Source organism: Vipera ursinii, assembly GCF_947247035.1.
Source record: "Vipera ursinii genome assembly, chromosome: 2".
Classification (NCBI taxonomy): domain Eukaryota; kingdom Metazoa; phylum Chordata; class Lepidosauria; order Squamata; family Viperidae; genus Vipera; species Vipera ursinii.
In genome coordinates this window covers 292622886-292693670 of record NC_139513.1, presented here as the reverse complement: position 1 = coordinate 292693670, position 70785 = coordinate 292622886, and the positions used below count along the sequence as shown (strand labels likewise).

General features: G+C 45.0%; 4 protein-coding genes across 6 annotated transcripts in view; 1 reads left to right on the top strand and 3 right to left on the bottom strand.

The window, feature by feature from the left end:
* KATNAL2 (katanin catalytic subunit A1 like 2) overlaps nt 1–7004 on the top strand; it is a 47446-nt gene extending 40442 nt beyond the window's left edge. The window contains exons 14-16 of the mRNA XM_083354854.1: nt 1580–1742; nt 2660–2762; nt 6508–7004. Of these exons, the coding sequence (XP_083210980.1) occupies nt 1580–1742; nt 2660–2762; nt 6508–6647 (406 nt within the window). The 3' untranslated portion in view covers nt 6648–7004. The remainder of the gene's footprint in view (nt 1–1579; nt 1743–2659; nt 2763–6507) is intronic.
* A 6128-nt stretch (nt 7005–13132) lies between these two features.
* HDHD2 (haloacid dehalogenase like hydrolase domain containing 2) lies at nt 13133–33880 on the bottom strand. Of its 3 annotated transcripts, none has more exons than XM_083354897.1 (8): nt 33719–33880; nt 29506–29607; nt 25324–25532; nt 20079–20163; nt 19490–19706; nt 18117–18180; nt 16412–16513; nt 13133–13730 (listed from the first exon to the last, which is right to left on the bottom strand). In XM_083354897.1, the coding sequence occupies exons 2-8, from the start codon at nt 29604–29606 to the stop codon at nt 13627–13629; spliced, it is 882 nt and encodes a 293-aa protein (XP_083211023.1). In that variant the 5' UTR covers nt 29607; nt 33719–33880; the 3' UTR covers nt 13133–13626. The 3 variants fall into 3 exon arrangements, with proteins under 3 accessions (XP_083211023.1, XP_083211024.1, XP_083211025.1); XM_083354898.1 differs by having other exon boundaries at nt 18117–18172; XM_083354899.1 differs by lacking the exon at nt 16412–16513.
* Nucleotides 33881–36832: 2952 nt separating this feature from the next.
* IER3IP1 (immediate early response 3 interacting protein 1) lies at nt 36833–43430 on the bottom strand. The gene is made up of 3 exons (XM_083354920.1): nt 43293–43430; nt 39424–39525; nt 36833–37076 (listed from the first exon to the last, which is right to left on the bottom strand). The coding sequence occupies exons 1-3, from the start codon at nt 43381–43383 to the stop codon at nt 37021–37023; spliced, it is 249 nt and encodes an 82-aa protein (XP_083211046.1). The 5' UTR covers nt 43384–43430; the 3' UTR covers nt 36833–37020.
* Nucleotides 43431–51735: 8305 nt separating this feature from the next.
* SKOR2 (SKI family transcriptional corepressor 2) overlaps nt 51736–70785 on the bottom strand; it is a gene marked incomplete at both ends in the record, with an annotated part of 38748 nt that continues 19698 nt past the window's right edge. Inside the window, 4 exons of the mRNA XM_083354833.1 lie at nt 51736–51798; nt 54589–54656; nt 59243–59341; nt 59778–59843. Coding sequence (XP_083210959.1) covers nt 51736–51798; nt 54589–54656; nt 59243–59341; nt 59778–59843 — 296 coding nt within the window. The remainder of the gene's footprint in view (nt 51799–54588; nt 54657–59242; nt 59342–59777; nt 59844–70785) is intronic.

Here is a 70785-nt window from a genome sequence, read left to right as displayed (position 1 = left end):
GCAATTAAAAAAAAAACCAAAAGTGTTTTTTGTACAAAAGTAACCAAGTAAAACGAAATCCTTGTTTTGGAGGATCATGGTGCAACACACTTTACATGCAGTGGGCTATATTATTCCTCAGATATGTGTGAATTGACAGAAATTGGTATTGGTTTCCCCCCCCCACATACACACACAGATCTGTGTGAATTGAGAGAAAATTGTATTGGTTCCCCACCCCACCCCACACACCCCCACACACAAAGATCTGTGTGAATTGAGAGAAATTTGTGTGATTGGTATAATGACTTTGTCTGCGGAAAATGAAGTTAAGCTGATTCTCGCGATGTCATTTGTGCGGCGGTAGAAATTGCTCCTTTGCTATCCAGTAGTCAGTCTTGAATAAATAATGTTTTCCTAGCCTCCTCCTTAATTCGCCCATTAAATCAAAGTTTTACGATCAGGTTAAGCCGGTGGATGGGCTGTGAATTGGAAGAGTGGACTTCTCTTGTTCCTCTTTTTGTGGGGTTAGAATAGAATAGAGCTGGAAGGGACCTTGGAGGTCTTCTAGTCCAGCCCCCCCACTTAAGCAGGAGAATCTACACAATTTCAGACAAGTGACTGTCCGGTCTCTTCTTAAAAATCCTCCAGTGATAGAGTGCCCAAGATTTCTGGTGGCAAGCTGTTCCACTGGTTAATTGTCCTCCCTGTTAGGAAGTTTCTCCTTAATTCCAGGTTGCTTCTCTCTTTGGTCAGTTTCCATCCATGGTTTCTCGTCCTGCCCTCTGGTGCTATAGATTAGAAAAAACGTTGGCCTCCTTCTTCGTGCTGGCAGCCTCTCACCATCTCCATTTAGCCTCTGGAGGGTGGCCATCACAGTGACCTGATGTGTAAAGATAATGGCCACTTTTACATGGCCCTCGAACGTACGAGAATTGAGCCCAACGTTTCTGTTGGTAAGTGAGACGTGCATTAAGTGACTTTGGCTCCACTTTATCACCTTTCCTTGCCACAGTGGTTAAGTTAATCACTGCAGTTGATCAGTTAGCAACTCAGTTGTTAAGTGGTACCGGACCGCGGCAGGCCAGCAACCGGTCCACACAAACAAGCAAAACCCCCATTTGTGGGATGCAGGCAGCAGACAAAACCACGCACACTCCGCTCTGCGGAAAAAAAAACACTTCTCTCCGCTGCTGAACCGGTCCCCGGTTCCCCAAAAGTTGGGGGCCTCTTTCCTAAGGAATCTTTTTACCACTTGTACTTACTCGCTAACGGAACAATGTCCAAGGATCTTGTTATGTATTAAGCTTTATTGCAACACCTAAAGCTGTGTATAAGAGTCACCACCAGGAGGCGTTGAACTGTAACTGTTTTGGCGGGAAGCATTTTGGCGGGAAACAGAGGTTCAAACCAATTGGTTGGTTGAGTACCTGGCCAGGTACTGGCCAGGTATATATAAGAGTGCAGGTAGCCCCTATTCCCCAGTACAGTCACTTCCACCTAATAAAGAGCTGTTATGTTGTACTCATCGTCTCGGCGTCCTTCCTGCTCTCCAGAACCCACTACACAACAGATCTGCTCTCCTTATTCCCTCTCCTAGGGAACTGGATTACGCCATGCTGCGCCGGCTGGAGAAGAGGATTCTAGTTGACCTCCCAAATCCAGAGGCGCGGCAAGCCATGATCCGGCATTGGCTTCCCCCGGTGAGCAACAGTGGAGGAGTGGAGCTGAGGACGGAGCTGGATTACAGATTGCTGAGTCAGGTGAGGAAGAAGCCCACCCAGGTTATCCAGGGTTCTTACGAATGACCTTGGTGGAGGAGTCAAGGAATCTACAGAGCAGTGTTTCTCAGCTTTGGCAAATTTAAGGGGTCTGGACTTCAACTCCCAGAATTCCTTAGCCAGCCAGGTTTAGCTGGCTGGAGAGTTCTGGGTGTTGAAGTTCCCATATCTTTCTCTGTAGCTCTATCTGTTTCTCTCTCATCTTCTCATCTTTCTCACCTTCTCATCTTTCTTATTATCTTCTCCCACTGGTATATTATGATTTATCACGATGCTTATATTTTATGATTTAGGATTCTCTCTTACGATTTAGGATTCTATGACATCATTTTGTGGTTTGTACGTATGTGGAGAGCTTATGTGTGTCCAGTCACACTTCGCCAATAAATAATTCTATTCTATTCTATTCTATTCTATTCTATTCTATTCTATTCTATTCTATTCTATTCTATTCTATTCTATTCTATTCTATTTCTATTTCTATTTCTATTTCTATTTCTATTCTATTCCATATTTTCTATTCTATTCTATTCCATTCCAGATTTTCTATTCCATTCCATTGCATTGCATTCCTGTCCATATTTTCTATTCTGTTCTATTCTATTCTATTCTATTCTATTCTATTCTATTCTATTCTATTCTATTCTATTCTATTCTATTCTATTCTATTCTATTCTATTCTATTCTATTCTATTCTATTCTATTCTATTCTATTCTATTCTATTCCATTCCATTCCATTCCATTCCACTCCACTCCATTCCATATATTCTATTCTGTCCACAAGTCATCAAAGGCCCAAGTCTGAAGACCCCTGATCTAAATCCTAGCTTGGCAACTACTGGCAATGGAAAACCTTTGCAGATGTAAGCACATCTTTCTGTGTCTCTTTGTGCCCTAGGAGATGGAAGGCTATTCGGGATCCGACGTTAAGCTGGTTTGCAAAGAGGCAGCCATGCGTCCTGTGAGAAAAATCTTCAGCGCTCTGGAAAGTCATCAGCCAGGTACCGCAAAAGCCCTCTTGAGCCTTTGAGCTGAACAGGTGCTCAATATGAAGCAAGCAGTGATGTCTGTTCTGTCCCAGCCTACAGGAGTCCTTGTTCTGCTCACAAGGAGAGACCCCTCTTCCAAGAAACAGGCAGGAACTGCAGGAAAAAACAAACAAACCCCTTTTATTATTCACAGACCTGAGTCCATGTCCAAGGCAAACAAACACAGTCCACAGAAACTCCATCCTCAACACGAACGGTTGCCCTCAGCAACCAGCACCTCCCACACCTTCCCTTTTATAATTCAGCCAAGGCGTGGCTTCCTAATGCCTTCTCCTCTGCCTTTGGAGCCACCCCATTGCGTTCCTCTGTCCTACTCGCTTCTCTTGCCGGTGCTTTCGTGCATCCTGGATATTTCCCAGCTGTTCTTCATCGCTGTCCAACTCGGACTCTCAGCACAGCTGTGTCTCAGCCTGAGCATTAGTAGAGGGGCCAGGCTCCTCGTCCAACTGTAAGTCTTGGAGCTCCTCAGAGCCTTCCTCTGACTCTGATGTTACTCCGAGCCCCTCCTCCTCCTCCTCTGATTCAACAGACTCATGTGCCGGATCCACGGGCTGGTGAGGAATCACAACAATATCCTAGCTCAGGGTTCTTCAAACTTGGCCACTTTAAGAGTTGTGGACTTCAACTCCCAGAATTCCACGTTGGAAGACCCCTGTCCTAGCTTGAGTTAGCTTAGCAAGAGTAACTGTTCAATGATAAATCTGTACCAGCAGGTGGCGGCATTTTGTTTATTTCCACTTAGGTTTACAGGTGAAACTCAAAAAATTAGAATATCATGCAAAAGTTCATTTGTTTCAGTAATGCAACTTAAAAGGGGAAACTAATATATGAGATAGACTCATTACATGCAAAGCAAGATAGTTCAAGCCGTGATTTGTCATAATTTGTCATAATTGTGAGGATTATGGCTTACAGCTCATGAAAACCCCAAATCCACAATCTCAGAAAATTAGATTATTACATGCAATCAATAAAACAAGGAGTGTACATAGAACAATAGCGGACCTCTGAAAAGTATAAGCATGCAGTACTTGGTTTGGGCCCCTTTTGCAGCAATTATTGCCTCAATGCGGCGTGGCATGGAAGCTATCAGCCTGTGGCACTGCTGAGGTGTTATGGAAGACCAGGATGCTTCAATAGCGGCCTTCAGCTCTTCTGCATTGTTCGGTCTCATGTCTCTCATCTTTCTCTTGGCAATGCCCCATAGATTCTCTATGGGGTTCAGGTCAGGCGAGTTTGCTGGCCAATCAAGCACAGTAATCCCATGGTCATTGAACCAGGTTTTGGTGCTTTTGGCAGTGTGGGCAGGTGCCAAGTCCTGCTGGAAAATGAAGTCAGCATCCCCATAAAGCTCATCTGTGGAAGGAAGCATGAAGTGCTCCAAAATCTCCTGGTAGACGGCTGCGTTGACCCTGGACTTAATGAAGCACAGTGGACCAACACCAGCAGATGTCATGGCTCCCCAAATCAACACAGACTGTGGAAACTTCACACTGGACTTCAAGCATCTTGCAGTGTGTGCCTCTCCATTCTTCCTCCAGACTCTGGGTCCTTGGTTTCCAAATGAGATGCAAAAGTTGCTCTCATCAGAAAAGAGGACTTTGGACCACTGAGCAACAGACCAGGTCTGTTTTTCTTTAGCCCAGGTAAGACGCTTCTGACGTTGTTTGTTGTTCAGGAGCAGCTTGACAAAAGGAATACGACATTTGAAGCCGATGTCCAGGATCCGTCTGTGTGTGGTGGCTCTTGATGTACTGACTCCAGCCTCAGTCCACTCCTTGTGAAAGTCCCCAACACTTTTGAATGGCCTTTTCCTGACATTCCTCTCCAGGCTGCGGTCATCCCTGCTACTTGTGCACCTTCTTCTTCCACACTTTTCCCTTCCACATAACTTTCTATTAATGTGCTTTGATACAGCACTTGGGGAACATCCAACGTCTTTTGCAATTACCTTTTGAGGCTTTCCCTCCTTATGAAGGGTGTCAGTGATGGTTTTCTGCACAACTGTCAGGTCAGCGGTCTTCCCCATGATTGTGATTCCTACTGAACCAGACTGAGAGACCATTTAAAGGCTCAGGAACCCTTTGCAGGTGTTACGGCTTAATTAACTGATTAGAGTGGGACACTTTGAGCCTAGAATATTGCACCTGTTCACAATATTCTAATTTTCTGAGATTGTGGATTTGGGGTTTTCATGAGCTGTAAGCCATAATCATCACAATTATGACAAATCACGGCTTGAAGTATCTTGCTTTGCATGTAATGAGTCTATCTCATCTATTAGTTTCCCCTTTTAAGTTGCATTACTGAAAAATAAATGAACTTTTGCACGATATTCTAATTTTCCGAGTTTCACCTGTATTTAGGATTTGGGAACTCGCTTCCCATTTAGTCACTGATACAAAACTAGCAGCCTTTCTTCGATTATGGAAACCTCGCCAGAAAGAACCTTTGCAAGTCTTCCACCCCAACCCTTAGTCGGGTATTCTGGCATGGTTGGGCTGCAGCTCCCTAATACTTGCAACGGGGAGCACAGATCAGAAGGCACAAGCTTGGGGAGTGAGATAGAAATAAAATGATGTCCACCCAGAGTGAGAATAAGCTACCATAACAGGGCAAAGTGAAGGAACCAGAACAAGGCTCAAGGTATGAAGGTGTCGTTCGGAGGCATCCCTTCTAGGACCTCATCAGTTTTGGGGTTATGTGCCATTCAATATAGTCTTCTTTTAATGAAGAGAAGGACGAGGGGGGACAGGATAGCAGCCTTCCAGTATCTCAGGGGCTGCCCCAAAGAAGAGGCAGTCAAGCTATTCTCCAAAGCGCCCGAAGGCAGGAGAAGCAGCAACGGATGGAAACTCATCAAGGAGAGAAGCAACCTGGAAATAAGGAGGAACTTTTCTGACAGTGAGGACAATTAACCAGTGGAACTACCTGCCTCCAGAAGCTGTGAATGCTCCAACACTGGAGGTTTTTAAGAAGAGACTGGAGAGCCATTGGTCTGAAATGGTACAGGGTAGTGATGGCGAACCTTTTAGAGACAGAGTCCAACTCAAAACGCTCTTATGTATCGTTGGGTGCTGGGTAGGCGTGGCCCATTGGGTGGGCGTAGCTGCGGTGGTAACGGCAGACCCGGTGGGACTAAAAAGTTCAATCAATCCCAACTTTGCGAGATCTTTCCCCCCCCCTCGAGAAGTTGAAATTGATTGATTGATTGATTGAACCTTTTTTTTAAAGCGAAAAGGTTTTATAAAACCCAGCCGAAGGTCTCGGACTGGGGCGACGGTGTGTGTGCCCACAGAGAGGGCTCTGCGTGCCACCTGTGGCACACGTACCATTCGTTCGCCACCACGAGCATAGGGTTTCCTGCCTGAGCAGGGGGTTGGACTAGATGACCTCCAAGGTTATTCTATTCTATTCTATTCTATTCTATTCTATTCTATTCTATTCTATTCTATTCTATTCTATTCTATTCTATTCTATTCTATTCTATTCTATTCTTCTATTCTATTCTTATTCTGTTCTATTCCATTCCATTCCATTCCATATTTTTTAATTCTATTTTGTTTTATTCCATTCCACTCCATTCCACATTTTCTATTCCATTCCATTCTTATTGAGATTTGAGTAGTTCCTTGACCACTGGTGGACCAACTTTGGAGGACATTTAAATTTCTAATTGGAGATCTTCTTTCCTCAGACAGTGGAAAGTTCCCGGTGATCCACTTGGACACAGTCACGACTGAAGACTTCCTGGACGTCATCTCTCACACCAAGCCCTCAGCCAGGAACTTAAGTCAAAGATACGTTGACTGGCAAAGAGAATTTGAGTCGGTGTGAAGCCGAGTTTAAGATCCGAAACAGTCATCCACGTTTCCAGCTTCTTCCCCGCCCCTCCCCCCCCCCGCCGCCCAAAAAATTTCTAAGAATTTATTTTTTTAACACGAGGAGAAAGAAAGTCGTCTCTTTCCAAGCTGGGTCCTGAGTTTTGACGATGGAGAAGAGGCTGCAAATTGCTCTTTGGAGAAGCCCGGTTATACCCTTTCAGCCGCTAGCCTTAAAATTCCTACACGGGATGGAAAACCACGTTGGCACTTTTGGAACACTTTTTAATTTTTATCAACGTTAAAAATGGCTGGCGGCTTTTCTTCTTGTGTGCCCCAGGAGCCCTCTGGCCTCTGTTCTGCTGACTTAATATTTGCTGCTCTTAATTTTCTTCCTTGCCGGGACAGGCGGTAGGAAGCGACCAAAGTGGGCCATTAAATGGGTCTCCCCAGGCATCCTTGTAGTGAGTTGATTTTGAGAAAGGCCAGCCTCCGCGAAGAATAAACCAATTTGGGAGTCTGGGAGACGTCTTTCAGAGGCTTCCTTACAAGGACCTTTCAGTCATCTGGGGACTGAAAAGAGACTTTTGAGATTTTTCGGCAAGACACATGGAAAACGTAGCAGGTTTCACGCAATACACCTGGTGAATCCCCAGATTCAGGGAAGGAAGCATATATCTTGTCCTACAATGTCTTCTACCCAGTGCTTTTTTTGTAAAAGAAAAAGGTGCCGGAACTCACACATGTCATACAACCCACCTTACCTACCCTACAAGCTTCCATCCAAAAAAGGTGCCGGAACTCCGTTCTGAGCATTCTATGAGAAAAAAAGCCCTGCTTCTACCCCTATTTCCTGCGTGCTTTTGGGAGGAACTACACTACATTACATACTAGGGACGCGGTGGCTCAGTGGTTAGGACGCTGAGCTTGTCGATCAGAAGATCGGCAGTTTGGCGGGTCGAATCCCGAGTGCCATGTAGCAGAGTGAGAGCCTGTTACTCGTCCCAGCTTCTGCCAACCTAGCAGTTCTAAAGCATGTAAAAATGCAAGTAGAAAAATAGGGACCACTCCGGTGGGAAGGGAACAGCGTTCCGTGTGCCTTTGGCGTCTAGTCATGCTGGCCACATGACCACGGAGACGTCCTCGGACAAGCGCTGGCTCTTCGGCTTTGAAACGGAGATGAGCACCGGCCCCTAGAGTCGGAAACGACTAGCATGCGTGTGCGGGGGAACCTTTACCTTTTACCTATGACAGGTAATATTTGACTTAACAACCATTCGTTTTGTGACGATTCAAAGCTGCAATGGCGCTGAGACATGCGACTTCACGACCGTTTTTCACACCAACGTTGCATAATCTTCCCCATGATCGCGCGATCAAAATTTCAGATGATGGGCAACTGAGTTCCTGTTTACGACAGTTGCAGCGTCCCCCGTGTGTGTGTCTGTGTGGGGAATGTTACACGATCCCCTTTTGCGACCTTCTGACAAATGAACTCCAAAGGGGAAGCCGGATTTGCACAACAAGTTGTGTCACTGAACGGCTGTGGCGAGAAAGGGGGTCAAATGGAGTGAATCTCACTCAAGAACGGTCCCGCTTAGGAACAGAAATATTGGGTCCTAAGTCAAGGGCTACCTGCACCAATGTCGTGAATCTGTGTCCATGGAAAAGGTGGGAGGCAATCCGCAGGCTGCCACCTTTCGGCAAGATACACAGCCGCAACTAACAACAGAATCAGATTGTCTTAATACAGGGGTCTTCAAACTTGGCCACTTTAAGACTTGCGGACCTCAGCTTCCAGAATTCCTCAGGGCTGGCTGAGAAATTCTAGGAGTTGAAATCCACAAATCTTAAAAGTGGCCAAGTTTGAAGGGCCCTGTATTAAGACTTCTTCAAGATACTTACAGGTTGTAAGATACTTCTTCAAGAGGTGCGTGAAGTGAAGCTTTCCTTCTCAAAAAGAAGGGGAAAAGTCATTGGTCTCCTAAAACTTTGCACTTCTGAGCCTCTTCTGGAGTTTTGAATCCAACCCCATGTGATCCTTTTTCTGGCCTGCACAGGAAGGCTTTATGACCACAGTCGACCCTAAAAATTATGCCTGCTAGGTGAGACATTCGTTAAGTGAGTTTTGCCCCATTTTACGATTTTTTTTCTTGCCACTGACGTCGTGAATCGCTGCAGTTGTTAAGTGAGGAACCTGGTGAATCCGGATTTCCCCCGCTGACTTTGCTTGACAGAAGGTCACAAAAAAGGGGGGATCACACGGTCCTGGGACACTACAACCCCGTCATAAATAAGAGCCGGTCGCCAAGCGTATGAATTTTGATCCCATGAGCGTGATGAACGCTGCAATAGTTGTGTGAAAAACGGTTGCATGTCACTTTTTTCAGTGGTGCTATAACTTTGAACAGTCATTAAATGAATTATTGTAAGTCGAGGACTAAGGGACGCGGTGGCTCAGTGGGTTAGGACGCTGAACTTGTCAATCAGAAGGTCGGCAGTTTGGCGGGTCAAATCCCGAGTGACGTGTAACAGAGTGAGCGCCTGTTACTCATCCCAGCTTCTGCCAACCTAGCAGTTCGAAAGCACGTAAAAATGCAAGTAGAAAAATAGGGACCACTCCGGTGGGAAGGTAACAGTGTTCCGTGCGCCTTTGGCGTCTAGTCAGGCTGGCCACATGACCACGGAGACGTCCTCGGACAAGTGCTGGCTCTTCGGCTTTGAAACGGAGATGAGCACCGGCCCCTAGAGTCCAAAACGACCAGCATGCATGTGCGGGGGAACCTTTTAAGTCGAGGACTACCTGTGTAGCCCAGTTTCCAAGGCCAAAGAGTAGTGTGCAGTGTGCACGTCCTTTTCCCTTCCCCCCCCACATTAAAAAGTTCTTCAGGTTATGCCCCAAACACCTGTCGACAGCCCCTTGAAGCAACTGGATTTTCCCAGGCCTTGTGCAATCCTGGGATAAAGAGAGAACATGTCACAGACAGGTGGTATGCAGGCGTGCTCAAGCCTGTGCCAAGGTCCATTTCTGAGACTGAATCCCAAGTGCCATACCATCTAATGCAGGGGTCCCCAACCCCCAGGTCTGTGGACCGGTGCCAGGCCGCGGCATGCCAGCAACCGGTCTGCACAAACAAGCAAAGCCCCATCCGTGGGACGTAGGTAGCACACAAAACCACATGGAAAAACCTCTCTCCGCGGAACCGGTTCCTGGTGCCCCAAAGGTTGGGGACCCTTGGTTTAGAGTCTCCTGCTTGAGCAGGGGGGTGGGCTAGAACAAGGGTCCCCAACCCCCAGTCTGTGGACTGGCACCGGTTCGCGGCATGCCACAAACTGGGCCGCACAAACAAGCAAAGCCCCATCCGCGGGATGCAGGCAGCACACAAAACCACGCACCCTCCGGTCCGTGGAAAAACCTCTTTCCACAGAACCGGTGGTCCCTGGTGCCCAAAAGGTTGGGGACCTCTGATCTAATGAATCTGCCTGAGCTTTGCAGCCTCTTAAACCGCTCAGATATCCCTATACGTGTCCCTTTGCCATTAGCATTTAGCACGACTGGTTAATTCGCTCACATTCTCTTGTTGAAGTGATGCTGCTTCTAGGCATTCTCTTATTCGTTGATTTAATTTAATTTCAGCTGGATGAGAGCTTCCTTATAAGGATAGAGTATCATACCCACGGTTAGTCGTGTTTCCCCAAAAATAAGACCAGGGGTGTGTGTATATATTTTGGGGGAATCTCTTACTTAAAGCACCTGGGCATGGCCTGCACATGGGCAGAGACGCAGAGCTTCGAAGCGGAGTGGCGATTGGGCCAACCTCAATGGGGGTGGACCAACTAAAGGTATGAGAGAGTTGGGGGTTGCACATACCCTTCCCGTGCCAGGCACTTCTTCCTCCAAGCATTTCTTTGCTAAGCTGCTTTTCAGCTCCGTCGTGTTTCTCTGCCACCGCGTGCGGGGAAACAAAAGAAGTTTGTGGGACTAAACAAAAAAAAGTTCAACTTCTCGTGGAAAAAAAAAAAAGATCTCCCAAAGTTGGAAAGTCTGATGGAACTTTTTTTTTTAGTCCGACAAACCTCTTTTGTTTTCCCGCATGCGGCGACGGAGAAATGCGGCAGAGAAACGCAACGGAGAAACGCGACGGAGAAACAAGGGCACCTGGGCGGTGGTTAGGCAAGCTCTCCAGCGGAGAAAGCCGATGGAGCTGTTTTCTTTTTGTCACTTCATGTCTGACGTGTGTTCCTAATCTAAGCTCACTTAACCGCAGTCCATAATGCTAAAATTTCTCCTATCCACTTTGAGAATGCTTATTAAGAAATCTGTTCTTTCAGTAAAACCAACATTATGATTGCAGTTTAATAGTTTTATACTCAGGAGGCCCAAAAAGCAATCGTAAAGGGCTTATATACCACGTTCAAATGGACAAGAAAAGCTATTTACTGTTGTTTTTTTTTATTGAAAAGTTTTATCATACATTTTATCTTTAACAAACCCCCCTACCCCTCCCCTATCCCTCCCTCCTTACCCCTCCCCCCTCCCCCCCCCCGACTTCCCAGAGCTAAGTACAAGGTATAAAAAACAAAAAAAAAGAATCATAAACAACCATATGCTAACAACCGTAAACTCTAAAATCTATCACTCTCTAGCTCATATAGGATAACTACAAACACTATTAATATAGAATATATAAAAATATACATAAAAAAAGGGAAAAAGAAAGGAAGACTTGTTCAAATGCTACATGAAACTTCTTAGTCCCGTTACTGTTGTTTTTATAAGATAAGACATTTTGGGGGGTGTTACTGCAGTAAATGCAGACTGGATGGGGCTCATTTTAGATTGCAATCTCGTATAAGAGCTGTATTAGCAAAAAAAACCTAAAAGCAAAAAATATACACCTCTGGTTTCCAAAATATGCCCCCTCCATGTTGAAAATGTGATAAGGGACGAATCCCTCCCCAGTGGAAATTAGCAACAGAAAATTAATAGGGATTGATCAAGTCTCTCTTTAGACATTCTTAGCCTACAAGCTAGTCAGAAACTACTCCTTTTACTAGGACTAGTTAAAACAGCTGCAGAATCCAAGCAGTCATTGACTTTTTTTACTTGCCGTCTCAAAAACAACCCTGGATCCATCCTTATTCAAGATTGGCAGAACATAAGCCAAGTATATGGTAATGGTAGCCCAGACTGGTTTGGAAGCATCCCGGCTTCAGACAGGAAGGCAGTGCAGAGTGGTGAGGACAGCAGAAAAGATCATTGGCAGTTCCCTCCCTCCCATCCAGGACATGGCACAGAAGTGCTGCTTGAGCTGGGTCCGTAAGATTATCTACACACCCTCTTCACGACTTGTTTTCCTTGTTCCCTTCTGGGGGGAGGGGGCTTCACGGTATCCGCAGCAGAACATCCAGATTCAGCCATAGTTTCATTCCATACAGCATTAACTTGTGAAGTCTCAAGCTTCCTCCTTCCGTTATATATTCAAGATGGACAGTATTTAATGTTTTGTTATGTATATGTAGGGGCGTGGGTCTAGACCACAGGTCTGCAACCCGCGGCTCCGGAGCCGCATGCGGCTCTTTCAGCCATCTCCTGCGGCTCCCAGTCTTCTGCCATGTGCAGTCCAAAAAAAAAAGTGGGACTAAAAAAGTTCAACCAATCAATTCAAATATGCAGGGTAGGTGCATATCTCGCCTTGGCTCCACTCTTCAGTCAAACCCTGTTCTGCACATGCACGCATGTACGCGCATGCGCACACATTTTTTGCGGCTCCCAGTTTTTCCTTTTGTGAGGGAACCGGTTCCGAATGGCTCTTTCACTGTTTCAGGTTGCTGACCCCTGGTCTAGACATATGTTGAATATAGCATGTTTTAAATGTGTGTTATGTACGTGTACACTTTTAAGAGCAAGCAACTAAATTTCATTTTTAACATGTGCCATTGTGCCCATGGTAAAAAAAAACCAAATAAAGGTTATCTAATCTAAATGAAGCATCCACTGATGCAGGTCATAATGGCTTCAATTGGGAAGGAAGGATTTAGGACAAACTTAAGGCATGGAAAAAAAGCTGTTGGGTGTCTTAGGGTTAGGTTACCGGAGAAGGCGTTTTCCTTGTTCCTCTGAAAACGTGGCAGGTTGCACACAGGTTGACCAGGAATTAAAAAGGCAAGAAATCCCAGGGGTGGGATTCAGCCGGTTTGCACCACTTCGGCAGAACCGGGAGCTAATTTTTTCTTCCCCAGGCCCAGAACGGACTTCCGGAAGTGGCATCCATGCAGAGAACCGGCTGTTCACCTATTTGAATCCCACCACTCCTTCCTTCCTTCCTTCTTTTCCCCTCCCATTTGTCTTCCTTCTTCCCCTTCCATCCACCTGTCTTCCTTCCTTCCTTCTTTCTTTTCCCCCTTCCTTCCTTCCTTCCTTCCTTCCTTCCTTCCTTCCTTCCTTCCTTCCTTCCTTCCATTCCTTCTTTTCTCCCTCCCTCCCTTCCTGTGGTGGGATTCAGCCGGTTTGCACCACTTCGGCAGAACCGGGAGCTAATTTTTTCTTGCCCAGGCCCAGAACGGACTTCCGGAAGCGGCATCCAAGCAGAGAACCTTGCTAGAAGGGCAAGGAGGAGGACGAGGAGGATTAATAGATTTATTTGCTACCCATCTCGCCGTTCAAGCCGACTCTGAGTAGCACATACAGGCGAGTCCCTTATTTCCTTCCTTACTCAACCTCACACATTCTCTCTCTGCCTTTGGGGACCAAGCAAGGCAGACGGGAACGTCGGGCACAGACTCCTGTTGCACAGCATCACTTTCCGGGCGTGAGAAGCAATGTTACAGAGAGAACATTCATTCCACCACAGTCCCCAAAGGGCAGACTCCTGCCAATAATAATAATAATAATTAAAATGCACCAAGCGAGTCAGAACGCCGTGCAAAGGACGCCGGGGGCCCATTCCGCTTTGTGGCCCTGGCAGGTGTCGTTCAAGTGTTGCAGTGCTTCTTCAGAGCAGATGCTGGAGGATGTGTTCCACGGCGTGGGGAAAACTCTCGCACGTTAAGTAGGGAGGAGGGTTGACTTTGCCTTCATCGGCATCTCGGTATTTCCCTGCAACGGCGACACCAAAAACAGAAATAAATGCTGCTTTCGACAATTAGGTCAGCAGTAGTATCCAGCTTGGCCAGAGATCAACGCTGGCACAGCAAATTTCCGACACCTCCTTTGTCGGCCTGCCCTTTCCCTGCGTCCTCATTGGTGCGTTCAGCTTTACTTTCAGTTTCAGTTTTGCTAAGGTAATCCAGAGCAGAGGTCTCCAACCTTTCTGTTTTGGCAGCCCAGAAAGGGAGGCAGGCAACGCGACATGCGGGCATGCAAATGGGCCGCACGCGTGCATATGAAAAAATGACACACACACACCCCACACACACGCACAACTGGGCTGCACGCGAGTGCAAGCGCACACAGCCACACTTGAGCGCATGCACACATGAAAATGGGGCTGCACAGGCGTGCTGCAAATGGGGTGGTGCTAGCACCGGTGAGACGCTATGGGGCGGCGCTAGTGCCAGTAGGAAGCTTGGAGGCGGGGCAGCACTAGCGTCAGTGGGATGCTCTGGGGCAGGGTAGCACTAGCAACGGCGGGATGCTCAGGCCAGTGCTAGCACCGGTGGGACGCTCTGAGGCAGGGTGGCGCTAGCGCTGTTGGGATGGTCAGGGTGGAGCGGCGCTAGTGCCAGCAAGATGCTTGGGGCAGTGCTAGCACAAGTGTGTGGGTTGAGTGCATGCATGTGTGGACGTGCACTGGTCATGCGGCCAGGTGGCCAAGGACCGGTAGTGGACTGCGGCCCACAGGTTGGGGACCCCTGATCAATGGAAGGTTCTAGCAACTGGCCAAAGGACCGAGATCCCATCCTGTTAAACCGCAGATGAAGTGCATTCTCGTCACTTTTCTGTGATCTAATAATTTCTCTGGCAGTCAGCTTTCTGGAGGAGACGAATCTTTGCAAAAATCGAATCGGGAAAATCATAATGTGAAGGAACGTAGAGCAGAAAACAATGAGCACAACTATGTTGATCAGTGTTTTTCAACCACACCAACTTTAAGATAAGTGTCAGAAACCCCTCCAATCTTTCTTTTCGGGCTCTGTCATTCTAATGGAAGGGGTGAGGGGGGCCTTGTGGATGTATTTCCTCTACTTTTGCTCTTTCTCAAGTTTGATGTGTATCTCTTTGGGTGTGAAAAGGGGGAAGGAATGTGCCAGGGGCCATCGGCCTTATCTCTAGACCGTTGTGAGATCTGGTGAAGGGCCTGGGAACTGTCCCTTATCAGCTCCAGTTCCCGTAACAACTTCACCCCTGTGGACTGGGTGGGAGTGAACTGGACAGTTTGGCTCTGTGGTGAGTTTTTGTGAATGAAAGTTTTCATGTAGCAATTGGTATGGGAAGACTTTGGATCTTGCGTTGCTCTCCTGCTATCACTAACTCTCAACAAAAGCTCCTGTTTGAAACGATGCCTGTTTCAAGAGTTCTGCTTTCTTGGGAGGAGGAGTTGAGGCAGGACCTTACAACAAGTGGACTTCAACTCCCAGAATTCCCCAGCCAGCCTACTGGCTGGGGAATTCTGGGAGTTGAAGTCCACTCACCTTAAAATTGACGAGGTTGAGGAACACTGAGCGGGATGCAACCGCAGTTCAGCTATTTGAGTAGCCGTGAGAGAACCTCCTTGTTCTAACTGGAGACCCAGGTTGAGGTGGGAGAAACCTGCAGAAGAAGTTAACCCAGGAGAGGACAGCAGCAAGGTTTTAAAGCTAGGATGTCTCCTCTACAAGTGTGTATAAGCAATGACAGCTGGACGGTACCCGTGTTTCCCCGAAAGTAAGACCCGGTCTTATATTATTTTTGCCTCCAAAAGAGCCATTAGGTCTTACTTTCGGGCGGTGTCTTATATTTTCCGTGACACCTGCCTCGCCTCGCAGTGGCGGCACCAACAGCCTCTATCCAGGAGGAGTCCGCATGGCTGCTGGCCCACTTCTGCCATGGCTGCTCATGGCAGGAGGCCACGTGGCACATCGTGCCACTGCTGCCACAATGAGGTGAGGGGGTGGAGCTGTCACAGCACAAGCCACAGGAGAGTTGGTGGGGGAGAAGGAAGCAGCGGGCAGGTGATCTGTGGGGTGAAGCATGAAGAAAGCCCCTCCAGTGGCGCACGGTGGCAGCGGGGCCTTTTGCCGTCACTCCCCCCGGCTCCAAAACGGCGGAGGGGGAGCAGGCCTGCCTTTCCCATCCTCCATACAGTAGCATGGCAGTCCGGCTCAGGAGGGGAGTGAAAGGGAGCAAGGAATGGCCTGGCTGGGGGAGGGGCCTGAAGGAGGCAGGTGTTGTGATTCCATGCCAGCCAGTGGCCTCGGCAGTTGAGTCCAGGGACTCAGAGGAGGAGGAGGAGGAGTGGCCTGGAGAGCCACTCTGATGAGCTCCAGGACTTACAATCTGTTGAAGAGCCTGGCCCCTCCACTCATGCTCAGGCTGAGACCCAGATGTGCTGGGAAGCTGAGTAAGACTCTGAGGACTCACAGCTGGAAGGCATCATACATGCTTGCAAACGCCGACAGGCAACAAGAGTAGGACAGAGGGAGGCAATGGGGCAGGTCCAAGGGTGGAGGAGAAGGCATTGAGAAGCCATGCCTTGGGGGCTGCATAATAAAAAGGGAAGGTGTGGGCGGTGCTGGTTGCTGAAGGCAACCATTTGCGAAGGACTCAAGTTTCATGGCATCATGTTCTGTTTGCCTTGCCTGTGAACAATTCTCCGTTTGCATCGTGTTCGGTTTGCCTTTGGACAATTCTCCGTTTGCATCCTGTTTTCTTTGCCTTTGCTTTTGGGACATTTTGCAGGTCTGTCAATAATAATAAAAGGGGTTTGTTTTTCCTGCATTACCAGCCTACTTGTTAAAAGAGGGGTTGGTCCTTGTGAGTTAACAAGGACTCACAGAGGCTGGGACAGAACAGCAGGTTCAGGGCGCATGGGGCAGCTCCACATCCTCCCCCACCCGCCTTGCCTCATTGTGGGGGCAGCGGCACGATGATTGCCGTGCCGCCTCCTGCCCCATTGCGGCAACCGGGTGGGATGGAGTGGACAGGGTCCCTAATTAGGGCTTATTCTGGGAGCAAGGCTTATATTAGGCCCATCTCCACAAATCAGGGTAGGTCTCTTTTTCGGGATGGGGTTTAATTTCGGGGAAACGCAGCAGCTGCTGAAAAAGCGTACAGCTTGCGCCTGGCACTGAAAGAACTCCTGGAGGCAGTCCAGGTCTGGATGGGGAGAAACAGGCTTCGTCTCAATCCTGCCAAGACTGAGTGGCTGTGCATACCGGCATCTCGGGTTAACCAAACCATTCCACCTTTAACAATGGGGGGTGAGGTGTTACCCCCCGTTGATAGGGCTCGCAACTTGGGCGTCCTCCTTGGCTCCCAGCTCAACTTTGAAGACCAGATAGGAGCTGTGACCGGGGGGCTTTTGCCCAGGTTCGCCTGGTGCGCCAGTTGTGACCCTACCTGGACCGAGATGCCCTACGCACAGTCACTCATGTGCTCGTGACCTCCCGTCTAGACTACTGCAACGCTCTCTACATGGGGCTGCCCTTGAGGACCACTCGGAGGCTTCAGCTGGCGCAGAATGCGGCCGCGCGAGTTGTGATGGGGGTTTCCCGATACTCCCATGTAACACCTCTACTCCGCGAGCTGCATTGGCTCCCGGTTGCCCTCCGGGTGAGATTCAAGGTGCTGGTGATGACCTATAGAGCCCTAAATGGCTTGGGTCCGGGATACTTGAGGGAACACCTCCTGCCAGCATCAAGCTCCCTTCGTCCAGTGCGCTCCCACAGCGAGGGTCTTCTCAGGGTGCTGCCGATGAAAGACTGTTGGCGGATGACACCCAGGGATAGGGCCTTCTCTGTGGGTGCGCCTGCCCTCTGGAACCAGCTGCCCGTGGAGCTTAGGACTGCCCCCGACCTCCGTTCATTCCGCTGGGACCTGAAGACCTGGCTCTTCGAGCTCTCCGGCCCGGGCTGAGAATTTTTAACTGGGGTTTTTAATTTTAGGGATGATTTAATCTTTTTTAATTTGTTTTAACTTTTGTACTGGTTGTTTTAAATACCCTGTAAACCGCCCTGAGTCCTTCAGGAAAAGGCGGTATATAAATCTAATAAAATAAAATAAATAAATAAAAGTGCAAAGATCACTCAGGAAGGGAAGAAGCCAACTGCCGTGGAGGTCTTTGAAGGAAAGATGAGTGTGGCCCCTCTGTGGCAGTTCCTGGTTGGGATAGATGATCTCCAAGGTCCTTTCAGAAAGTCTCTGCAATTATACCCATGACTAGATGAGTCTCTGAGCACCTTTCTGCTTATCTCTTTTTCCTCCTAAGGGATATTTTTGTGTAAGGAAACAAACGCCATCCTAGTTTCAAGTTTAGTTATTTTGCTCCCTTGTGGACTTACTCACCGGTCTTCACCAGTATTCCCAGCATGCCAGCGTTCTGGGCGCCTCCGACGTCGTCCCTGCAGTCCTGGAAATGCAAATAAATCTGCAACTGGCAAAAGCTCTTTAAAAATAGGGATGTGCTTTTAAAAAAAACTCTTATTTTCAGAACAATCCTTAACGTATGCTATTTTTCCTAGGCTGCGCTGAAGTGGTAGAAGAATCGTTTAACGCCTTCAGAGTTTGAGCTCAGGCTGTGTTGGGGTCTAAATGAGACCGTTTAAATCTGTTCAAGCGGAGTAGAAGCTAAATATATTTATTTTATTTTTTATTTTAATTCCATTTATATCCCGCCCTTCTCCGAAGACTCAGGGCGGCTTACAAGCTTAGCAGTAGCCTTCATTCTATGTATATGCCTGCTTATTAGGGCTTTCACACACACACCCCAAGCGGCATTATTACAAAGTCAGCTTAATTGCCCCCAACAATCTGGGTCCTGATGGTTACATTGATTCTTAAATTGATGTGCTTTAATTAACTTCTCTATGGATATGCTCAGGTTACGGCTGTCCCAAAGGTGCTTTTTCAAAAAGGCAATTGGACGTTTCTTTTGGTTGAAGACGTTTTGCTTCTCATCCAAGAAGCTTCTTCAGTTCAGAAGCTTCTTGAATGAGAAGCAAAAGGTTAGAACAATTAACCAGGGGAACAACCTGCCTCCAGAAGCGGTGAATGCTCCAACACTGGAGGCTTTTAAGAAGAGACTGGACAGCCAGTTGTCTGAAATAGTACAGGGTTTCCTGCCTGAACAGGGGGTTGGACTAGATGACCTCCAAGGTCCCTTCCAACGCTATTATTATTGTTGTTGTTGTTATTATTAGGTATAGGGTTTCCTGCCTAAGCAGTGGGTTGGACTAGAAGACCTCCAGGGTCCCCTCCATTATATTATTAGTATTGTTGTTGTTATTGTTATATTATTGTTGTTTGTTGTTGTTGTTGTTATTATTATTATTATTATTATTATTATTATTATTATTATTATTATTATTCATCGCAGTCAGCCAGATGTTCAGACTGGATTTGGCATTTTTGTTTACCTATCGAGTCCTTACCAAGGACCTGGGATAGGCAGATGTGGATGTTTGATTGTATTATTATTATTATTGTTGTTGTTGTTATCATTATTACTATTATCCTTTTGAAATAGCACCTTTGGTACATTGCACGTTATCAGATTAAAAATTAACAACCTTCAAATGTTTTAAGAAGTCTGTATCTACACTATTTGGAACGGTAAGCTCATTTACTGAGAAGTGCAGTTATAGAAATCAAATAAATATATAAACAAACAAACAAAAAGCAAACAAGCAAGCAAGCCGAAGTGGATTCAAGGGACTCACATCGCCAATCATGACGGCTTCCTCAGGTCCACAGTTGGTCCCACGCAAGGCCTCCAGGAAAAACGTCCGCTCTGGCTTCCCCACCACCGTGGCCTTCTGCTCCGTGGCATACTCCAGCCCGGTCACAAAGGGCCCTGGGCCGAGTGCAAGGCCATCTTTCTTCTTGTAGTACCTTGCTTTGTGAATAGCTATGAGAGGAGCCCCATCCAGCACCAGCCTTGGAAGAGGAAGAAGACAAGGCAGAAAGGAATAGAGCTGGAAGGGACCTTGGAGGTCTTCTAGTCCAGCCCCCCCCACTCAAGCAGGAGAACCTACACCATCTCAAACAGGTGATTGTCTAGCCTCTTCTTAAAGACCCCCAGTGACGGAGCTCCCACGATTTCTGGTGGCAGGTTGTTCCACTGGTTGATTGTCCTCCCTGTCAGGAAGTTTCTCCTTAATTCCAGGTTGCTTCTCTCCTTGATCAGTTTCCAACCATTGTTTCTCGTTCTTCCCTCTGGAGCTTTGGAGAATAGTTTGACCCCCTCCTCTTCTTTGTGGCAGCCCCACAAAGACTGGAATAGGGTGTGAGGGATTTATTTCTGCTTACCTAAAAGCTTTGTTTATAGTTTGATAGTTGAACTGGTCAGGAGCCAAGCCAATCACCACAGCATTCGGATGGCTTGTGTCTATGCCTGGAGGAACAAGCAAACATGGGTTAAAAGAGGTCCTGACCAAGTCCCTAGAGTGGGAGGCTTCCCACAGATGGCCTTGCTTTCCTCTTTAGACTTTGCCTAATCACCCGGAGATTGTGAGTTATAGTCCCACCGTAGACAGGAAAGCCAGCTGGGCAAGTTTGCCTAATCACCTGGAGATTGTGAGTTCTAGTCCCACCTTAGACAGGAAAGCCAGCTGGGCGAGTTTGCCTAATCACCCGGAGATTGTGAGTTCTAGTTCCACCGTAGACAGGAAAGCCAGCTGGGCGAGTTTGCCTAATCACCCGGAGATTGTGAGTTCTAGTCCCACCGTAGACAGGAAAGCCAGCTGGGCGAGTTTGCCTAATCACCCGGAGATTGTGAGTTCTAGTCCCACCGTAGACAGGAAAGCCAGCTGGGCGAGTTTGCCTAATTACCCGGAGATTGTGAGTTCTAGTTCCACCGTAGACATGACAGCCAGCTGGGCGAGTTTGCCTAATCACCCGGAGATTGTGAGTTCTAGTTCCACCTTAGACATGACAGCCAGCTGGGCGAGTTTGCCTAATTACCCGGAGATTGTGAGTTCTAGTTCCACCGTAGACATGACAGCCAGATGGGCGAGTTTGCCTAATCTCCCGGAGATTGTGAGTTCTAGTTCCACCTTAGACATGACAGCCAGCTGGGCGAGTTTGCCTAATCACCCGGAGATTGTGAGTTCTAGTTCCACCTTAGACATGACAGCCAGCTGGGCGAGTTTGCCTAATTACCCGGAGATTGTGAGTTCTAGTTCCACCGTAGACATGACAGCCAGATGGGCGAGTTTGCCTAATCTCCCGGAGATTGTGAGTTCTAGTTCCACCTTAGACATGACAGCCAGCTGGGCGAGTTTGCCTAATCACCCGGAGATTGTGAGTTCTAGTTCCACCTTAGACATGACAGCCAGCTGGGCGACTTCAGGCCAACCATCTGGAGACCATGAGTTCTAGTCCCGCTTCAGGCCTTGAAACCTGCCTTGGTGACTTTCGGCCAATCCCTCCCTCTCTCAGCCCACCCCACCTCACAGGATTGTTGTTGTGGGAAAAATAGGAGGAGGAGGGAAAAAATGTTAGGTATGTTCACTGCCTTGAGTTATTTATAAAGCAATGAACGTGGAATCAAAAAAAAAAATCTAATAAATAATTCCAGCAGATGATGAACCTGCGTATTTTTCAACATCTGGATAGGACTCTGAAAATTCGGCAAAAATAGAAAGGCGAAGCTGGTGCCTGCAAGAGCAGATTCAGCTGGCTGTTCCCAGCAATGGACTCGGCTGGAGTAAACCATAATAATGAGAAACCATTATCATTCTAACTAGTTAACTAAATTGTTATGGAAAAGTTAAACAAGAAAGGCGTTGAAAGTACAGCCTCACAAGATTTCCAGAAACGAATTGCTACAGAACGGGATGATGGACGGGATGTAAGGAAGAGGGCTGAGATTGAGCATAAACATCCAATTTCGGATAATTCATACATTTTCTGCTTGTGGACACCCCAGTGGTTATCTGGGTAGTCATTTTGACATGAAAATGGGGCTTGGCTCGCTCTGAAAGACCCTTTCCTTAGCTTTTTTTAAATGGAAGTTTGCAAGTAAATCCTATTCACCAAAGAAGTCATGGTGAAAAAAATCCTCTTTATAGTCAGATGTAGCAGAACATGGCTGCCTCTATCTTTCTCACTGGCCGTATCGTGGCTGTAACTTTCTAACTTTGAAGAAATTCTCTTGCCTTCCTAAAATCCTTTTCGGATCTGGATTAATATGGAACATTAAGGCCTCTGCCACAATTCACATTGTGAGGTTAATGAGACGGCTTTGGAGTATCCTACTCAGAACCAACACAGATAAAAAAAGTTAAGCCCCATCCTGTTTTCCTTGAGGAAATAATAATAGAACATAATTGGATTGGATTGGATTGGATTGGATTGGAATGGAATAGAATAGATTGGAATGGAATGGAATGGAATGGAATAGAATAGAATAGAATAGAATAGAATAGAATAGAATAGAATAGAATAGAATAGAATAGAATAGAATAGAATAGAATAGAATAGAATAGAATAGAATAGAATAGAATAGAATAGAATAGAATAGAATAGAATAAAAAATATGGAATGGAATGGAATAGAATGGAGTGGAACAGAACAGAACAATAGGAATAGGAATAGAATGGAATGGAATATAGAATAGAATAGGTTCAGAATAGAATAGAACAGAACAGAAATAAGAATAGAATAGAATAGAAATTAGAATAGAATAGAATAGAACAGAACAGAACAGAATAGGAATAAGAATAGAATAGAATAGAATAGAATAGAATAGAATAGAATAGAATAGAATAGAATAGAATAGGAATAAGAATAGAATAGAATAGAATAGAATAGAATAGAATAGAATAGAATAGAATAGAATAGAATAGAAAATATGGAATAGAATAGAATAGAATAGAATAGAATAGAATAGAATAGAATAGGAATAAAATGGAATGGAATGGAATAGAATAGAATGGAGTGGAACAGAACAGAACAATAGGAATAGGAATAGAATGGAATGGAATAGAGAATAGAATAGAGAACAGAACAGAACAGAGAATAGAATAGAATAGAATAGAGAACAGAATAGAATAGAGAACAGAACAGAATAGAAACAGAATAGGATAGGATAGGAATCTGAAAGGTGTCCTTATGAAATGCAAAAACAAAAGTGCAGCCATCAGAGATATTCCTGTGCGGATTTTATGCATTTACTTGACTTACTTTGCAACACTCCCAGGGAAGCATCTGGGTCCATTAAGCAAAGGATGGATTATGCTCATCTAGCTGCAAGCTATCTTAAACGAAGATTATCCAAGAATAATTCCATAGTAGTTACTAACAGGGGCTTAAACATCTTTCATCATACTTAAAACTATGCCGAAAGAAAGGCATAGAAAGCATTTTAGGCGAAGAGAAGGGGAGAGCCACGAGCCAAATGGGATTTGACACAGAATTGATCTAAAGACAGGGAACAATCTGATTTACAAGCAAACTTTTAAAATCTCCCTTACATTAAGATGTTTCGGTGTCATCCACTGATTGGGGCCAGATGGAACGGGAGGCAAAGTTAGCTGGTCAACATATGCCAAAGCTGGAAGTAAGGACTTAGCAAAGATACATAAATCTGGTGCGAAATTGAAATCCACCAGACAGGCGACAAAGCAGCAGCCAGAAAAAAGCTTCTTTAAGTTTTCCCTAAAGCACAACAATCGTCTCAGCACTGAAATACAAGGGAGTCCTCAACTACTGGATACCGGAGATGGTTACCAGTACCAAATTCCTGGGTATGCAGTTAACGAGTAGGCTGGCTTGGTTGCTCAACAGTGAGAAACGGGTGAAGCGGGCACAGCGGCGCCTGCATTTCCTGCGTCGCATGAGAAAAGCACGTCTTCCTTCCCCTGTCCTGACCACTTTCTACAGAGGGACGATCGAGAGCATCCTGTCGTACGGCCTCACAGTCTGGTTTGGAAGCATCCCTGCTTCGGACAGGAAGAGGGTGCAGAGAGTGGTGAGGACGGCCGAAAAGATCATTGGCAGTTCCCTCCCTCCCATCCAGGACATAGCACAGAAGCGTTGCTTGAACAGGGTCCATAAGATTATCTGGGACACGACACACCCTCTCCACCACCTGTTTTCCTTGTTACCTTCTGGGGGGAGGGTGGGCTCCGTGGTATCCAAAGCAGAACATCCAGATTCAGTCCCAGTTTTGTCCCATACAGTATCAACCTTGTGAACACTCAAGCTTCCTCCTTCCGTTATATATTCAAGATGGACAGTGTTTAGTATTTTATTGTTATGTATAAGAAGAGGTGTGGGTCTATACATAAGTTGTATGTAGTATGTATATGCTGTATGTAGTATGTTTAGGTGTGTGTCATGTATGTCTTCAGTTTAAGAGCAGGCAACTAAATTTCATTTTTAATGTGTGCCCTTGTGCCCACAGGAAAAAATGACAATAAAGGTAATCTAATCTAATCTAATTAATCTAGTCTAGTCTAGTCTAGTCCAGTCCAATCCAATCCAATCAACTCAACAACTGTTCACAGGAAAAAATGACAATAAAGGTAATCTAATCTAATCTAATTAATCTAGTCTAGTCTAGTCTAGTCCAGTCCAATCCAATCCAATCAACTCAACAACTGTTCACAGGAAAAAATGACAATAAAGGTAATCTAATCTAATCTAATCTAATCTAATCTAATCTAATCTAATCTAATCTAATCTAATCTAATCCAATCCAATCCAATCCAATCCAATCCACTCAACAACTGTTCACAGGAAAAATGACAAGGCAATCTAATCATCTAATCTAATCTAATCTAATCTAATCTAATCTAATCTAATCTAATCTAATCTAATATCTAACCTAACCTAACCTAACCTGACCAACAACTATTTGTTTAGTGACTGTTCAAAGTTATGGCACTGGAAACAGTGGCTTAGGACCGGTTTTTGCAGTGTCCCCATGGTTACGTGATCAAAAATCGGGCCCTCGGCATCTGATGCCCATCTGGTTTCGAATCTAAGATAGGACTAGAACTCACAGCGTCCTTCCTGGCTGCCAGCCTGCGGCCTTAAACTGGTTCCCGTCACAGGCAGTCCTCGCCTTACAACGGTTTGCTTAGTGATCCTTCAAAGTTACCACCGCACTGAAAAAAGTGACTTGTGATCATTTTTCACACTTATGACTGTCGCAGCATTCCCCTCCCCCACGGTCACGTGATTTATATTGGGCTGCTTGGCAACAGACTCACATTTACGACTGTGGCAGCGTCCCAGGGGTCGTGCGATCCCCTTCGGCGACCCCCTGACAAGCAAAGTCAATGGGGGAAGCCGGATTCAACCGTGTGACCTAATTTACACAACTTCAGCGATTCCCTTAACCAATGTGGCAAGAAAAGTCGCAAAAGGGGGCAAAACTCACGCCACAAATTTCTCACTTCGCAACCTGAGTTTCGAGCTCAACTGCTGCCGTAAACTGAGGACCTCCTTGTATAGGACAGCAGTGGTGTTAAATCGTTCAGGCCTCTTTCGTCTGTGTGCGTGCGTGTCGTTCTATACTTGTGCAAGCAAGGCTTTATCGGGATACCTGTAAAATCACGCAACGCATTTTCTTCCACCATCAGCAAAGGCCGGACTTTTTTCCGCTCCAGCAAATTTCGGGCTGCCGTCAGAGAGGTGAAGATCTCGTCTTCCCGAATGTCAAACTCAAGTTCCTTCAGCCTCCCCAGCAAGTCTCGCTTGCACTCTTTCGTCGTGTTTGTCACAAATCGGATGGCGACAGGGGCGGAACGCAACCTGGGGGGGGGGGAGAGACGGAGAAGCTGATGGTGTTTGGGGCACACAGGTACTGCTGTGTGGAATCTTACTACCGTGGGACCTCGGTACTCGAGATGAATTGGTTCCCGGAGGCGTGACAAGTACTAAGAACTCCGCGTGCCAAACAAACCAGGTGACCTATTGCGCGACCTTTTCTTTTAGCCAGGAAGAACTTTCTGTCTTTTTCCCCCAGCGTGGCCGACATCTTGTCCCCCCTCTTTGCTGTCCCTCTCTTCTTTCTGTACGGCGCCAAATCCCAAAGGAGGGGAATATCCGTAGCTCCGGGTTGAAACTCTGGGGTCCCTGGTGCTCTCTGAGCTGCGTTGTTTTCTTGCAGATGTTTCATGACCCAAACTAGATGATGTCATCACTGCTAGAAGGAAGTATGGTTTGTGGAATGATGGAGGAGGAGGAGGAGGAGGAGGAGGAGGAGGAGGAGGAGGAGGAGGAGGAGGAGGACAACAGTGAGGTCCTAGGTGCTCTCTGAAGCTTGGTTGTTTCCTTGCAGACATTTCATGACCTAACTAGGTAACATTATCAGTGCTAGAAGGGAGTGGGATTTGCGGGGATGAGGAGGAGGAGGAGGAGGAGGAGGATGGTGGGGTCCTTGGCGCTCTCTGAGCTGGGTTGTTTTCTTGCAGACGTTTCATGACCCAAACTAGCTATCATCATCAGTGCTAGAAGGGGTGTGTGTGTGTGTGTGCCTTTTCTTCATATACAAGGGGCTGCCTTAATGAAGAAGAGACAAAGAATACCCCTTCTTTATAAAAGGAGAGCAATCCCCCCTCCCTTCTAGCACAATGATGTTACCTCGTTTGGTACGGAAACGTCTTTAAGGAAAGCAGCCAGCTCAGAGAGCACCACAGATCCCATACCCTTACGTCCAGTTTTCGACAAACCGTGCCCCCTAGCGAAGAATGGATTTGCGCTTACAACCTCCACGTTTGACGGTCACATCTGCTTGGGGACCACCACAAAAAGCATAACAGGAACTCACTGCCTCTTTTACAAGTTTTCCTGGTCAGCCCGGGTGCCTCCAGATCAGGTTGGAAAGTTGTTCTGGAACCCATCAGTTCAAGAATTATGACTAGCAGAATCCAGGAAGAGGATCTTCTGTGCCAGGGGTCTTCAAACTCGGCCCTTTTAAGACTGGTGGACTTCAACTCCCAGAATTCCTCACCCAGCGTGAGGGAACTATGTCCCTTTTAAGACTGGTGGACTTCAACTCCCAGAATTCCTCTGCCAGGCACGCTGGATGAACAATTCTGGGAGTTGAAGTCCACGAGCCATAAAAGGGCCAGGTTTGAAGGCCCCTATTCTATGCCGTGGCTGCCGCCCTCTGGAATATGCTCTCTACAGGTGAGGTGGGCCCCCACACTCCTGGCTCTGCCCACCCACGTGGGCTTCACCTAGCACAGACATGTCAAACACAAGGCCCGGGGGCCGGATCCGGCCCGCGAAGTGGTTTCATGCGGCCCGCGAAGCCATCCTGGAAACAGTGAGGGAACGGCCCCCGCTGCCTTGGCCCTGGCCCAGAGACCCTCCTTCTGCCAGAGACCCTCAGATCTGTCCCACTCCTGCCCAGGCCCCCACAGGCACCCTTGATGCGAACCATGTAGAGCTGGCCACGCCCACCCAGTAGGCCATACGCACTCTAGCCACACCCACCAAGTAGGCCACGCCCACTCAGGCCACGCCCACCCGGCCCCTTGAGGGCAACCACAATGCTGATGGGGCCCTCAATGAAGTTGAGTTTGACACCCCTGACCTAGCAGCATGCAACCCTGGAAGGGGTTGAACTTGTAATATATTTGATTGTTTTTTTAACCAGCTCTTTTACTGATGTACTGTATTTTTATATGGAATGGAATGGAATGGAATGGAATAGAATAGAAAATAGAATAGAATAGAATAGAATAGAATAGAATAGAATAGAATAGAATAGAATAGAATAGAAAATAGAATAGAATAGAATAGAATAGAATAGAATAGAATAATAGAATAGAATAGAATAGAATAGAATAGAATAGAATAGAATAGAATAGAATAGAATAGAATAGAAAATATGGAATAGAATAGAACAGAAGCTCGAAGGGACCTTGAAGGTCATCTAGTCCATCCCCTTGCTAAAGTAGGAGAACCTATACCAGCTCAGACAAGTGACTGTCCAGTCTCTTCTTAAAACCATCCAGTGAGGGAGTACCCACAACGTCTGAAGGCAAAGCTGTTCCACTGGTTGTCCTCACTGAGGAAGTTTCTCCTTAATTCCAGGTTGCTTCTCTCTTTGGTCAGTTTCCAACCATTGTTTCTCATCCTGCCCTCTGGTGCTTGGGTGAATAACCCTAACCCAATCTCTACTTGTACCTTTTGTTTTTCCTGCCTAAATGTAGGACTTTACTTTTTTGCACATTGAAACTCATTTTGTTGGACAGGGCCCATTGTTCAAGTTTGTCAGGATCTTTTTGGATCTCCTGAGTGTGTCTTCTGGGGTGTCGGCTACTCCTGTCAGTTTGGTGTCATCTGCAAATCTGATGAGTTTCCCCTTCAATTCCCTCATCTAAGTCCTCGATGAAGATACATGACGATGTAAAAAAGTGGAAAGAGTGCGGAGAAGAGCAACAAAGATGATTAGGGGACTGGAGACTAAAACATACAAGAAACGGTTGCTGGAATTGGGTATGTCTAATGAAGAGAAGGACGAGGGGTGACGTGATAGCAGCCTTCCAGTATCTCAGGGGCTGCCCCAAAGAAGAGGGAGTCAAGCTGTCCTCCAAAGTGCCTGAAGGCAGGACACGAAGCAACGGAGGGAAACTCACCAAGGAGAGAAGCAACCTGGAACTAAGGAGAAACTTCCTGACAGGGAGGACAATTAACCAGTGGAACAACCTGCCTCCAGAAGCTGTGAATGCTCCAACACTGGAAGTTTTTAAGAAGAGACTGGACAGCCTGAGCAGGGAGTTGGACTAGATGACCTCTGAAGTCCCTTCCAAATTTATATTATATATTATTATTATTATTATTATTATTATTATTATTAATAATAATAATAATAATAATAATAATAATAATTTTGAAGAGCCCTGAGCCTGAGACAGTTTTTACATTTTTAGGTTTTAATTGTACACCGCCCAGAGCCACTCATGTGAGTGAGATGAGTACTATCTAAATTGACCAATAAATAACATAACAACTAAATAAACAGGAGTCTTAAATGTTTGCTGCTTTTGGAATTTGAGCTGCAACTATACCAGGGGTAGGCAACCTTGGCTCTTTTATGACTGGTGGACATCAACTCCCAGAATTCCTGAGCCAGCCACGCTGAAGGGAAAGGGAGAGGTTTCCAAGCTGAGCCATGAGTCATGAAGGGGCATTAGTTTCCCCATGCTGGCTCAGGCATTCTGGGAGTTGAAGTCCACCAGTCATGAAGGGGCCACAGTTCCCCCATGCTGGCTCAGGCATTCTGGGAGTTGAAGTCCACCAGTCATGAAGGGGCCATAGTTCCCCCATGCTGGCTCAGGAATTCTGGGAGTTGAAGTCCACGAGACATGGCCATAGTTCCCCCATGCTGGCTCAGGAATTCTGGGAGTTGAAGTCCACGAGACATGGCCATAGTTCCCCCATGCTGGCTCAGGAATTCTGGGAGTTGAAGTCCACGAGTCATGAAGGGGCCGTAGTTCCCCCATGCTGGCTCAGGAATTCTGGGAGTTGAAGTCCACCAGTCATGAAGGGGCCACAGTTCCCCCATGCTGGCTCAGGCATTCTGGGAGTTGAAGTCCACCAGTCATAAAAGAGCCAAGGTGGCTTACCCCTGAACTATACAAACCGGGGGGGGGGGGGGAGGGAGGAAGCGATACCCCTGCCTGCAAAAGCATCTTGTCAGCTAAGAAATGGAATATGTAAAATTGTCTCTTTCCCGCCCATCCTTCAGTGAAACCTGGAGGAAATAACTTGCTTTTTAAGAGCTTCCTGGGCTCCTGGCACTGCGGAGTCTTCGATATGAAGGGTACCGCTCAGATCCACCAAGACCGCTTTGATCGCACGCCGAGTTGCCATCCTTCAAGCCAAGGGGAAGATGGGGGTGGCAGAAGGGGGCGGGGAGGAAAGAGCATAAACGATTAGGTAACCACAGACCATTAAAGCAAGCAGGAACAAGCCCCCCCCCCACTAAGTAGATGAGCCCTCTCAAAAAAAGAGGGTGGCAACGTTGGAAGAAAAGTCTTCATCGTGGTTCAGTCCAAGCTGGGAATAAACGAAATGGCGACTGCTTTAGAAAGAAGGTTGCAGTTTAGCGAAAGAGGAGAGCCAGACAGGAAGATGGCTCTGGAAGCAAAAAGAGAGCGAGCACATGGAGGGAGTGGGTTTTTATACCCTCTGGAGCCTTTTGTTGGGAGTTGTTTCCTGTTCCTGTTTGAGGCTATTTCCTGTGCCGTGTATTTTGACCTGTGTCCCTTTGGCATCTGTGAGTTAATCCCATTACGTCCAGTCTTAGACTTTGGGTGGGGTTTGTAGATTTTAGGTGCCTTTGTCTTCTTAATCTTTAGCTCCAACCTTCCTGGATGGATGATCACATCTGCATTTCTACAGAGCTGGTTTCTGCTCGGGGGAGGGAGACTTGGGGCTATTAAGAAAAAACTGGCCATGCTTTTCTGCCTCTTTAAGATCCTTTGAAGAAATATAATATTCTGCCCTTTTAATATTTCTTTCTCTGGGGGGGGGAGCAACTTCCCACAGCAACATATACAAATATATCACTAATTGATCAATCAGAACCGTCTCCTCCAATCCCCCACAGAGAAAATGAATTTCTTATTCTTTTAAACAGAGTTACACACAAAACAAAATCCGGAAATTTCAGAGGATAATTGCCTAGCTAGCTGAACTCACATATTTTATAAATTATCTTGCTCCAGTAGAAACAGTGGTTCCAAATATAACTCCATTACACAACTCAGCAGAAATTAAGAGAGACTTCTCAATTGGGATATGTGTGGACTTCAATTCCCAGAATTCCCCAGCCAACCATGCTGGGGGTGGGGCCCCACACATCTTGAATACAATAACAATAATAAGAGTTGGAAGGGACATTGGAGGTCTTCTAGTCCAACCCCCTGCTCAAGCAGGAAACACTCTATCATTTCAGACAAATAGCTGTCCAGTCTCTTCTTAAAAGCCTCCAGTGTTGGAGCATTCACCGCTTCTGGAGGCAGGTTGTTCCATTGGTTAATTTTTCCAACTGTCAGGAAATTTCTCCTTAGTTCCAGGTTGCTTCTCTCCTTGGTTAGTTTCCATCTGTTGCTTCTTGTCCTGCCTTCAGGGGCTTTGGAGAATAGCTTGACTCCCTCATATTTGGGGCAGCCCCTGAGATATTGGAAGAATTGCCATAATGTCTCCCCTCATCCTTCTCTTCGTTAAACTAGACACACCCAATTCCAGCAACCGTTTTTTATATGTTTTAGCTTCCAGTCCCCTAATCATCTTCGTTGCTCTTCTCTGCACTCTTTCTAGAGTCTCAACATCTTTTTTACATCGCGGTGGCCAAAACTGGATGCAGTATTCCAAGTGTGGCCTTACCAAGGCATTGTAAAGTGGAATTAACACTTTACGTGATCACAATTCTATCCCTCTGTTAATGCAGCCTAGCACTGTGTTGGCTTTTTTGGCAGTTGCAGCACATGGCTGGCTCACGTTTAAGGGATTGTCCATTGGGACTCCAAGATCCCCCTCACAGTTGCTACTATTGAGCAAGGTATCCCTACTATACCTGTGCATTTGGTTTTTCCTGCCTAAACGTAGTACCCTTACTTTTTTCACCATTGGAATTTTTTTGTTAAATAGTGCCCAGTGTTCAAGTCTGTCCAGATCCTCCTGTATCTTAAGCCTATCTTCTGGAGTATTGGCTATTCCTGCCAGCTTGGTGTCATCTGCAAATTTGATGAGTTCCCCATCTATCCCCTCATCCAAATCGTTAATGAAGATGTTGAAGAGCACTGGGCCCAGAACAGAGCCCTGGGGCACCCCACTACTCACTTCCCTCCATGTAGATGCGGTTCCATTGAGGACCACACGCTGAGTACGGCCTGTCAGCCAGCTACGAATCCATCTGGTGGTGATGCTATCTAACCCACATTTTTCTATCTTATCAAGTAGTAGGTTGTGATCTACTTTGTCAAATGCCTTACTGAAGTCCAAGTAAATTATATCTACAGCATTCCTCTGGTCCACTAGTTTTGTCACTTGGTCAAAGAATGCAATAAGGTTTGTCTGGCACGATCCGTTTTTGACAAACCCATGTTGACTTTTAGTGATGACTTTGTTTGCATCTAGGTGTTCGCTGATTCGTTGTTTGATTATCTTTTCCAGAATCTTCCCAGGTATTGAGGTCAGGCTGATAGGTCTGTAGTTTCCTGGCTCCATTTTTTTCCCTTTTTTGAAGATGGGAACTACATCAGCTCATGAGCAGGGGGTTGGACTGGATGACCTCCAAGGTCCCTTCCAGCTCTATTCTGATTGATAACCATGTGAATTCTACCTACGGCCGCTGTCAGTCAAATAGGCTCCCCCCCCACAAGGCCATCCCTATTATCTTAAGCCTATCTTCTGGAGTGTTGGCTATTCCTGCCAGCTTGGTGTCGTCTGTAAATTTGATGAGTTCCCCATCTATCCCCTCTTCCAAATCGTTGATGAAGATATTGGAGAGCAGTGGGCCCAGAAGGAGAGCCCTGGGGCACCCCACTACACACTTCCTTCTATGTGGATGCAGTTCCATTCAGGACCCCACGCTGAGTATGGCCTGTCAGCCAGCTACGAATCCATCTGGTGGTGATGCTGTCTAACCCACATTTTTCTATCTTATCAAGTAGTAGGTTGTGATCTACTTTGTCAAATGCCTTACTGAAGTCCAAGTAAATTAGATCTACAGCATTCCTCTGGTCCACTAGTTTTGTCACTTGGTCAAAGAATGCAATAAGGTTTGTCTGGCATGATCTGTTTTTGATAAACCTATGTTGACTTTTAGTGATGACTTTGTTTGCATCTAGGTGTTCGCTGATTCGTTGTTTGATTATCTTTTCCAGAATCTTCCCAGGTATTGAGGTCAGGCTGATAGGTCTGTAGTTTCCTGGATCCATTTTTCCCCTTTTTTGAAGATGGGAACTACATCAGCTCATGAGCAGGGGGTTGGACTGGATGACCTCCAAGGTCCCTTCCAGCTCTATTCTGATTGATAACCATGTGAATTCTACCTACGGCCGCTGTCAGTCAAATAGGCTCCCCCCCCACAAGGCCATCCCTATTATCTTAAGCCTATCTTCTGGAGTGTTGGCTATTCCTGCCAGCTTGGTGTCGTCTGCAAATTTGATGAGTTCCCCATCTATCCCCTCATCCAAATCGTTGATGAAGATATTGGAGAGCAGTGGGCCCAGAAGGAGAGCCCTGGGGCACCCCACTACACACTTCCTTCTATGTGGATGCAGTTCCATTCAGGACCCCATGCTGAGTACGGCCTGTCAGCCAGCTACGAATCCATCCCAAATCCTTCATGAAGATGTTGAAGAGCACTGATCCTTTCTTTGTCAGTGGGCAAACGTACAAATTCAGCAGTGGATCCAATACAACAGGCGCCTGGGACACCCCACTGCACACTTCCCTCCATGCACACACACACGCGTGTAGATCTTAAAGGGGCTCAGGTTGAGAAAGGAGAGTGTCAGGTTTTACACTTCGCCTCCGGGGCAATTGTGAGGCTAAGTGTAAAACCTTACAAGAGCATAAGCAGGGTTTTTCTCTTTCGTTGTGTGCAGCTATACAGGAGGGAGGGAGGCAGCCGAAACTGGTGGGAAGCAGAGCCCGAACACAGACTCATACAGAGACAACGGTGGCAACTCCCCTTTGGGCCTTGGAAGCAGCTCCATTCGGCAATGGGATGCCTGGCAGGTAGCAAGAAGTTTGGAAGGAGCTATGGGCAAGGACAGAGATGCATGCAGAGGCACGCCGTGCACCCTCCCCACCATTGCATTCTTTGCTCTGCCTGCTTTGCCAACTTCACCGTTGCCTCCATCGACCTTGCTGCATGCAGAGGTCCCCCATTAAGGAGGAAAGCAGCCCCGCTCCTTGCCACTGTCGCGAGGGGGAAGGAAAATCGCCCCCCGCGCTCCTTCCTTCCCTACCTGGAGACCCAGACGGCCCCTCCTCGCTGCTCAGAAAAGCTCTGCAGGCTGAGCCTTTGGTTAGCAGGGGGGCACCACCTCCCCCTCTTTCACGCCCTTGGTATCGTCCCCGCCATGGGGGACGCCTCGGCTTGGACCGTACTATTACGCTAGGCAGGAGGGACGAGCCAGCCTTCTCTCGAGGACCCGTCCTTGGAAGGTCCCTGTCGCTTTAAGGACCTTTTGCAGGCGTCTAAAAGAAATGCCTGCGCGGCCCTTCGATTCTTTTTTTTTTCCCCTCTCTCTTCAGCAAGCGAGATATCGTTTTCCTAAATAGCGCCAATCAATGTCTCCCCTTCATCGAGATGATTAACACTTCCTTTGCGTCCCGGGCGACTCTTAACATTTTTGAACAGGCGGTTAGGTAAACGCCTTTGTGATCTCATTGATGCTCACTACAGTAGATAGATCAGGAGTCTACAATCTTGATCACTTTGAGACTTGGGGAATTCTGGGAGTTGAAGTCCACAAGCCTTAAAGTGGTCAGGTTTGGAGACACCCCCCCCCCTATAGATTGTCATCTATTTAAGAAGAGACTAGTCACTAGTCTGTGAATGCTAGTGAATGCTCCAACACTGGAGGTTTTTAAGAAGAGACTGGACAGCCCTTTGCCTGAAATGGTATAGGGTTTCCTGCCTGAGCAGGGGGTTGGACTAGATGACCTCCAAGGTCCCTTCCAACTTTATTATTATTATTATTATTATTATTATTATTATTATTATTATTATTATTATTATTATTATTATTATTATTATTATTATTAGACTAGACAGCCACTTGTCTGAAATGGTACAGGTTCTCCTGTTTGAGCAGGGGGCTGGACTAGAAGACCTCCAAGGTCCCTTCCATCTTCTATTCCAGGGGTAGGCAACCTCAGCTCTTTTATGATTCATGGACTGGGAGTTGAAGTCCATGAGTCATAAAAGAGCCGAGGTTGCCTTTGTTGTTGTTAGCTGCAAAGTCGTGTCCGACCCATCGCGACCCCATGGACAACATTCCTCCAGGCCTTCCTGTCCTCTACCATCTTCTGGAGTCCATTTAAGCTCACGCCTACTGCTTCAGTGACTCCATCCAGCCACCTCATTCTCTGTCGTCCCCTTCTTCTCTTGCCCTCGATCTTTCCCAGCATTAGGCTCTTCTCCACTGAGTCCTTCCTTCTCATTGCCTACCCCTGTTCTATTCTATTCTATTCCTCCAATATCTATTCTATTCCTGTTGGTTACTACAGTAGAAAATACATTCCTGTTGAATTTCTGCCTACGTATGGGACCCTATATCGCAAAGGATGTGGGATACAGGAACCTCTGATTGTAAACCAGGGAACCCCCAAACTCTAGAAATTCATTACTACTGTATTTCTTCAAGAGAACAACTGAAGACGCACTGATTCACAAAAACTGCCTTTGAGTTTGCTGTTGTTATATTTTTCCTTTCATTGCAATGGCAGAAAGACTTTCTTTTCCTTCTCTCGTAAACTGCTCTGGGGTCCTTGGGGAGAAAAAGCAATACAGAAGCAGTCATTATGATACCCGATGAACATCAAAGTGCTACTAAGCCATGATTCCCTGTGGTCAAGTCTGTGAATAATGGCAGAAAGAAGGAAAGAAACACAGCCTATTGTGGTCAGTCAGACTCAAAAGTTTTGATGTGAGATTAACTTGGCATGGGATTCAGCCGGTTCACACCGGTTTGGCAGAACTGGTAGTTAATTTTTTTTTTGACTTTGGTGAACCGGCTGAAGCCCTAGCTCTTTTTTGCAAGGCCCAGAACGGCCCGCCAGAAGTGCATGGACACGGCTTCCAGAAGTCTGTTCTGGGCCTCGGAGGCGGCCTTCCAGGCCCAGAACAGACTGCCAGAAGTGTGTGGATGCCGCTTCTGGTAGTCCGTTCTGGGCCTTGGAGGCCTGGAGGCTTCCAGGGCCCAGAACGGCCCACTGGAAGTGCATGGACACCGATTCTGGAAGTCTGTTCTGGGCCTCGGAGGGCCGGGGGAGGCTTCCAGGGCCAAGAACGGCCCAGCGGACATGCATGGATGCTGCTTCCGGAAGTGTGTTCTGGGCCTCAGAGGAAGCCTTCCAGGCCCAGAACAGACTGCCAGAAGTGCGTGGATGCCGCTTCTGGTAGTCCGTTCTGGGCCTTGGAGGCCTGGAGGCTTCCAGGGCCCAGAACGGCCCACTGGAAGTGCATGGACACCGATTCTGGAAGTCTGTTCTGGGCCTCGGAGGGCCGGGGGAGGCTTCCAGGGCCAAGAACGGCCCAGCGGACATGCATGGATGCTGCTTCCGGAAGTGTGTTCTGGGCCTCAGAGGAAGCCTTCCAGGCCCAGAACAGACTGCCAGAAGTGCGTGGATGCCGCTTCTGGTAGTCCGTTCTGGGCCTTGGAGGCCTGGAGGCTTCCAGGGCCCAGAACGGCCCACTGGAAGTGCGTGGACACCGATTCTGGAAGTCCGTTCTGGGCCTCGGAGGGCCGGGGGAGGCTTCCAGGGCCAAGAACGGCCCAGCGGACGTGCGTGGATGCTGCTTCCGGAAGTCTGTTCTGGGCCTCAGAGGCGGCTTTCCAGGCCCAGAACAGACTGCCAGAAGTGCATGGATGCCACTTCCGGAAGTCTGTTCTGGGCCTTGGAGGCCTCCCCTAGACTTCCAGAAGCAGCATCCACAGAGAACCGGTTGTTCACATATCCGAATCCCACCACTGCTTATGACCCAGTCTGGAATCCCAATGGTTGGCTCCCCTTCTGCGGTCTTGTGACCAAACTGTGTGTCCTTGGCAATATGGCCATTGCGTTTACGGCGGCTTGCAGCACCCTGCCATCGCCGGACTGCATTTTATGATTACAGTACTTCCTTCCTTCCGGTTTTCGACAAAACTGCCTCCTTAGTGAACTACTGGTTTTGCAACCTTCGCTTAACCATCACCACAAAACAAGTTGTAGAATTGGGTTGGGGATGATATATATAAACACTAAATCATTTTTTTTTGGGGGGGGGAGAACCCTCAGCCCGAAGCGTAGAAGAATGTAAGAATAGCACCTTTAGACTATTGCTACAATACGTAGAGGGGGGAAAAAAACCCTGGTTGAATTTAATTATTGGATTTAATGAACTGGAGTGGATATTAAGCAATACATTAAATATAAATGGCATCTTTATTGAGACAAATATGCAGCTTCTTCAGAAGCTCTCCTCCGATTGGATCCCAAGTGCAAGCCGGTCTTCAGTCTGTTTGCTTCAGACGCCGCTTATCCAGATTTTCTGAAGACAATTTCAACCGAATAATAACAACAGCACAATTGTCACCGTGTTCACTCCAATTAATGGCACTGGGGAAAAAAAAGAAAGAAAAGGGTCATTTCAAACAACAGCCTATTGTATTAAACTCAAAAGAATTGCTAAGGAAAAAACACAACAAAACCCACATCGTTTCTCTTTCTCCGCTCCTTTTGTGGCTTTGATAATTTTGCAGAACCCAACTTCACGGGCCAAGAACGACGCTTTAATGAAACTGTCCACGGCAAAGTTCGCTTCCAAAAAAAAAACACGTCTTCCTAAATTGCTTTTGACCCTGCGATGCTGCGACCGTTGTGAATGCACGCTAGTTGCCAAGTGCCTGGATTTCGATCCCCTGACCGTGGGGATGCTGCAACAGTCATAAATGTGAGGACCGGTCGTAAGGCAATTTTTCCAGTGCTGCTTTAACGGTTGCCAAATGAATAGCTGCCACATTGAAGACTATCTTAATGGCTTTTCTTCCGATAAGTTATCTGTATCTGTGTTTATATTCTTTCTTGCTTTTCAAACATACGTTACCCAGCTCAGTGGGAGCTAAATCATGTGGACAAATAAACGCAACAATTGCTGCAAATATCAAGGTCACGTTTCAAGCCTGATTCAAGCCTATGTATGTATGTATGTATGTATGTATTATCTATCTAATCTATCTCTGTCATGTCTATTCTACTTATCTTTGTATCTGTCATGTCTATCTCTGTCTGTCTTCTATCTATTTGTCTATCTCTGTCATGTCTATCTACTTTGTATCTGTCATCCATCGCTGTCTTCTATCATCTATCCATCCATATCTATCATCCATCTCTCTCTATCATGTATATCTAACTTCATGTATCGATCATCTATATCAGGGGTGTCAAACTCAATTTCATTGAGGGCCACATCAGCATTGCGGTTGTCCTCAGGGGGCCGGGTGGGCGTGGCCTGGGCGGGTGTGGCCTACTGGGTGGGCGTGGCTAGAGTGCATATGGCCTACTGCAGCGTTTCCCAACCTTTAGGAACTTGAAGATGCGTGGACTTCAACTCCCAGAATTCCCCAGCCAGCTATGCTGGCTGGGGAATTCTGGGAGTTGAAGTCCACGCATCTTCAAGTTCCTAAGGTTGGGAAACGCTGGCCTACTGGGTGGGCATGGCCAGCTCTACATCGTTCGCATCAAGAGTGCCTATGGGGGCCTGGGCAGGAGTGGGGCAGATCTGAGGGTCTCTGGCAGAAGGAGGGTCTCTGGGCCAGGGCCAAGGCAGCGGGGGCCATTCCCTCACTGTTTCCAGGATCGCTTCGCGGGCCGCATGAAACCACTTCGTGGGCCGGATCCGGCCCCCGGGCCTTGTGTTTGACATGTCTGATCTATATCATCTATCCATCCATATCTATCATCTCTATCATCTCTATCTATCTATCTATCTATCTATCTATCTATCTATCTATCTATCATCCATCTCTCTATCATCTCTATCATCTATCCATCCATATCTATCTATCTATCTATCTATCTATCTATCTATCTATCTATCTATCTATCTATCTATCTATCATCCATATCATCCATTTCTCTATCAGGTATATCTAACTTCATGTATCTATCATCTATACCATACCATACCATACCATACCATACCATACCATACCATACCATACCATACCATACCATACACCATTACCTACCTATCTACCTACCTATAGCCAGTTTGGTGTCAATGTCAGTCACTGGGCTAGAATTAGGAAGTCTGTGGATTTTAGTCCTGCCTTAAAGCATGAAGGCTGACCTTGGGCCACCCCCCCCTTCCCCCCCAATCAGCCCAGCAAATTTTTTCCAAAAAACTCTACCAAGAAAATTGCATGGATTCATCCTGGCCCTTCCCAGGAGCCAATACTGATTCCAAGGAGCAAAAACAAAAATGTTACAGTTAAGTCCTCGACTTAGAAGCACAACCGAGCCTCAGATTTCTGTTGGTAAGCGAGACGGCTGTTAAGCGAGTTTTGCCCCATGGACTCTGCTTGTCAGAAGGTCGCAAAACGTGATCCTGTGAACCCCAAGGACACCGCAACCGCCCTGAGTCCTTCGGGAGAAGGGCGGTATATAAATAAAATTATTATTATTATTATTATTATTATTATTATTATTATTATTATTATTATTATTATTATTATTATTATTATTATTATTATTATAAATAGGAACGGGTTGCCGGGCATCCCAATTTTGATCACGTGAAAGGGGGATGCTGAAAAGGTCATAGGTCACTTTTTTTCAGCGACGTTGAAAAGTTGAAAACGGTCACCGAATGGAATGGCTGTAAGTCGAGGATTACCCTGTACCTGGGAAGGCAATTCTTCCCCCAACTGTTTTGTACCAATGGTAGGTATTATTTTCATCTTACCTCGCATAACTGTCCGAACAGATCGGATCAGGTTCATTAACTGCCCTTTAATCCCAGGCTCTTCTCCAAATCCTCCGATACCTTGATCCGTTCCCCAGCCAACTGCACGGAGAAGTTTTATTTTGGTTAAAGCAAACGGTTAAGATAAACAAAGCAGCGACGCAAAGCAAGTAATCTCTCTTAGAAGGAAAGGCCCATTTCGAACCCAAACCTGATGAACAGATTCCTCCTGCTTTTTTTTTTAAACGTCAAAGGAATGAACAAAACGAACAGCAATGAAGACGCAAAATGAAGCATAACATTCATAATGGCCAAAGAGCAGGATTTCTAGGAATCGGAAAAGCGGCAGAAAATTGGTTTTTCATGGAAAACTGATCGGAGGAAATTAAAATGCCAAATGATCCAATAGTTACTGAGAAGCACCAGTGTTTAAATCTGATACCAGAAAGCTCTTAAATCTTGAACGCAGTAGTAATTGCTAGAATACAGAATGGAGTGGAGTGGAGTAGAATAACAAGAGTTGGAAGGGACCTTGGAGGTCATCTAGTCCAACCCCCTGCTCAGGCAGGAAACCCTCTACCAATTCAGACAAATGGCTATCCAGTCTCTTCTTAAAAACTTCCAGTGTTGGAGCATTCACAGCTTCTGGAGGCAGGTTGTTCCCCTGGTTAGTTGTTCTAACTGTCAGGAAGTTTCTCCTTAGTTCCAGGTTGCTTCTCTCCTTCATGAGTTTCCATCCGTTGCTTCTTCTCCTGCCTTCTTCAGGGACTTTGGAGAATAGCTTGACTCCCTCTTCTTTGGGGCAGCCCCTGAGATACTGGCACATTGCTATCAAGTCCCCCCTTGTCCTTCTCTTCATTAAACTAGACATTCCCAATGCCAGCAACCATTCTTCATATATTTCAGCCTCCAGTGCCTGACAATTGTTCTCATTGTCAGGAACCAGCTGCCCGTGGAGCTTAGGACCGCCCCTGACCTCCGTTCATTCCACCGGGACCTGAAGACCTGGCTCTTCGAGCTCTCCGGCCCAGGCTGAGAATTTTTAACTGGGGTTTTTATTTTTAGGGATAATTTAATCTTTTTAAATTGTTTTTTAACTTTTGTATTTTGTATTGGTTTGATTTTAAAATACCCTGTAAACCGCCCTGAGTCCTTCGGGAAAGGGCGGTACATAAATCTAACAAAATAAATAAATAAATAAATAAATAAATTTCTCCTTAGTTCTAGGTTGCTTCTCTCCTTGCTGAGTTTCCATCTGTGGCTTCTGGTCCTGTCTTCAGGCGATTTGGACAATAGGGTGACCCCCTCTTCTTCCTTGTGGCAATCCCTGAGATATTGGAACACTGCTATCATGTCCCCACTGGTCCTTCTCTTCATTAAACTGGACATCCCCAATTCCAGCAGCCGTTCCTTGTATGTTTTAGCCTCCAATTCCCCTGATCATCTTCGTTGCTCTTCTCTGCGCTCTTTCTAGAGTCCCAGCACCTTCCGGCGCGATCGAAAGACTTACCTCTTCGAACAAGCTGGCCTGGCCTGATGGGATGGGGTTGGGTTTTAGTAATGTGCTTTAACTTTTCTTATTGTGTTTTAACTTATTGTAAGAGTTGTGGGCATTCTGTTTAATCTTTTTTAATTTTTGTATTTTGTCTTTTAACGTGCATTGCCCTGTTCACCGCCCTGAGTCCTTCGGGAAAAGGGCGGTATACAAATAAAATAAATAAATAAATAAATAAATAAATAAATAAATAAATAAATGTCACCCTTGGTCCTTCTCTTCATGACCCATAAATACATGCCAGTTGACAAGTGCCTGAATATTGATCACATGACCGTGAGGATGCTGCAACAGCCGTAATCGTGAAAACTGGTCATAAGTCACTTTTTTCAGTACCGTCGACTGTCAAGTTGAGGCCAGCCTGTACTAAAAACCAGTGTGTGGGAACTAGTAAGTATGGTATTCCTTGATTTACAATTTACAATTATTCATTTAGATGATCCAAGGCCTGGAGACTAAAACATACGAAGAACGGCTGCGGGACTTGGGTCTGGCTAGTCTAAAGAAAAGAAGAAATAGGGGAGACATGATATCAGCATTCCAGTATTTGAGGGGCTGCCACAAAGAAGAGGGTGTGTGTGTCAAACTATTCACCAGAGCACCAGAGGGAAGGACAAGAAACAACGGTTGGAAACTAATCAAGGAGAGAAGCAACCTGGAATTAAGGAGAAACTTTCTGACAGTGAGGACAATTAACCAGTGGAACAACCTGCCTGCAGAAGTTGTAAATACTCCAACACTGGAGGTTTTTAAGAAGAGACTGGACAGCCATTTGCCTGAAATGGCATAGGGTTTCCTGCCTGAGCAGGGGGTTGGACTAGATGACCTCCAAGGTCCCTTCCAACTCTTATTATTATTATTATTATTATTATTATTATTATTATTATTATTATTATTATTATTAGACTAGACAGCCACTTGTCTGAAATGGTACAGGTTCTCCTGTTTGAGCAGGGGGCTGGACTAGAAGACCTCCAAGGTCCCTTCCATCTTCTATTCCAGGGGTAGGCAACCTCAGCTCTTTTATGATTCATGGACTGGGAGTTGAAGTCCATGAGTCATAAAAGAGCCGAGGTTGCCTTTGTTGTTGTTGTAAATACTCCAACACTGGAAGTTTTTAAGAAGAGGCTGGACAGCCATTTGTCTGAGATGGTATAAGGTACGGTGCTCCCTGAGCTTGGTTGCTGGCTTGCAGACATTTCATTATCAATATTCATTAATACCCATACCAGAATATTGGCAGCTCAGGGTTGAAATGAGAAACTCCTTGGTGCTCTCTGAACTTGGGTTTTCTTGCAAACATCTCATGACCCAGCAAGGTAACCTCATCAGTGCCGAGTGGGCTTTGGAATGAGGAGGGAGGGAGGAGGAGGAGGAGGGGGGCGACTGTGGGGGTCCTCTGAGCCTGGTGGTTTTCTTGGAGACGACTCCTGGTCCAGCTAAGCAACATCATCAGTGTTGAGAAGAGAGTGGGTTTTGGGAGGGGGAGGACTGCAGGGCCCTTGGCGCTAGGTGAACATTTTTTTAGAGTACCGTATTTTCCGGCGTATAAGACGACTGGGCGTATAAGACGACCCCCTACATTTCCTGTTAAATTATAGGGTTTGGGCTATTTTCAGCACCCGGCGTATAAGACGACCCCTGACTTTTGAGAAGATTTTTATGGGTTAAAAAGTAGTCTTATACGCCAGAAAATACAGTAGTATAGAGCCGGGAAGGGACCTTGGAGGTCTTCTAGTCCAGCCCCCTGCTCAAGTAGGAGACCCTATACGTCTCAATGTCCGCTCTCTTCTTGCAGACGTCTCATGGACCAACAAGCCAACGTCATCAGTGCTGGGAAGGGAGGGGGGTTCTGGGGGGGGGTCCCTGGTGCTCCCTAAACTTTTTTTTTTTGCAAACGTCTCGTGACGTCATCAGCAGACACCCCCCCCACACACACATACACACTCATTTCAACCCGGAGCTATTCTCCAATTATGTATTCCCTGCATCAGCTTAACCAACCCCTCCCCCACCTTAACCGGAAGTGACGACCCCTGTCTCCTCCCCTGTACCCGGAAGTGGGGACCCCCTCTCCCCCACCGTACCCGGAAGTGGGGACCCCTCCCCCACCGTACCCGGAAGTGGGGACCCCTCTCCCCCACTGTACCCGGAAGTGGAAACCCCCTCTCCCCCACCGTACCCGGAAGTGGTGACCCCCTCTCCCCCACTGTAACCGGAAGTGGTGACCCCCTCTCCCCACCGTACCCGGAAGTGGGGACCCCCATCTCCCCCCCCGCCCTCCGCCTGCGGGGGGGCCTTGCGGCGGACTCACTCCTGCGGAGGAAGCGCTCCTCGTGCAGCACCGCGATGGCGTTGACGAAGAGCAGCGCGGCCTGCAGCAGCGCGTACAGGGTGAACGCCATTCCGGCAGCGCCCGCGCCGCCGCCGCCGCCGGCTTGCTTTGCGCAGGCGCGGAGGCGACGGGGAGGGGGCGGGGCGGACGCAGCCTCCGGCCCGCCGCCGCCGCCGACTTGGTTTGCGCACGCGCGGGGACGCGCCCCGAACGTGGCGGCGGCGGGGCCGATGCGACGTCACAGAGGCAGGGGGCGGGCCCGAGCAGCTACGCCCTCCCCCTTCCGCGCACGCGCGAGAGAGGGCGGGGGGGGGAGGAAAAACGTCGCCTCCATCCTATGCAGTTTCTCCAACCTGGCGCCCTCGGGTGACGGGCGACTAGCACACCCATCATCCGCTTCTGGCGCCGCAGGAGGACGCTCGGAGGGGGTGGAGGCTCGACCTCTACCCCGTAAAGCGAGTGAAAAGGCTCTTTATTTGGGGGGGCGGTGTCCTTAGATCCAGAACCTTTGCTTTGTGGGAGGGGAAGACTTTATTTTAGACCTTTTCCCGCCCTTTTTTGAAAGTTTGGAGTGCTTTGGGGTAAAATGCCCCCCAAATCCGCTTTGCAGACCTGCCCTGCAATGTTATAGGTAGCCACTAGGGGGCAGCAAGCGCTGCTCTGCTAATTCTCTAGCCTGCCCCTAGTGGCCCCTGGGGGTGATTGCAGCCTCTGGTTAAAAGGCTCCCTTGCAGCCTTCATGCTTTTGTCTGAACTGGATTCCTGCTTTTTATCCCACTTTCTGGTTTTGCCCAAGGCAACCCACCGTAAATTTACCCAAACAGTAAGAGGACCCACCTCCAAAAACTTATATTTAGCATTTGGTAGAAACAGAAATGCTTCATTCCCGGCCAAAAAGTTATGGTCAACTCCGTCATCCAGATCCTGGTTGTCCAAAAGGTGTTTTTCCAAGAGGCAACTGGACTTTGTTTTTCTTGAAGACGTTTCGCTTCTCATCCAAGAAGCTTCTTCAGTTCAGAAGCTTCTTGAATGAGAAGCAAAATGTTAGAACAATTAACCTGTGGAACTCCTTGCCTCCAGAAGCTGTGGATGCTCCAACACTGGAAGCTTTTAAGAAGAGACTGGACAGCCATTTGTCTGATGACTAGATGACCTCCAAGGTCCCTTCCAACATTATTATTGTTAGGCATGTGATTAAGCCTACCTGGTTGGGTTGGAAATATATAAGCCATGATGTATGATATCACTTTAAATGTGATGATTGGCCAAGGGTGTGTTTGCCTCCCAACGGCCACAAGAGGGAGCTAGTGACGTAGTTTCTCTCTGCTCTCGCTATTTTTTCACTGTTAGTTACTCTGTTACTGCTATTGTTGGTTTGCTACTGTGTTAAACCTGAACAACTGTGTTTTGACCTTTGGACCGGTAAGAAGACTTTGTATTTGGAATACTCCTTGGACTGTTACTATTGTTTATCTGTTCTTTACACGTGTATGACCTGGACTGTTTATATTTGACTGTGCTTTGTATTACACCACAAAGTAAAGTATTTTTGTTTTTTCACACCTCAGTGTATCTGTGTGGTTACTGTGTGAACTTTGCTGATCTCAGTACCTTTTTTGTCTGTGCAACTTCTTGTTAGCTCAAGGAGATCTCTGCACATCTCCTGACAATTATTATTATTATTATTATTATTATTATTATTATTATTATTATTATTATTATTATTATCATTACCATTGGCATTGACAAATTCACCATTAGTCAATTACAAAAGGCGCCCTTACGAGGAACTGTTTCCATTCTGCGACGAGATCTGTAATACCATCAAACATCTACATCTGCCTATCCCAGGTCCTTGGTAAGGCCTCAATAGGTAGACAAAAATGCCAAATCCAGTCTGAACATCTGGCTGACTGTGCGATGATCATCAATAATAATAATAAAATTGGAAGGGACCTTGGAGGTCTTCTAATCCAACCCCTTGCTCAGGCAGAAAACCCTATACCATTTCAGACAAATGGCTGTCCAGTCTCTTCTTAAAAGCTTCCAGTGTTGGAGCATTCACAGCTTCTGGAGGCAGGTTGTTCCACTGGTTAATTGTCCTCACTGTCAGGAAGTTTCTCCTTAGTTCCAGGTTGCTTCTCTCCTTGCTCAGTTTCCATCCATTGCTTGCCTTCAGGGGTTTTGGAGAAGAGCTTGACTGCCTCTTCTTTGGGGCAGCCCCTGAGATATTGGAAGACTGCTATCATGTCCCCCATCGTCCTTCTCTTCATTAAACTAATTCCAGCAACTGTTCCTTATATGTTTTAGCCTCCAGACCTCTAATCATCTTTGTTGCTTTTCTCTGACTCTTTCTAGAGTCTCAACATCTTTTTTACATCGTGGTGACCAAAACTGGATGCAGTATTCCAAGTGTTGCCTTACCAAGGCCTTGTAAAGTGTAGAGAGAGTTTCCTCCTTTAAATTTCTGGGATTCTACCTCTGTGAAGATCTGACCTGGAAAGTTAACACAACCCAGGTGGCTAGAAAGGCCCAACAGAGGCTTCACTTTCTTAGGGTCTTGCGGAAGAACAGGGTAGAACAACAGCTAATGACCCTCTTTTACCGGTCTACCATAGAGAGCGTCCTCTCGTATGGTATTGTGGTTTGGTATGCTGGTCTGACAGCCGCGGATAGGAAAGTATTACAGAGGGTAGTGAGCACAGCACAAGACATTGTGGGCTGTCCCCTGACACCACTGGATGACCTCACCAGGGCTCGTTGCCTTGGAAGAGTGAGGAAGATTCTCAGGGATGACTGACACCCTGGACGGTATCTCTTTACTCTCCTACCATTCGGTAGGAGATATAGGAATATAGCCAGCCTCACCAACAGGCTGAAAAACAGCTTTTATCCGTGGGCTGTTAGGCTTTTAAATGGGACATAATCTCTGTGAACTTTATGCAGAATTGACTTGGGAGGCCGGTGTGTGGTGTAGCTGGTTCACATGGTGTGGTAGGATGGAGGGTTTGTTGTCACTGTGTGCTGGGGGGAGAGAGCACGGGGGGAGGCTCAGCTAATCTCAATGTACACATGTTGTACTTTGACAATAAAGGTTTATTATTATTAACAATTCACGTGATCTTGATTCTGTCCCTCTGTTAATGCAGCCTAGCACTGTGTTGGCTTTTTTGGCAGCTGGCTGATATTTAAGGGATTGTCCACTAGGACGTGGTGGCTCAGTGGGTTAGGACGCTGAGCCTGTCGATCAGAAGGTCGGCAGTTTGGCGGGTTGAATCCCGAGTGCCGCGTAACAGAGTGAGCGCCTGTTACTCGTCCCAGCTTCTGCCAACCTAGCAGTTCGAAAGCACGTAAAAATGCAAGTAGAAAAATAGGGTCCACTCCGGTGGGACGTCTTCGGACAAGCGCTGGCTCTTCGGCTTTGAAACGGAGATGAGCACTGGCCCCTAGAGTCCGAAACGACTAGCACGCATGTGCGGGGGAACCTTTACCTTTACCACTAGGACATCGAGATCCCTTCTTCGGGGTCCTGCGAGATGTAACTCCTTAAGGGATGGGACCCCGCAACATTCCTTGCCTCCCCACTCTGGATGTGACCAGCAAGGGACGGTCCCTCAAATAACCTGGTCCCAAGCCATGGAGGGCTTTAAAGGTGACAACCAGCACCTTGAATTGCACCCGGAATCAAATCAGCAACCAACGTAGCTCCCGTAGGAGAGGTGACCCATGCACACACCCAGGTCTGCACAAAAGCATGCAGACCACTGCATTTTGCCCCGCCTGGAGCTTCCGGATGCTTTTCAAGGCAGCCCCATGTAGAGCACATTGCAATAGTCAAGGCTTGCAATAGACAAATTTCCTCCATGGTGATCTGTTCCTAATCTGGTCCTTCAGGTCTTCCAATGATGTACCCACCATCGCTGTACTGAAGTCCATCTGTCAGAATCCATTTATATCATATTCATAAATGGAATGTTTCAAACATTATCCCATGGATTCTGTCATCTCCCGAAGAGAAGAGGATAGATGTGTATTGAACCGGCAATAGGCATTTCAAAGGAAAGGAGAAGCCTTTTGAACTGGGGAAACAAAAGGGGGGGCTAGCATCTGGGTTTTGTCATGGTAGACAGCAATAAACAAAAGGGTCCTAACTTCCTCTTTCCCACGAGATGGATGATACGAGAGGAAGGATGGGGGGGGACTGACCAAATGGGGATTAAGGGGGGTTAAACCGGGAATTCTTTATAAGGGTTTACATCGTGGAAATATTAAGCCCTGTCTCATTTCCTACAACCGAGCATGTCATAGTAAAGATTTCTTTTGGACTAAAACCCTGGCTCCAAGAGTTTTGTCTTCCTAAGACGTGGTTTGGGGTGGGTCCTGACACCATCCTTCTTGCTGGCGGTTGTCCTCTTCTTCCCTTGCCTTCCACCTTCCCCAAAATTAGGGCCTCCTGCGGCAAGCTGGCCTTTAACATGTGTCCAAATGGGGTCATTTGAGCCTCGTCCTTTCAGCCTTGAGTGAGAAGTCTGTTTACCTAATCTACTTAGACATTTTGTGGCCATCCCACGTTAACGTTAAATTTCTGATCTAGGTGATATACCTACATACCTACACACATGCACGCATACTCGTTAGACTAGGAATATCCTGGGTTTTGCATTGCCATCTGAGAATTCCCAAAAGGGTTAGAATAGAATAGAGTTGGAAGGGGCCTTAGAGGTCATCTAGTCCAACCCAGTGCTCAGGCAGGAAACCCTATACCGTTTTGGACAAATGGCTGTCCAGTCTCTTCTTAAAAACCTCCAGTGTTGGAGCATTCACAGCTTCTGGAGGCAAGGAGTTCCACTGGTTAATTGTCCTCACTGTCAGGAAATTTCTCCTTAGTTCCAGGTTGCTTCTCTCCTTGATGAGTTTCCACCCGTTGCTTCTTCTCCTGCCTTCTTCAGGGGCTTTGGAGAATAGCTTGACTGCCTCTTCTTTGGGGCAGCCCCTGAGATACTGGAAGAGTTGCTATCATGTTACCCGTCGTCCTTCTCTTTGTTAGACTAGACTTACCCAGTACCTGCTCACTTCACAGTGTAGCCTCCAGTCCCCTAATCATCTTTGTTGCTCTTCTCTGCACTCTTTCTAGAGTTGGAAAGATCTTTTTTATATCATACTGACCAAAACCTGGAATTAAGGGGAAACCTCCTGACAGTGAGGACAATTAACCAGTGGAACAGCTTTGCCTTCAGAAATCGTGGGCGCTCCATCGCTGGAGATTTTTAAGAAGAGACTGGACAGCCATTTGTCTGAAATGGTATAGGTTCTCCTGCTTGAGCAGGGGGCTGGACTAGAAGACCTCCAAGGTCCCTTCCAGTTCTATTCTATTCTATTCTATTCTATTCTATTCTATTCTATTCTATTCTATTCTATTCTATTCTATTCTATTCTATTCTATTCTATTCTATTCTATTCTATTCTATTCTATCCCATTCCAGTCCAGTCCAGTCCATTTTTCCTATCCTATCCTATCCTATCCTATCCTATCCTATCCTATCCTATCCTATCCTATCCTATCCTATCCTATCCTATCCTATCCTATCCTATCCTATCCTATCCTATCCTATTCTATTCTATTCTATTCTATTCTATTCCTGGATGCTGTATTCCAAATGGGATTATACACTAAGTGGGATTATATCAAAAGACTGGACAGCCATTTGTCTGAAATGGTATATGGTTTCCTGCCTGAGCAGGGGGTAGGACTAGAAGACCTCCAAGCTCCCTTTCAGCTGTATTATTATTATTGTTATTGTTATTATTATTCATCACACAGTCAGCCAGATGTTCAGACTGGATTTGGCATTTTTGTCTACCTATCGAGTCTTTACCAAGGACCTGGGATAGGCAGATGTGCATGTTTGAATTGATGGTATTACAGGTCTCAGCATGGAAGCAGTTCCTAGTCAGGCCACATTATTATTATTATTATTATTATTATTATTATTATTATTATTATTATTAATAATAATAATAGTATAATATCTTTTATTCATTGATACCTAGGATGCTGGCAGCAACCCATGTCAACCATCAGTGCCAGTCAATTTGAATGTTCAGTTGACTGAGGTTCATGTTTTATGAATAAAATATATTATTATTATTATTATTATTATTATTATTATTATTATTAGTAGTAGTAGTAGTAGTAGCAGTAGCAGTAGTAGAAGTAATTAGACATGAGGCCACCAGAAGATCTTAAAGCTATAGATTAGGTGGGGGCGGCTTAAGCAAAACGTGAGAAGGTGGCAACGGCAGCTAATTCCATATTACAGCCATGAAAGATTCAGGGCTATGTCCAAAGTACATCATCAAGAGTCAAATCTGTCCTGACAAAACCTTTAGCGAAGGGCTGTTCTTTTCAAACTCCAGGGACAGGGCAGTGAGTGAGTAGCTTCCTTTGCTATTCGTTCTCAGCATTTCTGAGTCAGCAGGACATCAAATGACCGCAGGTCAAATCCAAACGTTTCTGGGAGAGATTGAGGGATTGGAACTGGCAGAACTGTGACAGTGCCTTTAATTTCAGCTCTCGGGCAGAAGAGCGATGGGTTTCATGGTGACTGTTCGGTAGGGCCCCTCAAAGGAGTGGATTTATTCCCCCACCCCACCCCACCTCATTCTTTGCTGTCCCACATTGTGGGCAATAAGAAGGAAATACGGTCGTGCCGACGTCTGAAGCGACTTTTTTCCTGGAATCCACTTAAAAACAATGCTGAACGAGGTCATTGGAGACGCACTCATCCAGGCCAAAAGCATTTTAAAATGAGTTTGTTAGACGCCAGTTCTTCCTTCTGTCAAGTTAAAAGTTTTGGTACACCAGGCTTTGTAAAAAGTCCATCATCATATTCCAGTAATCAGGAAATACTAAGAGAGAATTTTCAACTTTTAATGATCTTACGGATTGAAATTCCCCCATGCCATTGTGGGGATGAACTTGGGAAAAAGGGGGAAGCTTCTGTCTAGGGAGTGACCAGATACGACGTATAATGAACGGTTGCAGGAGCTGGATATGTCTAGTCCACAGGTCTGCAACCCGCGGCTCCGGAGCCGCATGCGGCTCCCAGTACTCTGCCATGTTTAGTCCAAAAAAAAAAATGGGACTAAAAAAGTTCAACCAATCAATTCAAATATGCAGGGTAGGTGCATATCTCTCCTTGGCTCTTCAGTCAAACCCTGTTCTGCGCATGCGCGCATGTACACACATGTGCACACATTTTTTGCGGCTCCCAGTTTTTCCTTTTGTGAGGGAACCGGTTCCGAGTGGCTCTTTCACTGTTTCAGGTTGCTGACCCCTGGTCTAGTCTAAGAAAGAGAAGGACTGGGGGTGGGTGGGACAGGATAGCAGTGTTGCAATATCTAAAAGACTGTTACAAAGAAGGAGTGTGTGTGTGTGTGTGTGTGGGTCAAGCTATTCTCCAAAGCCCCTGAAGGCAGGACAAGAAGCAACGGATGGAAACTAATCAAGGGGAGATGCAACCTGGAATACTAAGGAGAAACTTCCTGACAGTTAGAACAAATTAACCAGCGGAATGGGATGTCTTCAAAAATTGTAGGTGCTCCATCACTGGAGGTTTTTAAGAAAAGGTTGGGCAACCATTTGTCCAGAATGGTATAAGGTCTATTCAGTAATTCTATTCTATTCTATTCTGTTCTCTATTCTCTATTTTCTATTCCAGAAGTCCCCAACCTTTTGGGCACCAGGGACCGGTTCCGTGGAGAGAGGCTTTTCCACAGACCGGAGGGTGCATGGTTTTGTGTGCTGCCTGCATCTCGTGGATGGGGCTTTGCTTGTTTGTCTGGATGGGTTGCTGGCATGCCATGGCTCGGTACCGATCCACAGACTGGGGGTTGGGAACGCCTGCTCTATTCTCTATTCTCCATTCCATTCCATTCCATTCCATTCCATTCCGTTCTAATTCTAATTCTAATTAATTCTAATTCTAATTCTAATTCTGTTCTATTATTCTATTCTATTTGTAATTCTATTTATTCTATTCTATTCTATTCTATTCTATTCTATTCTATTCTATTCTATTCTATTCTATTCTAGTCTAGTCTAGTCTAGTCTAGTCTAGTCTAGTCTAGTCTATTCTAGTCTAGTCTAGTCTAGTCTAGTCTATTTTCTGTTCCGTTCCGTTCCGTTCCATCTATTCTATTCTATTCTATTCTATTCTATTCTATTCTATTCTATTCTATTCTATTCTATTCTATTCTATTCTATTCTATTCTATTCTATTCTATTCTATTCTATTCTATTCTATTCTATTCTGTTCCGTTCCATCTATTCTATTCTATTCTATTCTATTCTATTCTATTCTATTCTATTCTATTCTATTCTATTCTATTCTATTCTATTCTATTGTAACGAGCTCACCTTTTAGCTTTTGCTGAGGTGTGTGCCAAGTTTTTCTTTCCTGATCAAGCTTGCTGCATAGGGGATCTGAAAGAAAACAGAGGAACAGCTCACTCAGCAGTAATGAGTTAGTGAAGAGATATCCCAAAAGGCACTTTAAAGCACAGAATAGATGTTTGCTTCTAAAAATCCTGTTAGGGAGGCGATCTTACCTATTAGGTAGACCAGGGCTCTTCAAACCTGGCCCTTTTATGACTGGTGGACTTCAGCTCCCAGAATTCCTCAGCCAGGTACACTGGCTGAGGAATTCTGGGAGTTGAAGTCCACCAGTCATAAAAGGGCTAAGTTTGAAGACCCCTGATGTAGACCATAAGACTGATGTGGATAAGAGTAATGTGTACATATTTCATTTGAAATGAGTAAATATTTAATTGAACGAAAGGGATGGTCCTGTAGAAAATTACCCTTCACTAAAGTAAAAACCGCAGGGAGCAAATGTCATTGAATATTGTGGGCACCTTTACCACCTGTGGACTTCAGCTCCCAGAATTCCTGAGCCAATCATGCTGGCTCAGGAATTCTGGGAGTTGAAGTCCCAATTTCTTCAATTTGCTGAGGTGCAGAAAATAAATCAATCTACATTTTTTTTTTGGTCCCGTCTACCAAGAGAGTAGTTGGGTACCACGGTGAATCAGGAATTCTGGGAGTTGAAGTCCGCATTGCGTAAAGGGGCCATAGATGCTCACCCTTGTAGTACAATAGAGTACTTCACATTTTAACTTTTAGATGGTTCTGGAAGGTATCAAGAACCTTTTCACTGCAAAGCGTTTCCTCTCCCCACCCCTCACAAATCAGCTTAAAGAGGATTTGTGATCCTCTTCCCGTCTGTCAAATCTCAAAGTTCGGATAACACACTATATCAGTGTTTCTCCACCTCAGCAAGTTTAAGGAATGTGGACTTCAACTCCCAGGAAATGCCGGCTGGGGAACTCTGGGAATTGAAATCCACATCTGGGTTAACACATCTGGGAGTTAAAGTCTGCATCATAAAAGCTACACAAATACCATCCCACTCCACACACACCACCACCACAGTAACCAGATCTAGGCTGCAAGACTCTGCACAGCCACTAGATGGCAGCAGCGCATCTGAGTTCCCAATTTTTTGTTGCCAGATGATAGCTGCAGGGGGGGTTAGACTAGAATAGAGCAGGAAGGGACCTTGGAGGTCTTCTAGTCTAGCCCCCTGCTCAAGCAGGAGAACCTGTACCATCTCAGACGAGTGACAGTTGTGACAGACTTCCTTCTTTCCCGCTAGATCCGAGAGGAAATAAAGAGCAGTCACTCTTCTACATTTCTACAGCCAGCTGACTCTGTTCCCACCACAATTTGCTCAACCGGTGTAATGGGGGGGGGGGGGTTCATGCTCAAGCAGGGTTGGACTAGAAGACCTCCAAGGTCCCTTCCAGCTCCATTCTAAATTTGATTTGATTTAAATGTATGTATGGTGAGTAGGAGAAAGCAAGCGCAGCTAGTTTCTGGATCTTTGACCATAAGCTGATCAGACCATCAGCTGAAACTCTTGTTGACAGTCAGACAAACAGGATCCTCTGCCAACGTTTCTTTATTTCAGATTTTTCAATCCCATCTTTATTACTTTGATGGGTTACTCGTGGTGGCGAACACACCTAATACTCCTTCCTCCTCCTATTTTCCTCATAACAACAACCCTGTGAGTTGGGATGGGCCGAGAGAGAGTGACTGGCCCCAAAGTCACCCAACCAGCTTTCATGCCTAAGGTGGGACTAGAACTCACCGTCTCCTGGTGATTGGCCCAAAGTCATCCAGCTGGCTTTTATGGCTAAGGCGGGACTAGAACTCTCACTCTCCTGGTGATCGATCCAAAGACACCTAGCTGGCTTTCATGCCTAAGGCAGGATTAGAACTCACCATCTCCTGGTGATTGGCCCAAAGTCTCCTATCCAGCTTTTATGCCTGAGGGGGAACTAGAACTCACAGTCACCTGGTTTTTAGCCAACTGCTTTAATCACCAGACTAGACCAAACTAGCTCTGTCTTGATTCATAAAAGGAAGACTGATGTTTTACCAGTTTCCAGTATTTTCCGGAAGTTTCTGCAAAAAATAAAATAAAATCCCCATAGAATGTACGGACTCACTTTACAACTGCTACGTTCGTTTTACAACTGCTGCATTTGCTTAACGACCACAATGAAAAGGTTATAAAATTGGATTGGTCACATGAGTGATTCGACTTACACCCAGTGGTGGGATTCAAATATGTGAACAAACAGTTCTCTGCGTGGATGCCGCTTCCGGAAGCTCGTTCTAGATTTCCGGAAGTGGCATCCGCGCAGAGAACCGGTTGTTCTCTGTGCGGGCAACAAAAAATTAGCTACCGGTTCTGCTGAACCAGTGCGAACCGACTGAATCCCACCACTGCTTGTAACTATCATGATGTACAATGGAAATTCTAGACTGTGTTAAGGCCATCAAGTCGAGGGTTAATTGTAGTAGTTTAGGCACCAGCCTAGAAATTAGAAGACCATAAGTTCTAGTCCCACTTTATGCACGAAGCCAGCTGAATGATCTGGGGCCAGTCTCTCTTTCTCAGCCCTAAAAAACAGGCAATGGCAAACTTCTTCTGCAAAGGTGGCCAAGAAAAATGGCAGGCAGTTGCCCAGAAGTAACGCAAAGGCAGGAAATAATTAAAGTAATACTACTGCAGTAAATAAATAACTAAATCCCAAATTCCTTTGTTCCAGACGGGGCAAATATTCAAAGACAATTGTCCTATTGGAGCTATCGGAATGTGTGCATTTTTAATCCAAAGCCACTCAGCAGAGGAGAATATCTTACAATTTGTAATTGCTGAACCATTTCTTCTCTGTAGGCCAACTCCCGCTTCATCTGATCTTGAAAATTATCTGCGCAAAAAAAAGGACAAAAAAGAAAAAAAGAAAAAAGTACATGAATTGTTTTCTTGTTAATCCCTGCCAATTCAATTCCCCCCCCCCCAAAAGCTGCAGTTTGTTACTCTCTGGTAATTTTGCACTGGAAAAAAATAAAATAAAATTGGTTACTGAAAAAAAAGCAGACCTGATTGTGCAGAGGTGTTACCTTACGCGAAACGAAGCATTTAAGCAATTATCCTTGGTCTACATACGAGTGGTCCTCAGTTAATGATGGTAATTGGGAGTGGGTTTTCGGTCACTAGGCAGTGTGGTTGTAAAGCGTGATGTCCCATGACTGCATTGCTTAGCAATGGCAATCCAGGCGCTCCCCATTGCCCTTGTTAAGCGACAATCGTGCTTCATTAAACAAAGTCCCTCCTTGCAACTTTCTGCCAGCTTCTAGCAAGCAAAGTCACTGGGGAAGCCAGAGGAAGTCATAAGTCCCAGTTCACAAGCCGTTCCACACGGAGGTAAGTAAGAGTAGAGTAGAGTAGAGTAGAGTAGAGTAGAGTAGAATAGAATAGAATAGAATAGAATAGAATAGAATAGAATAGAATAGAATAGAATAGAATAGAATAGAATAGAATAGAATAGAATAGACGGAATAGAATAGAATAGAATAGAATGGAATGGAGAATAGAATAGAATAGAATAGAATAGAATAGAATAGACGGAATAGAATAGAATAGAATAGAATAGAATAGAATAGACGGAATAGAATAGAATAGAATAGAATGGAATGGAGAATAGAATAGAATAGAATAGAATAGAATAGGAGATGGAAGGGACCTTGGAGGTCTTCTCTAGTCCACCCCCTCCCCAGTCAAGCAGCAGACCCTATACCAGGCATGTCAAAGTCGTGATGTGACATGACATGCTTGACATGCCTGCCCTATATCATTTCAGCCAAATGACTGTCCAGTCTCTTCTTAAAGACCTCCAGTGTTGGAGCATTCACAGCTTCTGGAGGCAAGGAGTTCCACTGGTTAATTGTCCTGTCAGGAAGTTTCTCCTTAGTTCTAGGTTGCTTCTCTCCTTGACTAGTTTCCCTCCGTTGCTTCTTGTCCTGCCTTCAGGTGCTTTGGAGAATAGCTTGACTCCCTCTTCTTTGGGGCAGCCCTTGAGATGTTGGAAGGTTGCTATCATGTCACCCCTCACCCTTCTCTTCGTTAAACTAGAATTAAGGTTGAATTGCAGCACAATTGCACGAAGGAAGAGCGAAAGAGTTGAAAAGATGGAGAAAAATCACGCTAAGATGGGGTTGAGGAGATACTCAAGAAAGAGAAAGACGAGAAGATTAAAGGACAAAAACCAATGCATGAAGTGGTAGATCAGGGGTGTCCAACTTTGGCACCTCAGAGGCTTGTGGACTTCAACTCCCAGAATTCCCCAGACACCCATGTTGGCTGGGGAATTCTGGGAGTTGAAACCCACAAGTCTTAAAGTGGCCAAGGCTGGACACCACTATGGTGGATGGATCTAGGATGGTTTTGCAAGAATAGGAAGCTACGGAGAAATACAATGAATGCTCATGTCTGGGGGTGAAAAAAGTTTTATTTCCTTTTTCATGTCTTAACTTTTTTTGGCTTTCTCTTCTTTTCTGCACTGCGCATCACATTCCTTTCCTTGGAAGGAGACCGTATGGCGGGCATGTATGTATACAACCATCTCTATAAAGATTTGGTATACTGTCTTCAATGCATGTGGTTAACATGCATTCCTCGTCCTAACCTTTACAACAACCTTGTGTATCTCGCCTTTTTTCTTTTTTAAATGTTTCTTTGGGTTGACCTATGTGGTGCATTGTCTCTTTAAGGCTCTTGACTTCAGCAAATGGGAGCCTATAAATTAGTTCCTTGGTTGTTTTTTTCAGATGATCCATTGTCCTCTCCTTTCTTTGTGTCCTTGGGTTTCTGATAATAAATGTTTCCTCCCTTGACAACGAGTCAAAAGCTTGTGGGAGGCGTGTTGTATCTGCGTAGCTCAGGGGTAGGCAACCTTGGCTCTTTTATGACTTGTGGACTTCAACTCCCAGAATTCCTCAGCCAGCCATGCTGAGGGGAAAGGGAGAGGTTTCCAAGCTGAGCCATGCTGGCTCAGGAATTCTGGGAGTTGAAGTCCACGAGTCATAAAAGAGTCAAGGTTGCCGACCCCTGGCGTAGCTCTACCACATTAACCAGGGGGAGATCCTGGTTAGGCAGAGATTGAGCATCAGAACTTTTCTTCTGCGACAATGTGGTGGGGAACAGAGCTTCTGTTTGTGTTTCACTTAAGCTGGGGAGAAGATACTTCTAATCAAGAACAAAAAAAAGTTACCTTATTATATTTATTTTTTATTTTTAATTTTAATTCCATTTATATCCCGCCCTTCTCCAAAGACTCAGGGCGGCTTACAAGCTTAGCAGTATCCTTCATTCTATGTATATGCCTGCTTATTAGGGCTTTCACACACACACACCCAAGCGGCATTATTACAAAGTCAGCTTAATTGCCCCCAACAATCTGGGTCCTCATTTTACCTTCCGCTCTTCCCAAAAAGATATTGAGACTCTGGAAAAAGTGCAGCGAAGAGCAACAAAGAAGATTAGGAACACTGGAGGCTTAAAATATAGGAAGAACAGTTGAGGGGAATTGGGGGTGTCTAGTTTCGTGAAGAGAAGGAAGGACGAGGGGGTGACAGGATAGCAGCCTTCCAGTATCTCAGGGGCTGCCCCAAAGAAGAGGGAGTCAAGCTGTTCTCCAAAGCCCCTGAAGGGAGGACAAGAAGCAACGGAGGGAAACTGAGCAAGGAGAGAAGCAACCTGGAACTAAGGAGAAACTTCCCGGCAGTCAGAACAGTTGTGGGTGCTCCATCATAGAAGGTTTTAAGAAAAATGGACAGCCCTTGGTCTGAAATGGTGTAGGGACACCTGCTTGAGCAAGGGGTTGGACTAGATGACCTCCAAGGTCCCTTCCAACTCTGTTATTCTTGGCTGGAAGTTCCAGTGATATCAAAGAGGATGTTTTAATACTCTGGACAAGCCGTGTTCCTGACTGATTATGGTTTGTCACCCAGCCAGAGGTTTAGACTAGATTTGGCATTTTTGTCCACCTACCAAGTCCTTCCCGAGCACCTGGGATAGGGAGATATGTACGTCTGTTGGTAGGAAAGGGATTGTCGGAAAACGTATGCTTTTCTGAGTCAAGCTGACTTTTTTAACCGAGCATGGTGATTTTTCCCCCCAACGCTGATGGAGTTCCAGATGCTTTGGGATGGCCCCCAAGGCACCCATCGCTTTTCCTACTCTCTTTGCTTTGTTTTGCTACGGTTGTTCTATTTCTATTTGCAGAGCTTTATATTTTGATTTTCTCCAGTTCACATTCGCTACCATAGCGTATCGCGTGTTGGAGTGCATCCTCTTTTGAAAATAATAATATAGGCATTTGTGCCGACGCTCCAAGATAGGTGAGTGCAACACTCAAAAGGGTGAATTTAGACCGACGTCTGATGCTATAATTTAATTTATTGAATTTATATACCGCCCTTTCCCGAAGGACTCAGGGCGGTTTACAGGGTATAATTTTAAAACATTAATACAAAAATTAAGACCAATTTAAAAAAGATTAAACTAAGTCCCTGCAACATGTAAAACCCCAGTTAAAACCCAATTAAAACTCAGCCTGAGCGGGAAAGCTCGAAGAGCCAGGTCTTCAGGTCTCGGCGGAATGATCGAAGGTCGGGGGCAGTCCTAAGCTCCACAGGCAGCTGGTTCCAAAGGGCAGGCGCCTCCACAGAGAAGACCCTCCCCCTGGGTGTCATCCGCCGGCATTCTTTGACCGGCGGCACCCTGAGAAGACCCTCCCTGTGGGAGCGCACAGGACGAAGGGAGCTTGATGCCGGCAGCAGGACCCAAGCCATTCAGGGCTTTATAGGTCATCACCAGCACCTTGAATCTCACCCGGAGGGCAACTGGAAGCCAATGCAGCTCGCGGAGTAGAGGTGTTACATGGGAGTATCGGGAAACCCCCATCACAACTCGCGCGGCCGCATTCTGCACCAGCTGGAGCCTCCGAGTGGTCTTCAAGGGCAGCCCCATGTACAGAGCATTGCAGTAGTCTAAACGAGAGGTCACGAGCTCATGAGTGACTGTATGCAAGGCGAAGGCCCCCCTAGTCACAGCTCCTATATGATCTTCTAAGGAGAGCTGTGAATCCAGGAGGACCCCCAAGTTGCGAGCCCTATCAACGGGGGGGGGGGTAACACCTCACCCCCCCCCATTGTTAACGATGGAATAACTTGGTCAACCCGAGATGCCAGTATGCACAGCCACTCAGTCTTGGCAGGATTGAGACGAAGCCTGTTTCTCCCCATCCAAACCCGGACCGCCTCCAGGCAACGGGACATCACGGTGAGGGCATCACTGGGTTGGTTCGGGGTGGAGAAGAAAAGTTGGGTATCATCATAAGACCTATGTCTGATCAACCCGTTACTAGCCTCATTGGCTGGAGCTTCTGGTTTGTTTTGTACTCCAGCATTGTCTCAAGACCAACCAATTCAAAGCCAAAGGACAAAATCTTACTGAAAACTGGGAATGAGGTGGTTCCTTTGAGCACTTGGAATTCCTGCTCAAGCCTTCTGCGCCAGTCGATCTGTTCAAATAAGACCTTCTGAAGCTCTTCTAGACCCAATAAAGAAGAAGAACAAAAGAAAGAAAAATGAATTTTGTGAGCATACGGACCTTTAGTCCTAATGTTCACAATTATGAAAGGAAAAAATATTTTTGGCAGCTTAAGGGTGGCTGCAGCCTGCCTTGAGCAGCTCTGGATAGATTTTGTGCAGAAATCTATGAATACAAATCAATGCAATATATTATTTCAAAGTATTATAGCCCAGTGTCGTGTATTGATTGATACATATGCATTAATCTCAATTATAGCCACACAAAAGGCCCATGTATTATTCATATGTTGCTTGTCAAGCTTAAAATATGGTTGGGAATAAAAAAACACATATTACCCTTAATTGTCTTGATATTCCGCTAAAACAAGAGTCAGCCTCACTAGGAGATTTGCATCTGTTTATAACAAACCCCCCCCCCCACACACCCTTTTTACCTTTTCCCATGTTTTCCATGTCCTTCTTCAGAGAATGGGGTGCACTGGGTTCTTGAATGGGGTCACCTGAATGAAAAGAGAATTATTGCTGTAGAGGAATGATGGAGTCTATCCTTTGTGCCTCAGCAATTGTTTGATTTGGCACAGCAACCAAACAGGACAGGCACAGACTTCGACGGAGAGTTAGAACTGCAGAAAAAGCAGTTGCAACCAGCCTGCCTTCCATGGAGGACCTGGACGCTGCATGAACCAGAAAAGGGGCTGAGAAAATATTTACAAACCCTTCACATCCTCGACATAAAATGTTCCAGCTTCTGCCCTCTGGATGCCGCTTTGGGCATTCATTGCATGCCAAAACAATTAGACACAAAGATAGTTCCCCCCCACCCCTACCCCGGTGCCATCACTCTGCTGAACAGCTAATTTCCAGAGCATTGTCTTAGGCCTAAAGATATTTACCCATGTAGTAGGGTTGATTTGCTATTATCCTTCTCACCTTCTCATCTTTCATACTACCTTCTTCTATTGGTATCTATGATTTATGACTTGTTGTTGTAGCTTATGATTAATGATTGCAACTATGATCTTTGTTGTCTTTATGAACTGTCATGGTTTCGATTAATGAGACAGTTCAAACAAGATTCAGGCATTGTTTTATCTGAAGTCTATAATAGTGAAACGAAGCATCGGCACTCATGGATGGATGCCAGAATCTGGATTCTCCTCCCCTTGAGACCTCACATCATACAGAATTTCCCTCCCTTATTTACACGTCATGAATCACATTTACCAATTAATTTAACACACAAAGTTTCACTTCCCTTCTGAAGCATCCTTTATCTTGTCAAAACATCCGGGTAGCATTCCTCCTGCGTTTTAGTGATTCAAAACCCAACAGTTAAAGCAAAAGGCTGCCTCTTATATTGTCAGTGCAAAGCATGTCAATGTTTGCAGCATTGACATGTACACTAAAAGTTTATGCGACAGCGACAAATTCCTTGTGTGTCCAGTCACACGTGGCCAATAAAGAATTCTATTCTGTTCTTTCGTCTCCATTCTCCTCTATTCTATTCTATTCTATTCTATTCTGTTCTGTTCTGTTCTGTTCTGTTCTGTTCTGTTCTGTTCCGTTCCGTTCCGTTCTGTTCCATTCCATCCCATCCCATCCCATCCCATCCCATCCCATCCCATCCCATTCCATATATTCCTACTTACTCTACTATTATATTATATTATATTATATTATATTATATTATATTATATTATATTATATTATATTATATTATATTATATTATATTATATTATTATATTATATATTATATATTATATATTATATATTATATATTATTATTATTATATTATTATATTATATTATATTATATTATATTATATTATATTATATTATATTATATTATATATTATATATTATATATTATTATTATTATATTATTATATTATATTATATTATATTATATTATATTATATTATATTATATTATATTATATTATATTATATTATATTATATTATATTATATTATATTATATTATATTATTATATTATCTGATTTGCACCATGCACCAGGCTACATTTGATCATGTAAAGTATTTATAGTATTGTCCTTGGGAAGGGTTCAAAACAAATAAGACAGTAGCCAAATTTTGATCACATAATTGTGACCACCAGCTTAAATTTTCTGGCCTTTTTCTCCCAATACATCATTTTACATCCTTGTGAAATAGCAATGATGCTCAAAAATGCTGTTCCTGTTTAAGTCAACTCTGTATGACTCCTGAGGGCAACATGTCAATCATGCATTTTTTGCAGAATCCACCTTAAGTGGCAAAGATATCTACAGGGGGGTTTCAAAAAGGCCATGATGGCAGCTAAGATAGGCAAAAAAAATTATACCCTCCAAAGAGAAACCAAAATATTCTTAGGTGAAATCTCAGGAAAAAAAAATCAACAAAAACATAATTTAATGCAATGTATGCTTCTAGCAGCAAAAATAAATTTTGCTCAACATTGGAAGAAAGATTCTGTTAATATCCGGTTGGGAACGTAAACTTGAAGAACAGGCAACAATGGAATAACGAACAGTATATATAGAAATGTTAGCTAAAAATGTGAGCAAGCATGGTTACTATACATACAATAACATCACACAGGAGGGCAAATACAATCCCAGTCCAGGTTCCAATGGTTAGCCTTAAATGTCCAAAATAAGGTAAAATTACCATAATAGTTGTACAAATTATGTTAGAAACCAAAGTGTTTTTTTTCTTTTTTCCCTTTTTAGCTATTTTAAGTTTTGCTAAATATAATTTGCGTATCTATGTTTCCATTTTATTAATAGACAGAGATATCTGTCTGTCATATCTATCATCTGTCTTATCTTCTATCATCTTCTATCTCTCTACCTCTACCTCTATCTACAGTATTATCTCCTATCTATCTATCTATCTATCTATCTATCTATCTATCTATCTATCTATCTATCATCTATCTATCTTCTATCTTCTATCTATCTCTATCATCTATCTACTATATCTATCTATCTATATATCTATCTATATATCTATCTACTATTCATCTATCTATCTATCATGTAACTATTTATCATCTATATCTATATTCTATCTTTCTATTATCTATCTATCTATCTATCTATCTATCTATCTATCTATCTATCTATCTATCTATCTATCTTCTATCTATCTCTATCATCTATCTATTTACTATATCTATCTATCTATCTATCTATCTATCTATCTATCTATCTATCTATCTATCTATCTATCTACTATTTATCTATCTATCTATCATGTAACTATTTATCATCTATATCTATCTTCTATCTATCTATCTATCTATCTATCTATCTATCTATTTTCTATCTTCATGTTTCTATCATCCATCTTCTATCTATTTATCTTCCATCTGTCTTCGGTCTGTCTGTCTATCTATCTATCTATCTATCTATCTATCTATCTATCTATCTATCTATCCATCCATCCATCCATCCATCCATCCATCTGTCTAGCAATTATACAATAGAGAATACTAAACAATCAGCTCAAAGCTGAAACCTAGTTTGAGGCAATCTGCAGCAGTTTTTTCTTTCTAATGTTATAATACTGTACCCTACTAGATATAAGACAGATGGTCCTTGACATATTAACACCATTGCAACCAGAATGTCTCTTGCTAAGCAAAACGATTGTTAAGCGAGTTGCGGCCAATTTCACATCTTTTTGCCATGGTTCTTAAGCCAAATGCCTGCGGTTGTTAAGCGAATCCTGTGGTCGTTCAGCGAATCTGGCTTCCCTCCTTTGACTTTGCAGGTCAGATGTTGGCCGGGAAGGTCAAAAATGGCCATCGTTGACCCTGGGATACTGTAACCGTTGTAAATACATGCCAGTTGGCAAGCATCCAAATTTTGATCGTGTGACCAGAGGGATGCTGGGATGGTCATAAGCATGAGGACTGGGTCTAAGTCCTTTTTTTCCAGTGCTGTTGTAACTTTGAACAATCACTAAACAAATGGTTGTAATCCAAGGACCTCTGACGGATGTAAGCAGACTGCTCAGCACAGTATCATAGGCTAGAGTTTTATTAATTAAATTGGTGGATTAATCCATTGGAGTCTGAATAACTGGCGAAGGCCATTGTTCGCTACTGCTGCTGTGAGTCACAAACACATTTTGACTCACAAAGAGAAGCTATCTCTAATTAGTGTTGCCATTATAAACAAAAGGAAATGCTCAACAATTACTGGGTATTGCTCTGTTGTTTTTTTTAAATAACGGGTGCCTGTTTCGTTTATTAAATTCTAAAATTATCTTACGTTTCCATCACTTCACGGTACAAAATGGCCTTCCTCTTGAAGTTTGGTAGTACATATTTAAATGTAATTGATGGAGTAATTAAAAGGAAGATGCTTAATCAACTGGAAGTTGTTAATGGGTTGGCAGCTCCTATTTCAACGAGTATGAAAGATATGAAATTTCCCTCCTGTCTCCCAAAGCCTCAATTAATTCAGGTGGAAAAGATCCACAAGGGGTTAGAAGAAGCACACATCAAAGGATAACCGTGGAGACAAACACGGCTACTTTTTGAAGCAACAAAGAACTGTCTATCACACCAAACCATCATTTAAACCCCTGGTCCAAGTAACATCCTCCCAAAATTTGCCCTGGGTTGAATTTACAGGTCCTCTTTGACACACAAATATTCTTTTAGGGATTTACAACAGCATTGAAAAAAGTGCCTTGTGACTGTTTTTCACGCTTAACGGCCAAAGCCAAGTGATCAAAATTCGGGCGCTTGGCCACTGGCTTGTGGATATGACGGTTGCAGCGTCCCCGCAGCGTCACGCGAATCCCCCTTTGTGACGTTCTGACAAGTCAGTGGGAAAGCCAAATTCACTTAACAACTGTGTTGCTATCTTTTTTTTTTTTTTAAAAAGCAAAGATTCACTTAACAACTGTGGCAAGGAAGGTCGACTGTTTTGCCTAGCAGCAGAAATTTTGGGCTCACTTGTGGGTTTCAGTCTATTGTGTTGTGGTGTTTTGTAGTCTAATAGCGAAGCTATATTGTTATGGACTAGACCAGGGGTCTGCAACCTTGACCACTTTAAGACTTGTGGACTTCAACTCCCAGAATTCCTGAGTCAGCTGGTTCAGGAATTCTGGGAGCTGAAGTCCACAAGTCTTAAAGTTGCCAAGGTTGCAGATCCCTGGTCTAGACGTTCTCAACCAGGTCCTACCAGCCCAGGGACAGTTGTTTCTCAACCTTGGAATTCTGGGAGTTGAAGTCCACCCAGGTGAAAGTTGCCGAGGTTAAGGAAGACTGCCTGGGACCGATTGCCCCAGTTTCTGTTATCTTTTGGTGATGATAGCTAGGAATTCGGGGACCTGCAACCCCAGGAAATCCAGTGGTTGCTTCTAGGAACAGGAAAACTGTTTTAAACGGTAAAAAGATATAAGGAATGTCATGAAGAAATACATTTGCTCTGTGTGATGTCAGATACGTCGAAGGATGACGATAGCTATAGTGCTTAGTATAATTTTGCAAAGTGCTGCAGAATTCATTGTTGCTTCCTAAGTTATATAGCACATACTGTCTATTTTCCGCTGACTTTAATTATTCTATTCTATTCTATTCTATTCTATTCTATTCTATTCTATTCTATTCTATTCTATTCTATTCTATTCTATTCTATTCCATTCCATTCCATTCCATTCCATATATTCCTATTCTACTCTACCCTACCCTACCCTACTCTACTCTACTCTACTCTACTCTACTCTACTCTATTCTATTCCATAAATTCTATTACCTTCCATATATTCCTATTCTACCCTACCTTACCCTACCCTACCCTACCCTACCCTACCCTACCCTACTCTACTCTACTCTATTCCATTCCATTCCATTCCATTCCATTCCATTCCATTCCATTCCATTCCATTCCATTCCATTCCATTCTATTCTATTCTATTCTATTCTATTCTATTCCATAAATTCTATTACATTCCATATATTCCTATTTACACTACCCTACCCTACCCTACTCTACTCTGCTCTACTCTACTTGATTCCATAAATTCTATTCCATTCCATATATTCCTATTCTACTCTACCCTACCCTACCCTACCCTACCCTACCCTACCCTACCCTACCCTACCCTACCCTACTCTACTCTACTCTATTCTATTCTATTCTATTCTATTCTATTCTATTCTATTCTATTCTATTCTATTCTATTCTATTCTATTCTATTCTATCTGATTTGCACCATGCACCAGGCTACATTTGATCAGGTAAAATATTTATAGTAGTGTCCTTAATTAATATAGTCATGTGAGCTCATATTAGGTAAGTAAAGCAACATCTAAGAGGCTGAATTCTACCAAATCAGATTTATTGGTCACACAATTTCTTATGTTACATAGTCCAGGTTCCTTCAAACCTGTGGCCACCAGAGATGTTGGGACTGACAGATTTCCGAACCAACATGACTAAAAACTAGGCATCCCATAAGGATTTAAGATCCGAGCTGCAAAAAGATACACCACCACTAGAGGGCAGAAAATAACTGCAGTAAGGGTTGTGTATCTGGGCTGCCATCTAGTGGCCGTAAGATACTTGCAGCCCAGATCCGCTAGATCTGTAGTGAGAGTGTTCAGGTGATACACACAGTCCTCAACGTATGACTACAATTGAACTCAAAATTTCTGTTGCTAAGCAAGACAGCTGTTAAGTGAGTTTTGCCTCATTTTATGACCTTTTTTTGCCACAGTTGTTAAGTTAGCAGCACAGTTGTTAAGTGAATCTGGCTTCCCCCATTGTCTGTGCTTGTCAGCAGGTCGCAAAAGGTGATCACATGACCCCAGGACCTTACAACCGTCATAAATATGAGCCAGCTGCCAAGTGTCCAAATTTTGATCGTGTACTACAGTATGGGGATGCCGTAACAGACGTAAGTGTGAAAAACAGCTATAAGTCCCTTTTTTCCAGTGCTGTTGTAACTTTGAACAGTCACTAGTTGAATAGTTGTAACTCCAGAACTACTATATATCTCCTTCTCTCTTGCTTTTGAACGTTACTGTTATTATTTATTATTACTTATTAAATTTATACGTTGTGCATCTCACAAGCCAAGGCAACTCTGGGCAGCTCACCCGCACGACAAATTCACTTTGGTTTTGCAACTCGCAGTGGATTCCACTGTGAAAAACATCTATGGGGATTCCGTGATAGTGGGAAAAACCATACTAACTCACTTTTTTCAGTGCTGTTGTAACTAAACAACCGTTATAAGTCAGGGACTATCTGTGTTGGGTTGGGATGAGCAGCAATACAAGCCCACAGAAATCCTTCAGTCCTCTTGATTCTTTTCTGACTGGATATGCCATAAATTGAAGTGGGACCTTCTATGTGGAGGGGTGACAGGATAGCAGCATTCCAGTATCTCAGAGGCAGCCCCAAAGAGGAGGGAGTCAAGCTATTTTCCAAAGCGCCCGAAGGCAGGACAAGAAGCAACGGGTGGAAACTCACCGAGGAGAGAAGCAACCTGGAACTAAGGAGAAACTTCCTGACAGTTGGGAAAATTAACCAGTGGAACTACCTGCCTCCAGAAGTGGTGAATGCTCCAACACTGGAAGTCTTCAAGAAGAGACTGGACAGCCATTTGTCTGAAATGGTATAGTGTTTCCTGCTAGAGCAGGGGGTTGGACTAGAAGACCTCCAAGGTCCCTTCCAACTCTATTATTGTTATTGTATTCAAGATGTGTGGGGCCCCACCCCCAGCATGTCTGGCTGGGGAATTCTGGGAATTGAAGTCCACACACTGGAAGTTTTTAAGAAGGGACTGGACAGCCATTTGTCTGAAATGGTACAAAGGTCTTGTGCCTGAGCAGGGGGTTGGACTAGATGACCTCCAAGGTTGGTTTATTATTATTATTATTATTATTATTATTATTATTATTATTATTATTATTATTACTGGGGATACCTGAGAATCAAGGTGCTTCTGGAAATTCAGAAACTTGACAAGATGGGTGTAAAATAATTCTACCTCTGAGATGAATCTTCTGGGCAGGTCAAGGCTGTTTTCTAATCCTTTGGCCAATGAGACGAGTTGGGAAAAATCCATAGATACGTTATATTTTGCAGAAGAGGGTAAAGTAAGACATCACAGGTAGTCCTTGACTTAGCAACCGGCCTCCAGAAGCAGTGAATGCTCCAACAGTGTAAGTCTTTAAGCAGAGAGTGGATAGGCACTTGTCCGAAATGGTATAGGGTTTCCTGCCTGAGTAGGGGGTTGGACTAGAAGACCTCCAAGGTCCCTTCCAACTTTATTATTATTATTATTATTATTATTATTATTATTGTTGTTGTTGTTGTTGTTGTTGTTGTTGTTGTTATCATCATCATCATCATCATCAAAAGGATTATAACGGTCAGTGTCTAACGGAACTTCAGATTAATACTTCCTGAACAGCTGATCTTTCCCAGGCTATCTGGCAAATCACAGCTCAGACTTAGAAAAACCTCAGAAATCCGAGGATAGTAAACCATTTCAAAAAATGCCTAGTTAATATATATAGCCAGGATTGCCAGATAGGGACTACAAGGCCCCACATGACCACACGATGGCAGCAGAGGGCACCTTCAGAATCCCATTGCAGAGAATTTTTAATGCAGGACCCTGTGTGGTCCTAGTTCTCAAAGTTGCCCACTTCCAGTTTAGAAAGCTGAGGGCAAAGAAGTTAACAGAACAAAAGTCCCAAGTTTCAATACTTGGATAAGGAAGATGCTAGAAGACAGTTTGAAACAAGTAACCACAACAGGCTGCCTTTGAAATCATTTGGAGCAAAAATTCCCAGTCTTCTAAACCAACATAGGTGATTCTCACAACCAGATAGATAGATAGATAGATGATAGATAAAAAGATAGATATAGATAGATGATGGATGGATGGATGGATGGATGGATGGATAGATAGATAGATAGATAGAGATATAGATAGATAGATAGATAGATAGATAGATAGATAGATAGATAGATAGATAGATAATGTGTGGAAGGATGGATAGATAGATAGATAGATAGATAGATAGAGATATAGATAGATAGATAGATAGATAGATAGATAGATAGATAGATAGATAGATAGATAGATAATGTGTGGAAGGATAGATAGATAGATAGATAGATAGATAGATAGATAGATAGATAGATAGATAGATTAGCTAGCTAGCTAGCTAGATAGATAGACAAACTTTATTGTCATTTTTTTCCTGCAGGCGCAACGGCACACATTAAAATAAAATCTAGTTGCTTGCTCTCAAAGTGTACACATACATAACACACATATAAACATACTATATACGATATATGTATAGACCTACACCCTTCCATATAAGTGACATATAAATATTAATCACTGTCCATCTTGAATACGTAATGGAGGAAGGAAGATTCAGAGTTCACAAGGCTAATACTGCATGGAACGAAACTGTGACTGAATCTGGGTGTTCTGCTTCGGATACCACGGAGCCCCCTCCTCCCAGAAGGTAAGAAGGAAAACAGGTCGTGGAGAGGATGACTTGTGTCCCAGATAAACTTACGGGCCCTACTCAAGCAACGCTTATATGCCACGTCCTGGATGGAAGAGAGGGAACTGCCATTAATCTTTTCTGCCGTCCTCACCACTCTCTGCACCGCCTTCCTGCTTAGTGACAATTTGAAGTTAAAACAGCACCAGAAAAAAAGTGAGAGGAGGGATTCTTGGGGGAAAGCGAAAGTAACTTTGTATCTTCCTGAGACACTGCTTCAAGGTCACCTGGTTGGGAGAAGAAGGCAGCTGCATATCAACTGTTTTAAGTGACTGTTCTGAAAACATCTTGCTTGAACCTGATTGGTCACAGGGGGGGTGCGGGGTGGTCAGCAATGGGTGGCACTTAAGGGAGGGAAAAGTTGAACTTGGGGATTTTGGCCTGCGAGTCTCAGTTTGGGCTATGCATTAGTGCAATACATCTGACTCTGCACAAAATCATATCTTTCTCAATAAGTGGAGCCAAGGGCCCTTTCTGTGTAGAGATTTAAGCGCTGGCAGTTGGCTAATCCTAGGAGCTGCTGTTCCAACATGCTTAGAACACGCCAAACTGGAGAAGTTTGATTTTGGAGGTAATGTAAGTGGTCCAGGGTCTCCATAGACAGAAAGAAACCACAGAGCCTCGAGAGTGAGACGGAAGGCGAAATAGTTTGATAGCACTTTACTGGGGATACCTGAGAATCAAGGTGCTTCTGGAAATTCAGAAACTTAACAAGATGGGTGTAAAATAATTCTACCTCTGAGATGAATCTTCTGGGCAGGTCAAGGCTGTTTTCTAGTCCTTTGGCCAGCGAGTTGGGAAAAATCCATAGATATGTTATATTTTGCAGAAGAGGGTAAAGTAAGACATCACAGGTAGTCCTTGACTTAGCAACCGGCCTCCAGAAGCGGTGAATGCTCCAACACTGGAAGTCTTTAAGCAGAGAGTGGATAGGCATTTGTCTGAAATGGTATAGGGTTTCCTGCCTGAGTAGGGGGTTGGACTAGAAGACCTCCAAGGTCCCTTCCAAGTTTATTATTATTATTATTATTATTATTATTATTATTATTATTATTATTATTATTATTATTATTATTATTATTATATTATTCAGCCAACCAATGAAGTTGTGAAAGCTCCAACACTGGAAGTCTTTAAGCAGAGAGTGGATAGGCATTTGTCTGAAATGGTATAGGGTTTCCTGCCTGAGTAGTGGGTTGGACTAGAAGACCTCCAAGGTCCCTTCCAAGTTTATTATTATTATTATTATTATTATTATTATTATTATTATTATTATTATTATTATTATTATTATTATTATATTATTCAGCCAACCAATGAAGTTGTGAAAGCTCCAACACTGGAAGTCTTTAAGCAGAGAGTGGATAGGCATTTGTCCGAAATGGTATTGGGTTTCCTGCCTGAGCAGGGGGTTGGACTAGATGACCTCCAAGGTCCCTTCCAAGTTTATTATTATTATTATTATTATTATTATTATTATTATTATTATTATTCACTAGAACTGAACCCAGAATTTATGTTGCTGAGAAATTTGTTAAGTGAGTTTTGCCCCATTTTGTGACTTTCTTGCCACAATTGTTAAGTCAATCGCTACAGTTCTTAAGCTAGTATCACAGTTGTTAAGTGAATCTGGCTTCCCCATTAATTTTGCTTCTCAAACTTTCACAAAAGGTAATAATCACAATCATAATAATAATAATAAGAAGAAGAAGTTGGAAGGGACCTTGGAGGTCATCTAGTCCAGCCCCTTGCTCAGGCAGGAAACCCTATACCATTTCATACAAATGGCTGTCCAGCCTCTTCTTAAAAACTTCCAGTGTTGGAGCATTCACAGTTTCCCGTGGCAGGTTGTTCCACTGATCACATGACCCCAGGACACTGCA

What these genes read in the sequence shown, in the direction of transcription:
- IER3IP1 (XM_083354920.1), bottom strand. Translation starts at nt 43,383, where the DNA reads ATGGCGTTCACCCTGTACGCGCTGCTGCAGGCCGCGCTGCTCTTCGTC. An exon ending in GGAGCGCTTCCTCCGCAGGA is followed by an intron (nt 39,526 to 43,292) that starts GTGAGTCCGCCG and finishes TTCTCCGTGCAG; the next exon opens with TTGGCTGGGGAACGGATCAA. An exon ending in TGTTCGGACAGTTATGCGAG is followed by an intron (nt 37,077 to 39,423) that starts GTAAGATGAAAA and finishes TTTTTTCCCCAG; the next exon opens with TGCCATTAATTGGAGTGAAC.
- HDHD2 (XM_083354897.1), bottom strand. Translation starts at nt 29,606, where the DNA reads ATGGCAACTCGGCGTGCGATCAAAGCGGTCTTGGTGGATCTGAGCGGT. An exon ending in GCCCAGGAAGCTCTTAAAAA is followed by an intron (nt 25,533 to 29,505) that starts GCAAGTTATTTC and finishes CCCCCCCCCCAG; the next exon opens with GTTGCGTTCCGCCCCTGTCG. An exon ending in GGGAATACTGGTGAAGACCG is followed by an intron (nt 16,514 to 18,116) that starts GTGAGTAAGTCC and finishes TATTATTGACAG; the next exon opens with ACCTGCAAAATGTCCCAAAA.